General features: G+C 40.7%; 10 protein-coding genes across 11 annotated transcripts; all 10 read right to left on the bottom strand.

Annotated features, from left to right (window-relative positions):
* Positions 1-8,905: 8,905 nt before the first annotated feature.
* On the bottom strand, positions 8,906-10,514 carry LOC134821539 (uncharacterized). Its single transcript, XM_063832246.1, has 3 exons — positions 10,434-10,514; positions 10,045-10,226; positions 8,906-9,865 (listed from the first exon to the last, which is right to left on the bottom strand). Exons 1-3 carry the CDS (start codon positions 10,496-10,498, stop codon positions 9,516-9,518), a joined length of 597 nt encoding a protein of 198 aa, XP_063688316.1. The 5' UTR covers positions 10,499-10,514; the 3' UTR covers positions 8,906-9,515.
* Positions 10,515-10,732: 218 nt separating this feature from the next.
* LOC134821847 (gem-associated protein 5-like) lies at positions 10,733-14,077 on the bottom strand. Its single transcript, XM_063832661.1, has one exon. The coding sequence runs from the start codon at positions 14,075-14,077 to the stop codon at positions 10,871-10,873; it is 3,207 nt and encodes a 1,068-aa protein (XP_063688731.1). The 3' UTR covers positions 10,733-10,870.
* Positions 14,078-14,306: 229 nt separating this feature from the next.
* On the bottom strand, positions 14,307-19,709 carry LOC134821534 (serine/arginine repetitive matrix protein 1-like). 2 transcript variants are annotated; one of them, XM_063832241.1, is made up of 7 exons: positions 19,223-19,709; positions 18,968-19,034; positions 16,094-18,805; positions 15,499-15,765; positions 15,117-15,226; positions 14,809-14,933; positions 14,307-14,664 (listed from the first exon to the last, which is right to left on the bottom strand). In XM_063832241.1, the coding sequence occupies exons 3-7, from the start codon at positions 17,589-17,591 to the stop codon at positions 14,541-14,543; spliced, it is 2,124 nt and encodes a 707-aa protein (XP_063688311.1). In that variant the 5' UTR covers positions 17,592-18,805; positions 18,968-19,034; positions 19,223-19,709; the 3' UTR covers positions 14,307-14,540. The 2 variants fall into 2 exon arrangements, with proteins under 2 accessions (XP_063688311.1, XP_063688309.1); XM_063832239.1 differs by having other exon boundaries at positions 16,094-19,034.
* A 1,177-nt stretch (positions 19,710-20,886) lies between these two features.
* Positions 20,887-25,068, bottom strand: LOC134821533 (uncharacterized). The gene is made up of 6 exons (XM_063832238.1): positions 23,527-25,068; positions 22,974-23,081; positions 22,749-22,852; positions 22,249-22,548; positions 21,942-22,048; positions 20,887-21,705 (listed from the first exon to the last, which is right to left on the bottom strand). Exons 1-6 carry the CDS (start codon positions 24,986-24,988, stop codon positions 21,339-21,341), a joined length of 2,448 nt encoding a protein of 815 aa, XP_063688308.1. The 5' UTR covers positions 24,989-25,068; the 3' UTR covers positions 20,887-21,338.
* Positions 25,069-25,283: 215 nt separating this feature from the next.
* On the bottom strand, positions 25,284-29,424 carry LOC134821537 (uncharacterized). Its single transcript, XM_063832244.1, has 7 exons — positions 29,269-29,424; positions 28,684-28,985; positions 28,310-28,492; positions 27,960-28,114; positions 27,529-27,790; positions 27,163-27,339; positions 25,284-26,864 (listed from the first exon to the last, which is right to left on the bottom strand). Exons 1-6 carry the CDS (start codon positions 29,422-29,424, stop codon positions 27,186-27,188), a joined length of 1,212 nt encoding a protein of 403 aa, XP_063688314.1. The 3' UTR covers positions 25,284-26,864; positions 27,163-27,185.
* Positions 25,588-26,079, bottom strand: LOC134821636 (fatty acid-binding protein, adipocyte-like). Its single transcript, XM_063832338.1, has one exon. It carries the CDS (start codon positions 26,077-26,079, stop codon positions 25,588-25,590), a length of 492 nt encoding a protein of 163 aa, XP_063688408.1.
* Positions 29,425-30,834: 1,410 nt separating the features above from the next.
* Positions 30,835-34,607, bottom strand: LOC134821535 (uncharacterized). The gene is made up of 7 exons (XM_063832242.1): positions 34,459-34,607; positions 34,108-34,221; positions 33,983-34,058; positions 33,586-33,850; positions 33,273-33,476; positions 32,949-33,065; positions 30,835-31,015 (listed from the first exon to the last, which is right to left on the bottom strand). Exons 1-7 carry the CDS (start codon positions 34,602-34,604, stop codon positions 30,936-30,938), a joined length of 1,002 nt encoding a protein of 333 aa, XP_063688312.1. The 5' UTR covers positions 34,605-34,607; the 3' UTR covers positions 30,835-30,935.
* A 420-nt stretch (positions 34,608-35,027) lies between these two features.
* LOC134821540 (protein jagunal homolog 1-A-like) lies at positions 35,028-47,282 on the bottom strand. The gene is made up of 6 exons (XM_063832247.1): positions 47,217-47,282; positions 46,914-46,940; positions 45,382-45,516; positions 37,307-37,445; positions 37,059-37,160; positions 35,028-35,221 (listed from the first exon to the last, which is right to left on the bottom strand). Exons 1-6 carry the CDS (start codon positions 47,280-47,282, stop codon positions 35,124-35,126), a joined length of 567 nt encoding a protein of 188 aa, XP_063688317.1. The 3' UTR covers positions 35,028-35,123.
* A 196-nt stretch (positions 47,283-47,478) lies between these two features.
* Positions 47,479-49,984, bottom strand: LOC134821536 (electron transfer flavoprotein subunit beta-like). Its single transcript, XM_063832243.1, has 6 exons — positions 49,887-49,984; positions 49,472-49,621; positions 49,153-49,295; positions 48,894-49,023; positions 48,190-48,353; positions 47,479-47,976 (listed from the first exon to the last, which is right to left on the bottom strand). The coding sequence occupies exons 1-6, from the start codon at positions 49,966-49,968 to the stop codon at positions 47,878-47,880; spliced, it is 768 nt and encodes a 255-aa protein (XP_063688313.1). The 5' UTR covers positions 49,969-49,984; the 3' UTR covers positions 47,479-47,877.
* Positions 49,985-50,673: 689 nt separating this feature from the next.
* On the bottom strand, positions 50,674-51,567 carry LOC134821638 (cytochrome P450 3A19-like). Its single transcript, XM_063832339.1, has one exon. It carries the CDS (start codon positions 51,565-51,567, stop codon positions 50,674-50,676), a length of 894 nt encoding a protein of 297 aa, XP_063688409.1.
* Between the last annotated feature and the right edge of the window lie 9,243 nt (positions 51,568-60,810).

Here is a 60,810-nt window from a genome sequence, read left to right on the forward strand (position 1 = left end):
GTGACTTTCAGTTTTATAGTTATACTTCTTGGTTTTAGTTATGGGTATTATATCAATTATAATCAAATATTAGATCTCTCATTTAGAAGTTGAACAAAGCCTTCGTGCCCCCTTCGTGCTATGCAGGTTAAAACCAGGATTTTTAAAACAAATTTTTTTAAATTTACCAGGATTGTCTTTTCCTATCTACTTATTATTTCTTATTAATTTTACCCCTCTCCCTCTTGCTTGAACAAGTTAGGCCACAACTAAAACACGTGTAGACTGCACCAGAACCTACCCATTGTCAGTACACTCAGTAGCTACAACTTTAGACTCAGTAGCAGAACCTACCCATTGTCAGTACACTCAGTAGCTACAACTTTAGACTCAGTAGCAGAACCTACCCATCGTCAGTACACTCAGTAGCTACAACTTTAGACTCAGTAGCAGAACCTACCCATTGTCAGTACACTCAGTAGCTACAACTTTAGACTCAGTAGCAGAACCTACCCATTGTCAGTACACTCAGTAGCTACAACTTTAGACTCAGTAGCAGAACCTACCCATTGTCAGTACACTCAGTAGCTACAACTTTAGACTCAGTAGCAGAACCTACCCATTGTCAGTACACTCAGTAGCTACAATTTTAGACTCAGCAGCAGAACCTACCCATTGTCAGTACACTCAGTAGCTACAACTTTAGACTCAGTAGCAGAACCTACCCATTGTCAGTACACTCAGTAGCTACAACTTTAGACTCAGCAGCAGAACCTACCCATTGTCAGTACACTCAGTAGCTACAACTTTAGACTCAGCAGCATAACCTACCCATTGTCAGTACACTCAGTAGCTACAACTTTAGACTCAGCAGCAGAACCTACCCATTGTCAGTACACTCAGTAGCTACAACTTTAGACTCAGCAGCAGAACCTACCCATTGTCAGTACACTCAGTAGCTACAACTTTAGACTCAGCAGCATAACCTACCCATTGTCAGTACACTCAGTAGCTACAACTTTAGACTCAGCAGCAGAACCTACCCATTGTCAGTACACTCAGTAGCTACAACTTTAGACTCAGCAGCAGAACCTACCCATTGTCAGTACACTCAGTAGCTACAACTTTAGACTCAGCAGCATAACCTACCCATTGTCAGTACACTCAGTATCTACAATTTTAGACTCAGCAGCAGAACCTACCCATTGTCAGTACACTCAGTAGCTACAATTTTAGACTCAGCAGCAGAACCTACCCATTGTCAGTACACTCAGTAGCTACAATTTTAGACTCAGCAGCAGAACCTACCCATTGTCAGTACACTCAGTAGCTACAATTTTAGACTCAGCAGCAGAACCTACCCATTGTCAGTACACTCAGTAGCTACAATTTTAGACTCAGCAGCAGAACCTACCCATTGTCAGTACACTCAGTAGCTACAATTTTAGACTCAGCAGCAGAACCTACCCATTGTCAGTACACTCAGTATCTACAATTTTAGACTCAGCAGCAGAACCTACCCATTGTCAGTACACTCAGTAGCTACAATTTTAGACTCAGCAGCAGAACCTACCCATTGTCAGTACACTCAGTAGCTACAATTTTAGACTCAGCAGCAGAACCTACCCATTGTCAGTACACTCAGTAGCTACAATTTTAGACTCAGCAGCAGAACCTACCCATTGTCAGTACACTCAGTAGCTACAATTTTAGACTCAGCAGCAGAACCTACCCATTGTCAGTACACTCAGTAGCTACAACTTTAGACTCAGGTCTGATATTCACTCCAGCGTTCTCCAACTGTTTGGTTGTCCAGTTAGAGAGGTATTTAGGTAGGACTCGGCCCATGTTACCTCCTTCTGGGAACGACTGGTACACTGCAGCTCCTGGGAGGCGGTTTCAATTACTTATTTTTAATAGAATTAATTAAGTTATGTGTTTACTTAATTTCTTTTTCAGATAACTGGAAACAGAAATCGACCTGAAATAAAGACCACTCTCTACTAAACAGTATGGTCACTATACTTACAATTAGTGTAATCCATAGTGCACTGTGACCCCACTGTGACCAACCTGTTTGTGTCATAGCATAAGCCAGTTCAGATCCCACGAATCCACCTCCAATAACTAGTACTTTAGCAGAGTCGTTCAGCTCGCCACTGAGCTGCTGGTACTGTGCAATGTTTCGGAACATGTGTACTTTGGCGGAGAGGCAAGCGTTCTTTTCTGTTGGCTTCAGAGAGGAGAGGGTCTTTGGTTCACCACCTTGAAGGAAGGGTTTGAGATTTGGTAATTTGCAAGTTTGGTGTTTCGTCGACACACATATTATGAGAGATCAGAGACGGTTACACTTACAAGTGCACATATATAATGGTGATTCAAGGCATGGTTAGCGCAAATTAACACCCATATGAACTTTGACTACCTATCGTTTTTATTCCAAGGTCTTGAAACTGAGCAATCAAGTTCATTAAAATAATATTATATCTAGGTTGGTAGAGTGGACTCAGGACTGTGTTGCACTTGCAGTTAAGCGGTTCGTTTTTTAGCTGAATGGAAAGCCACAATAGAAAGATGCACACTTCAAATATTGCGGGTGTAAAATAAATAAATATCATGCTGACCACGCCTACAAACTGTGCTGACCACGCCTACAAACTGTGGCGAATGTGGCGATATTTTCAAATTGCGCGTGAATACCTGCTCCTGAAAGTGAATATCGGCTCGCGCAAAGATGGTGAGTAAATAAGAATGAGGAAGAATAAATCAAACTCAAGTAACGGAAGATATGTCATGAATTAATTACGGCGAGTAATTGCTAATTACCGTAACTGGTTATTACCAATTGCCTGTTAATTACTCATTACCTGTTAATTAATAATTGCTTGTTAATTACTAATTACCTGGGGCGAGGAGACACTTTCCGTACTTGACAACCTCCCCAGTAGATAGAGTTACCTTCTGGTTGGTTGGATCTAGTTTAGTGACCTTGACCCCCTTGAGGAGGGCTGGTGCTCCAGGGCCTAGCTCGGAGATATCGACAAGTTTGTCTGGATAGAACAAGCTGAGGAAATGTTGGGTTGTAAGAGTTTAAAATGATTTTATTTATTTTCATATAAATGTCAAGAGAATGGTTTATTGTCTTATAATTTGAATTCATTCAGAAAACGGTCTGAATATGTTTGGTAATTACAAAACTCAACAGTCATTTATCGTATAACTATAAAATAAGTGTAAAATACCTTCGCTTGTTTCCAGACCAGTCATTGAATATCATCTGAGAAGCTTCTGCCTTGTCTTCGTTAAACCACAGTTCTTTAGAAAGCGGGGGTCTCATGTATGGTCCGTGGGGTTCTGCTCCGACCATCAGAATCTGAAAATGCACATGTTAAACGTTTGACAATGAAATGTACAAATCTCCATCAATTTGACTTTTTCAAAAACGTTACGACCAATGAAAAATTAGAAAATGTGAAATTCCCGACTGGTGTCTGGTAATGACATGAAAATTAAACCTCTGCATCAGGTTCAGCTTTGAGGATGGCTCTCATGGCGCTGACTGACGCTGTACCAGCTCCGATCAAAAGGTATTGGACTTGCTCGGGAACTACGGCGGGACCTGGAGGTGAAATAAATATAATTGCGTCTTTATCTTCAACAGGTTCTGGGACAGCTTCTTCCACTGGGACAGCTCCTTCCACTGGGACAGCTTCCTCCACTGGGACAGCTCCTTCCACTGGGACAGCTTCCTCCACTGGGACAGCTTCCTCCACTGGGACAGCTTCTTCCACTGGGACAGCTTCTTCAACAAGTTCTGGGGTATCTTCCACCACTGGGGAAGCTTCCTCCACTGGGGCAGCTTCTTCCACTGGTTCTGAGGCAGCTTCTTCTTCGGGTGCGGCTGTTTCTTCAACTACTTCTACAACGGGTTCTTCTGAAATGATTAAAAGACGCTCTCGAGTTATACTAGACATAACAATCTAGAAATTTTACCAAGAGTGAGTTAATTTTGAGATTTTAATAATATTATAATTAAAATTATCCGGATGCGTGCCCATCGGTAAAAAAACAGCTGGTCAAAAATTTGGTAAAAATTTGAACAGATGCGGAGTTTATTATGCTTGAGACGTAAGAGTGGCTGTAATCGAGTTGACGAATTTTAAATTATACTATTTACACCTACTTCTACAGGTTTGTTTCTACCGACGAGCACACCGCAGCTAAAATGACAGCGAAGGAAAACGAAGGCTTGCAATCAAATTTATATGTATAAATTAGTTAACCTCCAACTGTAGTACTTAATACAACTTGAGGTGCGTGAATAAACTTATTAAATAACTGATAAAACTATCAAAACCATACCATCTTAATAAAACTTACGTAGACCCAAATGAAACTGAATGAAAAAAATTCTTGGAGGATTTTCCAGCCCAAATTCCAAAATTCCAAGGCAAAGATTGCATAAATGATCCAGGGCTTGGTTTTTGGTAAAATATACTCGTTTCAGCATAAAATGAACTGGAATAGACTTTTAAAAACCTACATTTAACCATTAACTTATTAAATGATGATTTACCATTAATATAATGGCACAAGAAGTCATCCAGTCAGTGTTGGTATATCATATCATCGTATTATTATAAGAAAACTTCGACTTAACTTGTTGACAATAATTTAGAAACGACATATACGATTTTAATCAAAAACAGCTCAAAATAACAAAGCTTGATAAGATCATAAGTTATCAAAAAATAATAGTGGCTCATTCATTTTCACGATAAAATGCCACTCTCGGAATCATATGATGAAAAGTTCCAGATCGAATGATGCACTCTGTACAATCTAGATACACTTATGTTGCGATCATGCCCCTGAAAAAGAGAAAAAACATCAGTTTTCGAAGGAAAATAAAGACCACTGATCAGCATGCAGCCGAGAATTATTTCGGTATTAAGTTAAAACATTTTAAAAGACAATCAGTGATTTAATCACAACGAACGCCCAAATAGCTTACCTGAGAGGGGAGCTTCTTCGACTGGAGCGACTTCTGAAACGTAAGTAAATGTAATGATAGATAGTTAGCTATTAATATACTTCCCAATACAATAGAATTCTTGAATATAAGGAATTTAGTTTATTTTTAGCCCAACATTAGATTAGGGCATTCAAATTCTCGGCGTCATTTTTTGGTTGTTCTATGTCAGAATTGTCGCAAAATTCAACGTGAGGTTAATTTTGAAGCGAGATTTCGATTAGTCCCGAACATCAGTATGCTACTGACCTTCAACAATTTTCCCTACTGGTGCCTCAGGTTCTTCTGCAGGGGCAGCTACTTCAACGGGGGCTTCTACAGCAGGAGCAGCTTCCACTACGGGGACAGCTTCTTCAACAGCAGCGGCTTCTTCAACAGGAGCAGCTTCTTCGACAAGAGCAGCTTCTTCAACAGGAGCAGCTTCTTCAACAGGAGCAGCTTCTTCAACAGGAGCAGCTTCTTCGACAGGAGCAGCTTCTTCAACAGGAGCAGCTTCTTCAACAGGAGCAGCTTCTTCAAGAGGAGCGGCTTCTTCAGCAGGAGCTGCGGCTTCTACAATAGCGGCTGCAGCTTCTTTGACAGCAACAGCAGCTTCTTCAACAACAGCCGCGACTTCTTCGACAGCAGCTGCGACCTCTTCAACGGCAGCTGCGACTTCTTCAGCAACAGGAACAGCTTCTTCGATTGCAACTGCGGCTTCTTCAACAGCAGCAGCGATTTCTTCGACAGCAACTGCTGCTTCTTCAACAACAGCAGCGACTTCTTCAACAACCACTGCTACTTCTTCAACAACGATTCCGACTTCTTCAACAACAGCTTCGACTTCTTCAGCAACAGAAGCAACTTCTTCAGCAGGTGCCGCTTCCTCAACTGAAATATATCCAATCAAAAGATACAGTATTGGACTAAAGATATGGCAAGAACGATTTTTGTTTTAGTCTATTCATTTATTTGATTTGACTTTTGTTTTTTCACATGCACTTTCCATTAAAAAATATTAATCAAATCAAACCTGGGAATATTTTCTAGTCTCATCACGATCACTCGATACAAAGCAAAAGGTACGACAAATTTCTCTAAAAGAAATTCTGTTGTAATCTAAACTTTTATGCATGTCGGGCCAATTCATTTTATTATTTTGACCAAACTGGTTTACGAATTTTCTCCAAAATCGTTCTTGCCAAAAATGAACCTAACCATACTATACATCTTGAACAGAATTTCTTTTAGCACCAAAGCAAATCGATACTACAAAGATTATCAAAAGTTGCTTGATCGTTCAGAGAAGAAATTGTAAAAATCGAGAAACTAAATTGAAGAAGATATCAAGATGCTTGAAAATCCCAAATGACAAGATATGGTTTTTAAGGTCAACATTACACGGATCTGCATTTAATTTTAATAGCAAAGACGTGCATTTTATGTGCTGATCTTTGAAGAAAAAGTCAATTCAAATCTTATCACATTAATCATTCAATGATAGACACGTTAAGAAATAACAAGGTACCGCATTCAAGGATATTCAAACCTGGAGCTTGGACCACAGGTACATCTTCAGTTGCAGCAACGGCCTCAGCTACTTCAGCTTCATCAATAATATCGAAGGAGTCATCAACTGGTGCAACTGCTTCTTCGACAGGTGCAGCTTCTTCGACAACTGCTTCTTCAGCAGGAGCAGCTTCTTCTGCAGCTTCTTCTTCGACAGGTGCAGCTTCTTCGACAACTGGTTCTTCAGCAGGGGCAGCTTCTTCGGCAACAGCTTCTTCGGAAACTGCTTCTTCGACAGGAGCGGCTTCTTCAACAGGAACGGCTTCTTCAACAGGAGCTGCGGCTTCTTCAACGGGAACGGCTTCTTCGACAGGAGCTGCGGCTTCTTCAATAGCGGCTGCAGCTTCTTCCACAACAGCAGCAGCTTCTTCAACAACAGCCGCGGCTTCCTCAACAACAGCAGCAACATCTTCTGCAGCAGCAACAGCTTCTTCGATGGCAACTGCGGCTTCTTCAACAGCAGCAGCGACTTCTTCGACAGCAACTGCGGCTTCTTCAACAACGTCAGCGACTTCTTCTGCAGGGGCAGCCTCAACAGGGACAACCTCTCCTTCTGGGGCTGCTTCCTCTTCGACCGGAGCTGCTTCTTCTTCTGGAACAACCACTTCTTCCTCAGCTTCAGCGGGTTCTTCAACAGCTTCCTCTTCGGCAGCTTCCTCTTCAGCAGCTTCCTCTTCGGCAGCTTCCTCTTCGGCAGCTTCCTCTTCAGCAGCTTCTTCAGCTACCTCCTCTGCAGAAAATATGATTGATTAATCTACATACTACGAAGAATATGACACTCTCCTCACTTCATCACTTAGTTTTATACGTGCTACAAAAAAATTACCAAAATCGATCGTGGCAAAACACTGTTTAAAACAACGTTTCCAATTAATCATGATCACAGTGCAGATGTCTTAGACATCTATAACATTTAAGTTTAGGAAAAACATGGCATGTGTATACTGTAGTTCAGTTAATAGACTGACCCTCCTCAGCAGCCTCTTCTTCAGCAGCCTCCTCCTCAGCAGCAGCCTCTTCTTCTTCCTCATCCTCGTCGTCATCATCATCTTCAGGTTCTGCAGCTTCATCCACCAAGGCGTTCCTCTCAGCTCGAATCTTGTCCCAGTCTATCTCTCCAAATTTAGGTTTGAATAAGTCTGTTTTGTACGCCCAAACTGAAACGGTTTGTTTTTTAATGAAATTGTTACTTAAAAGTTAAGGGTAGAACAATTGCTGACATCCACAAAACTTGTTTCCCTTAATTACCACTTAGTCTTAACAACAAAATCTATTAACAGCTGCAAATTTAACCTTATAACCATACGCTAATCCGATATACAGCTCGGTCCTTGAAAGGAAGTAACTAAGTAAAAGTGGTTAACAGTTTCCAGACGTGTTCCCAACGTAGAGATGTAAAAGTACAGTAAAACTATGCGACTAACAAATAACTTACTGCAAAGACCAGTGATGACACCGAGACCGGTAAAAAAGAATAGTTTCTGTTGACCGACGGGCCAAGGGTTCTCTCCATCTGGATTCCTAGGTGGGCCGTTGTGGAATTTCCTGAGGGAATATCCGTTTGACGTCTAGCAATACCTTATTTCACCTATGCTAACCAAATGGATCTGTAGTCTGTAGTCTGTAGTCTGTACCCCTCTCATCTTGTTGGCTGCCAACGTTCAACAATTAAATAGATATTTCTGCCGGAAAAGGAAATCTCAAAAACGCCATCTCACCGTTTAGAACTACAAGTTATCTTACCGTTTAGGTTGTCTGGTGAGTAGTCTGCTCTGTTTTATTTGTGTGGGGACTCTTTGAAGACCACGACACATTGCCACCCTAATAGACGCCATACCCCTGACCTATGTAGTGTAGTTTATTGTACTTTGTACATTGTACATCTTCTGCTCAAAGAGACCATACAATGTACAATAAACTACAATATGTAGTGTAGTTTATTGTACATCTTCTGCTCAAAGAGACCAGTCAACTTCACTCAGAATATATTAATATACAATAACAATAACAATAAAAACGTGTAGTATAAAGTCCCGTGCAATTTGTGAGACTTTCCCTGCGACGCTTATCAGCGCTGTGTGTTCCGCAAGTCATCGCAATAAATACAAATATCTGAGTTACAAACTCGGTATCAGTCCTAATTCCGAATAACTGACTCAGTTAGAAAGCAATACAGCAGGTACTTGTAGGTTAACTAGGTAAACTGTACAATATACGCTAGCAAATGCAGGGCAATGTGTATTGTATTTTCTATACCTTCAAAGAGCACGCACATTCAAAAGGAACTATACACAAAATATACACAAATTCTCGACATATCAAGAGGTGCGCAATTCAACAGGTGTAGACTAAGCGGAAAGTAAAATTATAAATTTATACCATATTCAGTACAAAATTTCAATAACTTAACAAGATTCAAAGCAAATAAGTTAACTATAAAACAAAATATACATTTCATAATCACGTCAACACTAAAACACTGCCACAGGAGCTGCGAGATAATTGTGTGGGTTGTAATATAAACAATATAACAAGTGACAGTGTACAAAGCGTACGTGATAAACGCGGTTGAGCAAAAACCTGTTCAGCATGATAAGGAGAATCGATATTCAAACGCAGGTCACAAACACTGTGAATACAAAATAATATCATGTATGTGGGCCGAAGTTAGTTGAGGTAAATGCATATCAAATAACAGCGAGTGTACGGGAAGTAGGACTTCTGGTGCGGAATAACACGTACGGGAGATTAGTTTCGGGTTTCACAGTGTCAGTAGGTGGGTTCATATCACACTTTCAACCAATGGCTAGACTCAGTATCAGTTATGTATGGGGTGAGATTATGGTATCAGTGGCTAGAACACCTCGCGAAACACTGAAATGTGTGTACCATTCCGTCATCAGCTATCAAAGACTCAAGTTAAACCTAAACGCATCCTAGCTGATCAGGTTCAATGTTACGTGCCCCTTATTTGCCCGATCAGAGTTGGAGGCTGATCATTATCACCAGCCTCATACAGTTCCTTCACAGATTTCATCTTCTTCTTCTTCTTCCTTACTTCCTTTACTTCACCACTAACTTGAACAGCAATGTTATCTTCCACAGTTATCCCTGCAGCTTCCTGCCCGGCCCTAGCCTGATCTCCCTCGGTACATTTAGCGTACTTGTTCTTGTCCCATTTAGTTTGACCTGTAGCTGCGTTGTATCGGTCTACAGACATCTGCTTACGCCGGTCGTACGTGATTTCTTTGATTTCTAGTAGCTCCTGTCTGTCTTTCCATTCGTAGTAAAATAACACTCCGAAGGCTGAAATTAGGGAGAATGTATTAAAATTAACTTTCGTAATCATAAGAGCCGATCGATTACAAAGATGTTAGTGCGTATAATTACACGAAGAATATTATTATTAGAAACGATCCCTAAGTTGCTAATTAAGAAATCAGTTAATAATTAATTAATTAAGATTAATCCAAACTGGAACTTACAACTGAAGAAGGCAGGCATGACAAAAAATGATCTGAATCTAGAGCCCCTCAACAGTCTCTTCTCTCTTTCAGATACAGGTTTGGGTATTGGACCAGGACTGAGGTATCTGTACATCCAACTTACTGGGTTGTATCTCAGAACCTTTTTAACAACGTCACTCATTCTAACGTTCGTGGCATTCCTGAAATTGAATGTTTATAAACCCACTCACTACGTAATATAGGTTGTCAATTTCTTCACAAAACGGTGAACGATTGTTCAGTTTCATTTTTTCCACATAAATTGTTGAAAAATTTAGAAAATGTTTTCAATACCCACCATATTGTATCGGTATAGATTTGTTCAAACAAAACGTGAAATTTTAATTTTCGGTTGAAGAGGAACATACCTTGAACAAACTCTGTTCTCAACGATTTGACGTAAATGTGGAGATAGAACGGTGCGTCTTATCATACCCCCCGCCGTATTCATAGCTGTGTTATATTATCGTTACTGAGTATGAGAGTTGTGAATTTGGATAAACAGAAGTAAAATGAATATTTTCCATTTTGTAGTAAATTTACAGTTTGAATAATACTGTTAATGTCTAACGAACCGTTCAAACTTAAAAACACAACTTCAAGAACATTAAATAAACGTAAAATTCGGGGGGAAATGCGTATTTCTATAAAATGTGACTCCAGACTGTATCGAAAATATAAAAATTAAAATAACAAATTAACAAGAGCAATTACAATTAAAGATAAGATAAAGTTTCACATGCTGGCAATAAATTAACGATAAAAAGCTTAATTTAACTTAAACGAAATATGTCACACAAAACAATCAGCTGCCATTTTGAAGGGCAGGCTGCTCAACTGACCCACTCAACCCACATTTGTCTCCATTTTCCACATCTCTGTTGTTATTACTAACCTCTATCTCACCACTAACTACGTGAGCAGAATTCTCTTCGCTCAACCTGGCCTCCTCTAAAGCTGCTCTAATAGCTGGCAACATCTCCTCCTCTTTAACAATCTCCGCTACTTTCAGAGTTGTCTCCAGAGACGCCACATCTTTTCTCCTCAGCATAACCATGATGGCGCGTCTGGCATCTCCACTAGCTAGATAACACTTGATAGCGGAGTCAAACTGCATTTCCCTCTCTTGCTTACCAGCCCACTTCTCGTAGATATTCTTTATAACCTCATCATCTGGAGACAGTCTCATTTTAGCGATGGCAAGTGCCTCCCGGAAGCACTCCTCCGCGACGAGCATGGCTATAGCTTGTTTCGTCTCACCTAGTATCAGGAGATAGGAGGCGGCGGTGACGAAGTCTCGTGAGGCAGTGAGCTGGGCTACAAAGCATTTAACAGCCTCTCGATACTTGTCCATACCACATGTCACAGCCACCGAGAGAAGGGATTCAGTCACAGTTTTGGTTTGGATAGCATGGTCGATAGTGGCTCGAATGTCACTACTCCAAATCCCTAAAAGAGCTGCTTGGTGATGATGGTTCTCTGTGCTGTGGCTCCTACGCTCTTCTGCGACGAGTTCGAATGTTTTGGAACGACTGCTATACAAACCTATATCAGCAGCAGTCAACGAGTCATCACAGTAGGGTTGGTCGGTAAATATATCGTTAGCAATTTGTAGGATTTGATGAGCTTGTTCAGACTTGGAACAATGGTCACGACGTGATGCAAGAGGCAGCAGAGACTTCCCCTTGGTCCCTCTTTTGCGTTTGACATCACTAACAGATACTGTCATGGGCTCTGATTTCATGGCGGGTTCGTCAGCAGGATCAGGAGTAGTGCTGGATGGTGCTGGTTTCCTCCAGGTTAGCGCTTTATCAGACACGGAGACCACTTCCACCTTGTTCTCCGAGATAACTACGTTTTTCTTGGCGTTTTTCTTCTTTTTCCTATTGTTATTTGGTTTATGAGTGGGCGCAAGAGGGTTTACTTTCGGAGGATTCTTTTCCGTGTTTTCTGAAACCTTCCATTGCCGCACAGTAAATTCGTCAGATCCGGAGAAAACACAGTCAATCTTGGTATGAGACCACCTGACACTGAAAACCCGGCCAGCATGACCTCTGAAACTAGAAACACCAACCCCTTGTTCTATGTCCCAAACTTGAGCAGTACCGTCGTAACATGATGATACGATGTATTTGAAGTTGTGTGGGTTCCAATCGATATCCGTGAGTCGAGCAGTGTGACCTTTAAGAGTCTGGTCTGATTTGAGGATGGGTGTGGTGGAGGGAGTGATGCTAGAGAGGTCCTGTACACAGATCATGTTATCGTCACTGCAGGATCCGAGTAGAAGTTGGGGCTGATCTGATGGAGGGCACTCTACGTTCTCTTCGATAGTGGATGACTTGAAAATAACTTTATCTCCTTCATTCCTACCCCATCTCAACTTATTGATGATCCGAGTGTGATATTGGAAGACGGTAAGCAACTGAAGATTGGGAGCCTTGAATATCTCAATGACTCCATTGCTGCTTCCCACAGCAAGGAGTTTAGAGTTAAACTCCCAGTCCACAGCAGTTCGGGCTGGGGGTTGGTGCTTGTAGTTGTTCTCCGCGGCAAGATAAGAGTTAACATTTGGTGCTGTTTTCCCTAACTCCTTGGGTTTGTGACAGAAGATGATACCTTCCCCGCCACAGGAATACAGGCCCGTCTTCAGGGGATCCTCACCGAACTTGGTAGGTACATAACCCCAGCTCATAGAATATACCGGCTTTTCGTGATAAGTAGAAGAAGTGTTCATGTTTCCGGAATTTACATCGTAAATCCCAATTCTACCCTCCTCAGTTCCAAAACTCACCACCCCCTCTTTATAAGGATGCCATGCCACAACCATCACTTTAGTCCTCACACTTTGCCATACCTGAATAACTTTATTTTGATAAGGCTCCCAGATCCTGACCATGTTGTCGCCGGTAGCCACAGCGATGCGGTTAGGCGACAGTGGTGAGATGTCTAGACCATAAGCAAAGCCACCCAACCCGTGAGCAACTTTAGCACACTCCCCCTCTCTCCACAGGATTGTTTCTCTATCCATACTAGTGGTCACAACCTGGCTATTCCCTAAATCACAGATAGTGAACACTTTCTTGCTGTGTCCATGAGGGCTATCGAAAGATTTCCATTTCAGTTCTGAGATACCCTCTTCAGTCGTCAATTCCTCCAAGCGGGCTATATCGCCAGTAGCAGAGGACGCAACTATCCCGGCATCAGTCCAGGTCACTGAAGACCAAGGTTGCTCCCGGTTTAGATTGCTTTCCCTTCCTGATGATAGTTTCGGTGGATACGGAAGTGATCGGATAAGTCTGTTACTGAAGCCATCCCACAGTTTGATTGATTTGTCTCGAGATGTTGATACCACTAAATTTTCGATAGGTAAGTCTGTTGTGATGGAGGAATAAATATTTGGAAAGTTGTTTTTACACCAAGATACTCTGAATATATCCATGTCGTGGCCTTTAAGGGTGTGCATTAGAGTCATTTCTGTGCCCTTAACGGACATAATAGCAATAGTTCCCATCTTATAGCCCAAAGCTAGGAACCTCCCATCAGCATGATCTGAACAGTCCATAGTTATAATCTTTTCCGAAAACGGCTGAAACCTTGAAAAAGTCTTTCCTTTTCTCAATTCCTCCCAATCCCACACACAAACAATCCCCTTCTCGTCACCCGAGAAAAGCTGGCCGCTCTTAAAAACAAGCGCCGCCACACAAATAGGGGTCTGAAGAAGGGTCGACAACACAACCCCAGTCTCCACGCACCACGTCATCACCACACCTCCATCACACCCTGACACCAGCACGTTTCCCTCTGCGAAGCAAACCGCTGTTACCCTCTTAGGATGAGAGGAGAGCATCCTGACGGGAACCAACTCCAAGGAGAGGATCTGAACCATGTTGCGGGCTCCGTAGGCGATGTAAGTACCGTTAGAGTCCATGACATGGGACTGGTACCAGTTGGGGGCAGTGTAGAGACATTGGAGGTCTGTGTCCTCCACTGAGGTGCCATCTGTTCCTAACATTCCTAGGAGAGTGAGGTTAAGTTTGAGGTATAATATGGAAAGTTAATATAATTAAGTTAAGGGAGCAAATTTATTTTAATTTCCAAGTTGTGGCTTAAAATCAGGTATCAGCATCTACCTAGAATCACCATAATCGCCATACAATTCAATAATCCTGGTCAAGGAATTAAAATGTTCAGGATTTGCTGTCCAAAGTTTCACAATAATTGAATTCAATAAAAATCGGGGGTGATAGGTACAACAAATATTTAAGAAGAATCACACAATAAATATTCTTTAACTTGAGTTCAAAGTCAGATTACTTAAATGAATTCAGACCGGATAATGAACATTTAACAATTAAAAAGTGAGTCCGATGTTAAGCCTAGGATCAACGTTCACCCCCAGTATAGCACTCGGAAAAAGATTAAAATTGGGTAATAAACTTTTTAAATGTGTAATAAAAATTATTAAGGGTCCGATTTCACATGGCGTCTATTTCAACTCTGTCCATGTTACCCTGCATGATTGAGTGCATATCAACCAGATCGTCTGTTACATCTCCGCTGTCTTCTTCTCTAGGCGACTCATTTTTCTCTTCTTCTCTCCTAAAAGTAAGTTTTATCTTCAATGTGCAGTGAAGGACATGGTGTCAACTGTCAACTAGGAGCGACCAACACGAAATTTCAGTAGGATATGGATATCGGATCCCAAAAAGACGAAAAAAAGTTTAATCCTTAAAAATTATTTACTTGTTGCCGGGTTTGTCCGTTTTGCATTTGTAGCAAGTTTCTCGACGGGAAAAGTTGTGACCATCACATTTAGGACACAGCCAATCGTTTGGGCCTATTGGCTTCCCATCGGCATTCACGACCACCTGATGAATAAATCACTAATTAATCAACTAATTAACTAATTAATTAATTAATCAATAATGAATACATCACTAATTAATATATGGTAATATATCTATAGTGTTAACACTTCACTGAAATACAATTTTGCGATCAATTCCTCCGAAAATGGACAACTTAATAGTAATACTGCCACCTAACAGTACCTGAACTTCAGTTCTCTCCTTGCCACATCTGAAGCACTTTGTTCTCTTCACAAAGTTATTAATATTGCAGTCTTTACATTCCCAGTCCGGCTGATAATTCTTGCCCGGACCTGAACAGTTAGAACAGTTAACTTTTAGATAACAGTTAGAACTGTTAACTTTAAGATAACAGTTATAGCTGTTAAATTTAAGATAGCTTACCCATTACAATAACTCCAATAGTTATAGCTCGTCCAGGCCGAACTAAAAGTTATACTGAATCGAGGGGCTATATTCGGAACTCGAAACTCTAATACAAAATTAAATAATGAAAATCCTTCTTTAAAGATTTCAGAGTACCTGAAACCGGTCCATTCACCAAAACACACATTTCAAAACCAACCTGTTCGGGGCGGAGACCTGCCTCCTCTTTGCGGAGATCTGCCTCCTCTTTGCGGAGACCTGCCTCTAAAAGGAGGAGACCTGCCTCTGAAAGGAGGAGACCTGCCTCTCCTAGGAGGAGAGAACCCTCGTCTGGGTGGAGAGGGACCTCGTCTCATAGGTGGCGATCTGGAGCGACCACCTCTGAATGGAGGAGGACTAAATCTGCTTCGAGGAGGAGGAGGCTCATGTCTGTCGGGAAGTAGAGTTCTTCTCGCAGGAGATCTCTCTGGAAATGGTAAACTGGTATAAGGGTTAGAGGGGGGCATTCGTTGAGATGTTAAGTTTATTTAAAAGTGTTGCTGAAATTCAAACCTTTAGATAGAAAATATTACCATCTTCGGGCAAGTATGTAGCCTAACAATCATAGTTCTCGGTTAAATAGTTCTTTTGAGCGAAACACTAAGAACCTCACTAAATACAAAGTCATCTCACCTTGACCTGCAAGCTATTAATTGAAGACAAATCATTTAAGAACCAAAGACAGTGAAATCTGAGCCAACTCTTTATTACCCTTATTACCTTTTACCTCTTACTTATCTAACATTAACTCTTACCTCTTCTAGCCTGCCTCCTGGGACTCATCCTCCTCTCACTAGACCCTGCTTGATGATCTCTAGTGGCCGCCCTGACTTCTTCACACTCTTCCCTGCTCTTGTTGCACTTAAAACACGTGGTTCTGTAATGGAAGTTGTTGATCCTACAGTCCCTGCAGTCCCACTCAGTTTTAGGGCCAGACACCTGGCTTCTAGCAGGTGGTGCCGCACGACCAGGGTTGAGTTTACCGCACCAGTTGCACGATGTCTCGTCACATCTGTTGAAGGTGCCACAACCACAGGTGTAGCCATCTGATTGGACTGGCTTAGGACGATCTGCGATCAGAGGTGCATTTGTGGAGGCTCTTTTATTTTGGTTGTAAGAGTTGAACAGATCATCAGCCCCACCAGAATCACATTCATCCCGTGTCCGGCCACACTTGTAGCAGTCATTGCGAGTAGGGAAAATATCAACATTACAGAACCGACAGGACCAATCAGGCCCATGCTGCTGCCGGGCGCTGGAAGTGTCTATACGTTGGGGTGGACTCTCTGGTTCGTAGTAATCATCCGGTCTGGAGACTGGAGTTGAGAGGAGGCTCTTGTTCGAGGGACCCTTGTTACTGGGACGGTTATTAAAATTGGCTCTTGGATTAGGCTTGTTTAACTCGTCAGGCTTAGGAGTCTTGCACTTGAAACACTCGGTTCTGAAGCTATAGTTCTTGATGTGGCAATCTGGACAATCCCAGGAACTACCACCACTCTCATCCCCGAACACCTGCCCAAGCAGCGAAGGTCCTGGCTTTGGTCCAGCGTTTGGTTTAGGAGTAGTGCACTTGTAACAGTCTTTTCTCCTTAAACCGTTGAAAGTAGCACAAAGGTTGCACTTCCATTCAGCATCTTGCGATGGAGGAGGGGACATTCTCCTCGGCTGAGGTGGAGGAGGAGAGGGTGCCTTACGACGGATTGGAGATCTAGAACGTCGGCGAGGAGGCGGAGATCTACCCCTACGAGGAGGGGACATGGGCCTGCGGGGCGGCGAGGGCCCTCTCATTCTGGGTGGACTCCTTCTGCCCGGAGAGAAGCTACGACGCATACCTCTAGGTGGAGAACGGGACCTCCTTCTGGTATCGCAAAACTCCCGGGTTCTCTTACATTTAAAGCAGTCGTTACGGTTGGGGAAATTCTTTAAGTTGCAGAATCTGCAGAACCATTCCACACCCACCTGTCTTGCTTTCAGGTCCTCTGACCCTTGGCGGGTGATGTGACACTTGAAGCACTCCTGCCTCCAACCAAAGTTTGTCATCTTACACGGAAAACACTCCCAATCAAGAGCAGACTTCCCCTTGAGCATCAGTTCGGACTTCTCCTTGGGAAGAGTGCACCTATAGCACGTGATGCGCGCGTTGTAGTTGTGAGAAGAGCACTCCCCACACAGCCAGTCACCTTCTCTCATCTGATCTTTATTCCGGGAGCCCCCTCCCTCACTTCCTTCCCTCTTCGTCCCTTCTCTAGACATTTCCTACTGAATATTTAAAGAGTGGTTAACCTTAGCTTTGATTAATAACTTTCAGCGTTTATTTACCTGGTACAGGACATAACCTCAACACTGAATAGATCCTACTGCCTCCTCAGACTCAAGGACAAAAAGCCGCGTCTTATCTGAGAACTTACTAGTGGTCATGAGACATAAACTTTGGATAATTGTGACAGTGAAACACACAGAAAATGTTTTTAGATTTTAACATTGATTTCATTTTTTCTTCTCTGATAAATAAGGTATTAATGGTCAAACTCATCTGGTCAAAAGAAGACGTGTATTCAGCTACAAAACAACTAGGATTACTACATATTTTACACCGAACGTTACCACCCAAAATCATTATTGTTGATTTTGGGTGTCTTTTCATAAGATCAATCAATTCTTGGGGCATATTGAAGGACATATCGTGTGCTGACAAAAAAGAAGTCATATTATGGAAAGCGACATAGAAAGAAGTATAAAAAGAAGATGATGAAGATTGAAGATGTTAGTTTTATAAATACGTCAACACGAATACATTCATCAACAATCAACATCACCCACAAACTTTTACAATAACCTTTGCTGCGTTTCAGTTTTTGCCTACGATAGATTGTTGATAAAATTGAACGGTGTGATTCACGCCTTTATGATGGTTTTAAAGGCCTAAAAACTAAAGAACTTTCCAGATGGAGCTACGCATCTCGAAGAACGTGAAAACTCCAAAGTCTTCCCCAAGAGAATTAGTGCTACGCTTAGCACCAGTATAGGACCATCTATTACTAACACTCTTGAAATGGAAAGTACTGTTGCGCGGCCTATTCCTCATATTTTTTAACCTAACTTAAACTTTTATCCTGAAGAAACTCTGCACAAGTAGATGCACTTAACATCACTTAACGAATGGTAATAAAACTGCAAAGATTGTCTGAATTCTCGATTCTCATTGATATACCAGGGCAAATAACTCTGTAGCCCCCCTCTGTATGACCATTATATATGACAACTTCAGTCCCTTAAACCAACATTAGTCCTGCCGTCTCACACGTCTTATCTAATGTAAACATAACTTCTTAGAGCGATTAAACTAGCTCCAAAAGATCAATATCGTCCACCAAGTCAACTTCAGTTCTTCCTTCAATTCTTCCTCTCCATATCTTTCTACCCGATGTTCTTACTCTTCCACTTCAATGCCTCCATCTATAACACTCCTTCAAAAGAAGAAACCTTCAAGCATTCAACTTAGTTGGATCAGTAATTTAAATGATTAAAGAATTTTCAAAAACAGATAATTTCAATGATTCTACAGAATGTCAAAATCAAAGCAGAATATCAGGGATATAACGCAACTTGTTTTGTGTTTATAAACTTACATGAACGCTGCAAATATGTTAATCCGTTCAGATGCTCGTGATTAGGGTGTCTTGTTCGATAGATCGTCTGAGAAAATGAAGGTGATGGAAAAATGAAACTGAAAGGGAAAGTGAAACTGAAAGGGAAAGTGAAACTGAAAGGGAAAGTGAAACTGAAAGGGAAAGTGAAACTGAAAGGGATGTCCAAAATACAGAAATAGCTCACAATCTGTGGCTCATGTTGAATAATATACATTATAAAAGTTACAAACTTACAGATAAGTGCTAGTTTGCAAGTCACTTTCACTGCTCAGCTGTAGTATTTCATCCTAACGGTACCTCCTCGTCCTGTGGAATGATTCCAACACCATCCGGTGTTCCTTTTAAAAGATCAGTCATATCCTAGAAACTAGGCTATCCACTCCGATAATCTTTACCGATAATTATCTCCGATAATTCGTAAAAAAAGGTTATCTGTTTATCTAGATAAAACATATTTTTATCGGTATAAAAATTCACTAGAAATTACCAAAAAAAACTGCCACAATACCGTAAATTTTTAAAGAAATATTAATGTTTTTGCCTTCCCAAGTAATCCAAGAAACAGTCCCAAACGTCTTCTAGTATGATAGAAGAGGTAGTTTACTTAAATGTGAGCTTAAGAGGTTTATTTACATTTGTATACCTATGGAACTGTAGAACTGTAGAACTGTAGAAGTCTAGAGAAAGTTATTGACATTGTTATCTTGAGGCTAGGGTTCTGGCGTTCTACCTTACAACCATTCTGGAAACAGGAACGAGCATGTTACTGTTAACAAGAGTCAAAAAACCGGCAGGGCACACAATAAAATTCCGTAAGTGTTCTAGGCGTGAAACATTGTCTTCAGGAGAAGGAATCTGTTGCTCCAAGTTATCCACAGGATAAGGAAACGGTTCACTGTTCATCACTTTAAATGCTTTACTGTTTCGAGGAGAATTGGTATTCGTTGCACTACTGTTCTCAGGAGAAGGAAACCGGTGGTCTACTGTTTTGAAGAAAACTGGTGCACTACTGTTCTCAGGAGAAGGAAACCGGTGGTCACTGGTCTACTGTTTTGAAGAGAACTAGTGCGTTACTGTTCTCAGGAGAAGGAAACCGGTGGTATACTGTTTTGAAGAGAACTAGTGCGTTACTGTTCTCAGGAGAAGGAAACCGTTGGTGTACTGTTTTGAAGAGAACTGGTAGTACACTACTGTTCTCAGGAGAAGGAAACCATTGGTCTACTGTTTTGAAGAGAACTCTAGTGCTTTACTGTTCTCAGGAGAAGGAAACCGTTGGTGTACTGTTTTGAAGAGAACTGGTAGTACACTACCGTTCTCAGGAGAAGGAAACCGTTGGTCTACTGTTTTGAAGAGAACTGGTACACCACTGTTTTTAGGAGAAGGAAACCGGTGATCTACTGTTTTGAAGAGAACTGGTACACTATTGTTCCCGGAGAAGAAAACTAATGCTCTAATATTTTCAAAAGAAAGGAAGTTGTACTTTAGCAAGATTACTGGTAAACAGTAATAAATGTCGACAATTAGTTTCTGTGAAATTCGGAAAAATTTCGGCTTTGGCCTTCAGCAAAAAAATTATCGGTTTTATCGGTTTTATCTAGATAAAACCTAAATTTTTATCTGTTTATCTAGATAAAAGATTTCATACCGATAATGGATAGCCTACTAGAAACATAACAACTATTTATCATATAGCAAATAAAAGGTTCGAATACAAAAATCAGAGAAGAATCAGAACATGAATTTGAATTATAGTCTTGGATGATGCCAATCGTAGTTGACGGCCTAGTCACAAATATTGAAACCAAATTACATATGTGCGATTTACCACTACTTGGTGTACTTATAATTGTCTATAATATATAAATAGGTCATCGGTTGAAACAGTTAAAGGGAACAAATTGAAGAAAATAAGAAAATGATTTATGTATTATATCTTTATATTATGATAAACGCTGATACAGCAACATTTAACGTCCGTGTCTTGCCCCAAAATCTCATACTCCAGAGCTATTGTTTTAACCCCAACCCTGACTAGACCCCTTACTCCCTGACGAGGCTCTGGGGTACAACGCTTCCAGGCAGGACGTCCTGGTTAACCTTTTTTGCGTGGTAATTGGTGGATGGGGAAAGTTGAAGATTCAACTCGTCGCCCGATTCTTTGCAAAGTTTTTAAACGGGAAATCGCCTTTCAAACATGGAACAAAACATATGCACAAAAAAACTGGAAAATTGTCAACATAAAATGCGAAAGTAAAAACAAATAAGCTATTTAATGTTATTAATATTATGATTGTAATAGTGTATTTGCAAAATTAATAAAAACATGCCATCTGTCCTCTCGGCCCTCAGTTTAGTAGTCCTGAAAAGCAACATCTTGGTCCGAACAATTGTCAGGTGTTTTAAGTTCCTCGTGGATGTCCACTGATGGATCGGGATCTAATTGCACTGTCTTTTCAACTTTGTCAGACTTCTCCTCGACTTGGTCAAGTTTCTCCTCAACTTCACCAGACTTCCCATCTTTTTCTTCAGGTGCTTCCTCGGTTTGCTCTGACGTTTCCATTGCTTCTTTCTCCGAGGATTCCTCGACAACATTTTCAACGACATTTTCTACAACGTTTTCAGAGGCATCCTCAGTCTTTTCCTCACTTTCAGTCCCCTCACTTGGTTTGGCATCATCTGTTGCAGCACTTTCTCCCGCTTCCTCGCCCTCTTTGACACTGAGAAATTCACAATGATGACAAACAAAGATAAGAAAGAATTTTGTTAATATTACAAACGTCAATTAATTAAATAATGATTCAATTGAAGACTAAACTAAATGCTTAGCTAAATAAATACCTAACGATAACATGACCAATTAATAGAAATTATCTTTAAGAAGACATTTAAATTAAGTACCCCTAAGTAACATGTTAAATGTGTTAACATGTGTTAACATGTTGAGTAAACTCACGGTTTATCTGCTGCGCACTTGAAGCATTTCTGGCGCTGAGCCCAATTATAGGCTAGACACTGAACACAATCCCAGTCCAGCTCACTTCCCTTCACATCACGGAACGACTGTTAAAGAAAGAGGTCTATTAATTCTTGAGATCAATTATGGAATCATTTAAATGTAATAAATTATCGATTCATAACAGGCATTAAACGGATAAAACGAATTATAATAACGCTAGTAAAAGTTTACAGAGCAGCTTATCATAAGCTAAGTAGCTAATTAGGTGACCCTAATTACTAATTAGTGACTGATTAGTAATAACCTTCTGATGCAGAGAGCAGAGACTATCATAGTTCTTCTGGGCTGTCAGCGCCTCCTCCCCCTCAGGGTCCTTCTTCTTACTCTTAGTAGCTAGCCTCTTAGCAATCCTCTTTAGTTTTATCATCTTCCTACCATCAATCTCACCCTCTGCTATCTTCTTATCCGGGTCAGCTTCACACTCGGCCCACATGGCCACGTATTCCTCTATTACCTCCGGCAGGGTCTTACCTCCCCATTCTTGTTCAAAGTTTTTGGGAGTGTTGGGTGGTATGGCTGTTTTGTTTGCCTCTGCAACTTTCTCCTGAGAAATAAACTTGGTTGAAGACACAATTTACAACTTGTATATATATATATATATTCCAAATTTTTGATAATCTACAATTTCTACGCGTGTGAGTTTATTTTTGGGCAATCTCTTACATAAACTTAAGAACCCCGAGCTAATTTAAATATTTGATAGATTGAGCTTCTGGTCCCTTTAAATAAGATATCGTTAATCACCTCAACCTCCTCTTTCTTTCTAGAGCATTGCCTACATGTAGTCCGTTTAGCAAAGTTTGTAAAATCACACTTTCCACACTTCCAGTCAGGGAAATACTTCTTTTCTGAAGACAATTATAATTAAATTAACTTTTAATTAGCAATATTTGAACTGGACAGCTGAAAAACAAAAACATTATTCTGAGTAGTCACAATTTAATTTGATAATCAGTTCATTTAAAGTACCTTCTTTTTTCTTGCCAGCTTGAGCTGTTTTGTTCACTTTTCTATTAGGAGAAGGAGGGCGATTTCTGGGGGTGTTGCTGTAAAATCGCGGAGGTGATCTACTAGGCCCTGTGTCGAATAATGTTAATGAGTTCAGCTTCAGTCAGTTCAGTGCAGGCTCCTTGATTTGCTTTACACAAAACTAGGTGTTCTAAAACTGTTTTGTTCGATCTGTCTGATGTTTTTTAAACAGGCTGTAAACTAAATCAATAAGACCGCACTGAACTGATATAAAATGAGATTTTTGTCAATTCAGTTGACGTGAATATCGATACCGAAATTTAAAACTATTAAAGAGATTTAATTCAAGGGTAAATTCACATCACTAGTGACATTATAGATTCAAAATGGCAGGGACAATGCAGTAAATCAGCTTCCTCCATGATCGAAAAACTACGGATACCAAGACAGAGGAACTGTTAGCTGGAAAACGGACCATTGATGTGAAGCATATCAACAAAGATAGACAAAAAGCTGAGCTGACTCAAGCTGCAGTCCAAAAACCTAGCCTTACCTCCACGCATAGGGTGATCTCTTGGTCGGTGGTCATTCGGCCTGCCGCATTTCAAGCAGTCCGGTTCTATCATCCGGTTGAAGTTGCCGCATCGGCATGTATACCCCTGTCCAGAGCCACCCGGCATGTCCCTCCGTTCCGGACCATACCGGTCTCGTGGATCTGGACCACGTGGATCTGGACCTCTTGGATCTGGACCGAATCTGTCCCGCGGGCCCGGACTAAATCTGTCCCTAGGACCTGGACCATTCCTGTCTACATTTCCAAATTGGGGACGTGGATCGCTTCTTAATTCACATTCCTCCCTGAAGCGTCCACATTTGAAGCAATCAGGGCGCTTCGGAAAAACATCGACTCTACAGAAGCCGCACACCCAATCTGGTCCCCACTGGGTTCTGGGGTTTCCAGGGCCAGCAAAACAGGGCGCTCCTGGCCCTGGATTGGGCCTGGGTCGTTTAGCTGGAGACATGGGAGAGTCAGACTTCATGCTATGATTCAGAACTACCTGAGGGTTATCTTTTGGGGTGTTATCAATGGTAATAGACAAGCTCAAATCACTGCCTTGAGCAACAGTCTCTTTAGCAGCTTTGCACTTAAAACACTCTTTTCTCTGAGCGAAGTTCACTACGTCACACGCTATACAAATCCACTGTCCCTTCTTCAGTTTCTTACCATTACCCGGTCCCGATTGAGCTACTGGCCCAATTCTGGAATGAACAGAACTGTTGGCAGGGCCTGCTCCGCCGTCTCCTCTAATAGTAGTACACTTGTAACAATCGTTCCTCATCGGACCATTGCTTGTAAAGCACAACATACACTGCCACTCTCCCTGAGTACCACGCTGTGGTGGCACAGAGGCCTTGTTGAGAGGGGAAATAGCCCGACGGGGAGGGGACGGTAACAACCGTCTACCTCCTCCGGGGGGAGATCTAGACCTGCCTCGGTACATTGGTGGTGGGGAGGGACCCCGCATAGGGGGACTCCGCCCTCTGGGGAACATCCCGAAACGTGGAGGGGATCTGTCCCTGGGGTACCCCATCATTGGGGGAGGGCTCATTCTCCTCGGGGGACTCATCATTCTCCGGGGTGGGATTACATCTGCCATATCCTTGGCTCTCTTGCACTTGAAACAATCCATCCTGTGTGCAAAATTCTCCAAGTTGCAGAACCTGCACAACCATGGAACTCCCTCTCTATCTGCCTTTATATCGTCAGATTCCCGCTTGCTGATGAAACACTTGAAACAAGTGTTTCGAAAGCCAAAGTTCTTAGCTTTACATTTATAGCAATCCCAGTCAAGAGCAGATTTGCCCTTCGACCTCACCTCAGACTCCTGTTTGGTCATGGGACACTTGTAGCAGACGACACGAGCGCTGAAGTTCTTGGCGGTGCAACCAGCACAGAACCATTCTCCCTCTCTTAGAGACTGAGCTGATTCGGGAGCCTTGCGTTTCATAGACATACCAGGCTATTGAATGTTATTTATTATACTATTTTGTAGTATTATTTTGTAATAAGTCACGTGTCTAAAGTTTACTCTTATTAAATGATTTAAGACGTAGAATAACTGCAGCTATTTAGATGGCCTTTATTATCGAATTTACAATCTTGATTTAAGAAAACATTCAACAAACTCCGTGCCGTTATTTCACTGCAGAAGATATTTCTTTAGCTGCTTTTAGTAATTTAAGACAGATACTTTGGTATTTTGGTAGTAGCTTAAACCTAAATATTGAGAATGCAATTGAGACGATTAGTGAAAGTTCAAACTCGGTACTTTTAAAAACATCAATTTTTATACAAAGATTCATCTGAAAGTTGATTCCTAAGAGGAAAAAAATGGTAATTGTAATGTTAACTTTGAATGAAACCGGATAAAATAAAGAATACTGACATTATCCTCATAACAGAGGAGTTCATTAATACAAATAATTTATTAATTTAATTGCTGAATGCTTCATTTCACTTTTTCAGGACGCTCTATCAAAACTAGAGTCACATCTCAAATCACTGTATTTCGTTGGGTGGCAGAGAGAAGAAGCGAGGGAATAACATTAAAACTTATTCTATCCGCTTGTAAATTCGCTTAGCTTCCGTCCCCTTTGGAGACTCCAAATTGAGGACCATGGTATCGTCATCCACCAGCTGTCTGACAAGAAGATACTCAAAACTCTCCGTTCTGTGCAACTCCCTGATTCCTTCATCCACCCATGTTGTATCCACTTCAGCGCTCTCTCCATTAATCTCCACCTCGGAGAAAGTCCCCCCGACATCGTACTCTTGGTGTTTGCCGGATCCTAACCCAGCTGCTTTCACCACCACCTTCATGTGTTCTCCCTCCTGTTCAATGTGGTGTTCCGAGCTGACAATCCCGGCGGCCGTTCGTTTCAGGTACCCAACGTTGCAGTCAACCATGAAGGGATCAAAGTTCTCGGACTCCTTCAGTCTCCATTTTCCGGAGAAGTTGGGAGACCCGGGTGGGGAAGCTGAGCGGGTTCTCTCGGGAGATCCGGGAATTGGAACTGATCCGGGGACTGAATCATCAGCTGACATGTGTGCTTCTTTTTAGGGAGCTAGGGAATGCGCTGTTAAGGTGGATAGTTAAATATGAGATAAATATAGTCTTGCTACAGTCATTAGTTTTCTATAACAATGTAAATTTGAATATGATAGTAAGATTTTGATCTTTGAATTTGAAAAGAAACCTTTAAAAAACCAATCTTTCGAAAAAGCTCTAAAACAATAATTAAGAGTATCAGGAACAATCAGCGTCATACCAAGAAGTGCTACCAGAGAAATCACAAAATATTTAGGAATTCGCCCAGAGGCTGGGAGACAATATTCCACCCCGATCCTAAAACCCTGACCAAAATCCCAAACATAATCAAAGTTTCAACCCTCCCCGGGCCGTGGGATAGTGTCCAACTCTAGTGCACACACAAACCGGAGTTTGTTTAAAACACCAAACCGTTCACACTACACACCTCAAAAGGGTGTCCGGTATAATGTGCATTCTCCAGGAGACGGTATTTTAATTATTAATATCTAGTTTTGAAGTGAAACTTCCACATCCCGCCAACGATAAGAACACATATTAAATTACCTATGACGTCATAAATACTCAAATCTCACCGGAGACTCTCCTCTTCTCGATAAAATCCTGGTACTTTCAGCGCGGTTAAAAATACCAAACACAAAGTTTCTCATTTTAGCAGGTTCACAAGTAAAAGGTAAAAATTTACAGAACCAAGGAATATAAAAAAGACTCTCAGCAGTCTCAGTCTCTCTGGAGTCTCGTTACTCCTCCTTCTCCTCTAAACCTCTTCTCACTCCACACTCTGAAACAAAGAGTTCCAGGTTTCAATCAGTTCCAGATGACCTCACGGTTCGTCAGTACATGTCATATCTGGTTTACCTCACCAACTTTCGGTACCATACATATTGAACTTTTGAGGACAAATCAGAGCCTTACACAGTGTTTAGAAATTTAGCTACTCCACCGACACGTGATGCCCATATAAGGTAACATGAGCATTTGCACTACAGGAACAGAACTCGCTGAGATCCATGCGCCACAATTCGAATTTTCCTACTAACATAATTAATAAACCAGAAAACATCCAGATTAAGACTAACCTTAAATCTCCAGAAACACGTGACTACCATGTACCAGCAACAGCAGCACTCTCCTCCTCCGCTGGTTTGGGGTCCTTGCAGCGGTAACAGTCTGTTCTCCTTGAGAAGTTGTTACCCCCGCAGGAACCACAGGTCCAATCACCGTCCCGTACCGGTCTACTCGACTTTTCTAGACTTCTAGGGGGAGTGCACGATTTTATATGGGGATTTTACAGTTTTGTATAAGTTAGTTACATCCGCTTTAATATTGCAGAAGAAACAATGTGGCTGCTTGGCTGAATTCGAATTTTTGATTTTTGGACGTTAAATGATTTTCAAAATTATAAAAGTTCCCTGATCAAACAAAACACGATCCCGGACACGCACCTTGAATCAATACCGTGGCCCTCTTCCGGCTTAGCCAGATGACACTTAAAACAATCCGTCCTCTTACTATAGTTCAACCCGTGACAATCCGGGCATATCCAATCAGTAGGAAACCTCTTCTTTGGGATACTGAGGGGACCATCTGGAGGTGAGGACTGGGGTTTGTAAGCAGAGTAGGTGGCACGTGGTGGTTCTATGTAAGGGTTGTCACGTGGGGCTGTGTGGTCACGTGGAGGCTCTGAGTAGGCTCTACCTTCTCGTACTGGGAGAGGGGGGACTGTTAGGATACAACAGAGTATGTCGGATAAAGTTAAAAGTAGCAGGATACAGGATAAACATGAAAAACCCTGAAATGGGCCCCTGAAGTGATATACTAAAATGAAGTGTAGACACTTTATGATGATACTTGGGGTAAATAATTAATCACCAACCCATAACACCATCAAGCGGCTTCTTTTCAAAGCAGCGGTAACAGTCGAACCGCTTGTAGAAGTTATTGACTCCGCAAACTGGACAGGGCCACTCTGCTTCGCCTGTTAAAGGATCTACGTCCGGCGCGCGCTCCGGGATTGCTCCGGGATTAAACCTGAAACACAAGGGATTGCAACTCTGTTAGTGATCAGGCTTATATATGAAATTTTGTGAGATAGTGTTCCATTCCGATGCCTGTCATAGCCGACATTTCTCCGCGACAAAATGCACATTGCATATGTATAAACAGTGCACATATACATGAAAATCTTATCCCAGTCTTAAATACCTCCGGTTTGATCTTAAATACCTGATAGGTGATCTCTGTCTGTATCCTCTCTCAGGGGTGGGTGATCTGATCCTTGACATGTTGATTCGCTGTTCCGCCTGATAAGACGGCTGGTGAGATCGGTTGTTGCTGGAGTTGTAGCTTCTGGGTTTAGGGAGGTGACATTTGAAGCAGTCCGTGCGTCGGGAGTAGTTCAGGACCCCACTGAAAAATAGGTTTTTTTATTTGTTTGTTGTTACTATTTTCAATTTATTAAGAAGAAAAAAATAAGTTGATATGACCTGACAAAGTTCAATAGTTTGAGTCTTAAAATTATAGCTGTAGAAAAGCCTTGGTGAAGATACTACAAGAATGACCATAGCATAAGTTTATCACAGGTATCCACGAACACCCACCAGTCACAAAACCACGACCCATCTCTAGCTTCCTGCCCGCCAGGACCAGCTCCTCCAGGTCCTCCAGGTCCTCCCGTAGATGATATGAACCTCGGCTTTGGCTCACCACACTTGAAACAGTCTATCCTTCGGCTGAAGTTGTTTCCTTTACAATTCCGACATTCCCAGTCGTTGGGATGTTTAGGGTCTATTGGAGGTTTGCGGGCGTGGCATTTGAAGCAGTCTATCCGGCGTGAGAAGTTGTTAGAGCCACATTTGTCGCATTCCCAGTCTTCCGTGAACACGTCTTTCTTATCTTTACCCTGACAGAGATGGAGTTGTGAGGGGGAGGGGGAACAAACAAGAAATCTTGTAATTTTTCACGTGTTTTCCTGATTTCTTTCAAAGAAACAGAGTATTAGGGACTTCTCTATTTTATTGAAATTTATCACAAATAAAAAAAAACGCCTCAAGCAATGAACTAGCTACTTTGATTGGGAACCAGCTTTGTTTACTGGTTAATGTTTACTCAGGAGATTATACAATAATATTATAATATTATACTATTTACTAATATTAGTTAAAATAAACCGAACCAAGCCTCACCTTAGGGAGTTTGCACTTTGAACACTTCTCTCTATTTATATCATTCTCGTTACTACAATTCTTACAAGTCCATCTGGGTGATTGGTTGTTTGGGGAGTCGGATCGGTGGGGGGAGCGAGACCTTGATCGTGACCTGTCCCCTTTACTGCTACCCATATCTAGTAGAGGTTATTGTGATTAGTTAGTTATAACTTTATAATCAGAGGGATTAGTTAGCGTGTTATTATAACGGAAAGTTGGAAAACTGCCAGTGGTAACTGAGATAGGTGTGGAGAATAATCACAGTAGTCAATTAAAGAATACAAGCAATTATAAATATGATAATACCAATTCAGCAAAACATTACCAAACATAAGGGAGGGGGCTAGTTAAACGTACTAACAGGGGGAACGTACTAATGGGACTGGTTCATATCATAAATATAATAAATAAATAATAATTGTAATTATTTATTCATTTAATAAGCCTCCAAAGATACATCTCTACTTCTCACACAAATATCTAACACTATACTTGATTTAGACCGTGGTGAAATTATATTTTAGAGTGCTGTGATTCGGATAATTCTTATAAAAAAGTTTGTAAAAATGTCAAAAATTCGTTACCTTCTGTGCATGTCAAGGTAGGTAACACAACAATAAGTTCAGAAGAACTGAAAAGAAGAACTCCAGTAAAGAAGAACTTTACTGGAGAACATTTTAAAAGCATCTGTAAGGATATCAAGATGATATCGCTTACTAAAATAAGATATACAAGTCGTGATAAATCGGTCTCTCTGTATATTAAGTACTGTTATATTGGCATAACTAACGATTTGAAACTGATTCAACCACTAAATTTGAGGTCGTCATAAAACAGTATTCCAGTCTCAATGGCATTCTCAATGGGTTAAAAATCAGGGATCTACAATCAAGCGTAAAACATCTTCTTATCAGCGGCTCTAATAACATGAGCACATCAAAAAAACACTATCAACATAATTGATAGTTCTATTATTAAAAGCAAATACCCGCATATACGTAATATAATGTATAACAATATAACTAGTAATAGTCCTCTTTAACTTATATAAATTAAATAAGTAATTAATTACTTGTAATAATATTACAGTAATATAATTACTAATATTACTGTTGTAAGGTTTTGTACTTTTGGCTCTTTTGCACTATAAGCTTTGGTAATGGATAATATACGGAAAGCCATAATTGATCATTTTCATTTATATTATGATAAGATTATAGAAACCTGATAGGCGATTGAAAAAATTAAAATTTTAACGCCTGGGTGAACATTTGAAGACAATTTTATAATTCTGTCAGCTGAATCTTAATTAACATACCTTGCAAGAAATAAGGCTGTAGTTATATCATATCAATCAATCATTATTATAGAAAAACTGTTAATGAATAATTTAAGAAAGTAATATTAATTAATATTAAGTAACATTACTTTAATTAATTAAAGTAATATTAATTAAAGAATCAAATGGTATTGGGCGCTTTCACCCAAATTAAACAAGTTTTATTTTCTAAAACCATTCTGTTTTCAAAAGGGTATATAATATAGTCAGCCAACACTTAGAAAAAAGGCTGATTAATTATCTTTAAGGACTACGTCTGACAATCGATAATTATCTAATTAACTAATTAATTGACACAATTAAGTTCCTAATCCTCCAAGAGTGGTTTAGGATCTTCACACTTGTAGCATTTAGTTCTCCGGGCCCAGTTGTTCTCCCCACAGGAATCTGGAGAGTAATAATTAATTGGAGAGAAATTAATTAACTGTCGGTTTTTCTACTGATTAATAATTATCAGAACAATTTGAAGTAGAATTGGTTGAATTACTGATTTCAAACCGATTCAAAGAATTCGGAGCGAACATGAGAAGAAATTTCAGAGGAAAATAATAAAGATTAACAAAGTTCATGTCAGAAAGGACATAACAAACAGATGTTCGCGAACAGGTGTTCGTGAACAACTTATGATGGTTACCAGATCATATGACTGCATAATAACAGTACACAGACTTGCCTGCAAAGTGCGATGATGTGAACCCCTTGACACTGAATCAAGCAGGGTTCACATCATTGCAGGCACATAATCTTTTACTTGAACAGTGACAAATTTTAATTTAATTTAAATTTATCGCAGATTATAGTAACAGACTGAAGTGTCGCACAGTTTACCTACCATACTATAAGTTATATATTGATGCAAGCTAGTAAGGTATTTTGATTCTTGATGCAAGGAAACAGTGGAATTATTATAAATTAGAACAGCCTTCTTTTACTTGAACATTTACAAATTTTAATTTGACACCTTACTAGCTTGCATCAAGATATAACTTATAGTATGGTAGGTAAACAGTAAACTTTGCTACACTTCAGTCTGTTACTATGATCTGTGATAAATTTAAATTAAATTAAAATTTATAAACAAACACCTGTTCGCGAACAGGGGTCGGGCTATCTGGATACTGCCGAATATCACAGTGCTGGCAAGCACGACCGTGGCTCGCAACGTCCACTCAAAATTTGCACGTGCGAAAGGTAAGAATTTTGCTCATTCGTGATTTCGAACAAATTGTGCTTTGCCACGACAATTCAATGGCATTATATATGAATTTAATGCCAACTTGAATGAGTATAATGTGGCATGTTCAGTCAGTGATCGACCGATATGCTTACCTAAACACAAGGAAATGTTTTCAAAGGAAAAATTTCGAAATCGAAATCGAAATCGTTGAAATTACCTCCTTATCAATGAAGATATCAGTTTACATTTCGACTTTATAAAGTACACTGACATTAATCTTGATGATGACTTGATAAAGCTTCACTGGTTAGATGTAAAGAAAAGGATTGTCTTCAAAATCTTGCTACTATCTCATAATCAAGTCACTGTTAGGATTGGCACCAACTTATCTGCAAGACATGTTCAAGTATTCTCACCATGGTCATTCATTGAAGCTTATTGTTCCTTCTTGTAATTCAAAGTTTGGTGAGCGTAGCTTCTCTGTGGTGGCTCCAAAGATCTACAATCGTCTGCATGTTACCATCTCCTCAGCTCAATCCCTGGAATCTTTTAAAGCTCTTTTTTTAAAACTGCCCCTAGATGGACTTGAAAAACTTCATCGATAACTATGTTGGTCAAATTTGGTTTTCGATCTTTGCATACGTAATATATTTAATTACCATTTTCTGGCTTTAGTATTGACGATATATTTTCAAGTATAAGTTACCTTCTTAACTCAGTATTTATGATATTTTTTGGGATGACTAGTTCTAACACTGCTTAGTATAAGTTTTATCTTATAAGCGGTGTTATTAAATTTCAATTTATTATTATTATTAATCAAAAAGAGATGATATTTGACCAAAACCCATAATTGGGTAGAGTGGACCGCTGCCAGAGTCTCTCTTTTATTTCCCAAACAAAAGGAAATGATATTAATTTGAATGAGCGTCTGCAAATGGGAAAAGCGAGCGACCGATTTCATTCTCGGTATCATTTTGCATTTGCAGACGGTCATTCAAATTAATATCACTTCCTTTTGTTTAGAAAAGAGAGACACTGGCAGCGGTCCACTCTACCCAATTATGGGTTTTGATCAAATTAATATCAGATAATAAATAAATAATCAAATAGATAATAAAATAAATAAATAAATAAACTTACCACAAGCCCAGTCCCCAGGTTGTACTCCTTGTCTCTTATCTTGGACAACCTCGTTCTCTCCCTTGTGTTCTCCACATCCTTTACATGTTTCCCGACGGGCAAAGTTGTGGAAGTTACCTAAAATAAATAATAATGTAAGTAAGATACAGCGGAATAAAATAAGTAGAAAGCCAAGGAATAAAGTGATTTAAACACATTTAAAAGTAGAGTAAAAGTAGAGTATAGGTAATCAAAAGGGCAAAGGCACATGGAATCAACTTTTGTAATTTGTTAACGATCCACGTTTTAGATAAAGCAAACTCTCCCTACAAACAGTAGACTCACATCCAGCACACATCCAGTCTCCGTTTCTGACGGGGTTACGTCCCATAGCTCCACCTCGGGGAGGCGGTGGGGGACCACGTGAGTAGTACCCGTCATTAGGGGGGCCGTGATTAGGGGGGCCGTGATTAGGGGGCCCGTGATTAGGGGGCCCGTTATTGTAGTAGGGACTAGAACCGTGGTAATGATTGCTGTCTCGGTGGTCAGCTGAAATTTGTTGTCAATTTGTCGTTGATGATTAAGTATAGTCAAATACGTAGATGAAGTTATAATCTGAACAACGGAAGACAAAACTATGATAATAAGATCTACTTACAAGCGTATTTTGGAGCCTGGCATCCAAAACAGTAAGCTCTTCTGGCAAAGTTGTTCATGTTACAGTTCATGCAGATCCAGTCATTTCCCTCGGGGCGCTGCTTCCGGCACTGAAAGCACGCAGACCTGCGCGCGAAGTTGTGAGTACCGCACGTGCTGCAGCTCCAGTCACCATTCCTAAACTCAAACTTGTCTGACTCGCCCGCAGTTCCATCCTTGTGTGCTTTGCATTTGAAACATGATTGCCTTCTGGCGAAGTTGTTGGCCTGAAGTGTTATTGTGCTTAGCTATCGATGTGTAAGCATTTAAATCAAGAACGAAATTTTCACAAGAATATATCAGTCTGGTATCCTTGAACATAAAACACCTGTATATATATATATAGTACGTGTCTTTACCTTGCAGCTGCTGCAAGTCCAGTCCCCGTCCCTCACTTCTCTGGATCCTACTTTATCTTCTGCATCTGGTACAGCCTCTTCAATCTTTTCTTCAATATTCTCTTCAATCTGGCTCTTCAATCTTATCTTCAATCTTCTCTTCAATCTTATCTTCCATCTTCTCTTCCGTTTTCACCAGTTCTTCCAGCTCCTCCAGTTCTTCTTTAACACCAGCCTCTTTCTCGATCACAACATCAACACTAGATTGAGGAGATATTAGAGACCACGTTAGTTGCACTTGTGAGATATAAAGATGAGAGACTGTGAAACTCAGTCAATGTAGCTGAAATTACAAATTTTAATTCAAGAGTAGATAGGGGTCGTTCACATATTCATTTATCATTTTTTGGAACATTTTTACCCGGAAACCCCCCCCCCCCCCCCCCTCAGCTGATTACGTAATATGTGAACGACCCCATATTATAAAAAAACATTACCTTTTCTCCTCTTTGCTTTCAATGACGCCATCTTTTATGTCATCTTTAGGTTTCTGGCAATCGATACAGTGTGTCCGCCGAGCAAAGTTGTTGACCTCACAGGATTCACATGTCCAGTCCCCAGGGAGAATCTCACCACTGCCCATGGCTAAAATATGATAAAATTAGCTGCTAATTAATCAATTAATTAAATTAGCTTAAGATATTTAGGGACCTATTATTGACCCAAGTTGAAAATTTTTTGTTGTTGATGTTTTTAGATTCTTAATAAATACAAAGCTTAAAATGAAGTGAATCATGTTTTCCATACTTAGCAATAATACTAGCTATTGTTTTATGTGCTTCTTTAAACAAAGTGCACATTTAAACACTCTAGAAAACTAAGAGATCGTAAAATAAGATCTGCAATAACTGAATCCTACAAACTAATAAAGTGTATACACATTCCTGAAGTAACAAAGTCTACAACACTTCACGATCACAAAAATTAAATATCAATCTGAACGTCAACGTAACAGTAACAGCAAGAAATAAAGTTAAATAATATAATCCACTCAAAAGTTTTTAGAACCTAATCCCCACACTTGATTTCAAATTTGTCAAAAAGTTATTTGGAACATATTTTTTGATGCAATTAATCAACCTCTCAAACTATTTTATATAAATTACTGAGCTTTGCTTTTTCTAGATGTGATATCCCAAGCGTACATTAATTTTCTGATAGCCGCTAAACTGAACAAGTGGCTGCACAATGTGGTAGCACCTGAAATGAAATCGTTTACACAAAATACAAGAAGGATATAGAAGTATGTAATCTAGAAACTGGTGAGGTGAACCTATTTGATTTGTCACGTGACAGCAACTTTTGGTTTTGATTGATACTGTAAACTTATTGGTTTGTCAGTGTCACGTTTTATTGACACTTATAGTCCACTTCAGTATCCGTATATATGTTGTAGAATAATGTTCTAGAAAACTGTTTGATTACCTTACAAGACATATTTATAACGTACGAAATGTGGCGGTTTTCCGAAAATTTCGCCATATTTTCGGACCGCCAAAATTTCGGTCGTCGTAATAGAATCCGTCGCATTATCTTTTAGCTTATTTCAATGACTGTGCCTTCACTGCTTTATTTTGTTTCTAAAAAGTAATATCAAGTAAAATAAATAAATAAATTCTGGCATCTTGGGACAAATTATCACCACACCAATGACGAATTGAATGTCAAGCAATACAGTTTAAATTTGCATTAAAATACTTGTATGTGCTTACATGAAAGTTTTACAGTCTTAAGGGGGGGGGGGGGGGGGGGGGGGGGGGGGGGGGGGGCCAATGGGTATTTTTTTGTGAAACTTGATTTCGAGATAGCAATTGACCAACAAACTAAGACCAGTGACCGAACTTTTGAGGGGGTCCCGGACCCCAACCGCCAAACGGTGCGCGCATGGCAGCCACGCCCATATTTGGTCCAAATTAGGCCCAATTTAGCCAAATACCCTGAACATGCCCAAAACCAAGGTTTATGGTGCTCTACTTGTAGCTAGTGGTCTCCTGAACTCGTATATGAAATTTCATCAAGATTGGACGAAAAATGACTGAGTTATGAGCCAAAAACCATATGCCCATATTTGGGCATACGCACCAAATTTGGTAGATTTCGGCCCATAAATTGGTCAAATATCAATATTTTTGAATGAAACTTACTTTATATGAAAGGTAAGCCTAAACTACATATTATCTGTAAGTTATAGCTTTATATCTGTTTAAATGTGGATACTAAGGCGAAAAAACCACAAAAAATGAACTAAATTGCCCATATCTCGGTTCGCGATATTTGCGGAATTGATCTCATTAAAATTGTAACAACTCAATCAGTTTTCAAAATTTTTGCATGAAATTTTCGGAATCGACTCGAAATCGCATTTCCACCTTATTTTAAATACGGATTTTTGATTTAGGCCTCCAAAAAAATTTGGCGGCCAAATTCTGAATTTTTGTGAGATAATTTTGGAATTTGGCCGCCAAATTTTGGCTCATAACTCAGTCATTTTTCGTCCAATCTTGATGAAATTTCATATACGAGTTCAGGAGACCACTAGCTACAAGTAGAGCACCATAAACCTTGGTTTTGGGCATGTTCAGGGTATTTGGCTAAATTGGGCCTAATTTGGACCAAATATGGGCGTGGCTGCCCTGCGCGCACCGTTTGGCGGTTGGGGTCCGGGACCCCCTCAAAAGTTCGGTCACTGGTCTTAGTTTGTTGGTCAACTACTATCTCGAAATCAAGTTTCACAAAAAAATATCCATTGGCCCCCCCCCCCCCCCCCCCCCTTAATACAGACTAAGTTTGAACATGATTTTACCGAATTTCAGAAATTTCCTTACTGCTTACTGTCACAAAAAATGATGAAAAATACCCTTATTTTCTGTGACGTCCGAAATTTGACGGTTTTTGTTCAATTTCGCCAAAATTTCGGTCGTCGCAAATTAGGCCGCCATAAATATGTCTTGTAAGGTAGTCAAGCAGCAACTCAGGTTATTATGATACATCGTACATTAATTACTATTTAAAACTCTCCAAACTAAAAGGCACAAACCTAAGAAATAGAAGACGTAGCTACTATCTGGCATGAGGAATCTGGTTGGTTTGGGGAGACTGACGAGCGGGTAAAACTCTCTGTGGGACACAATACCTGCCGCTGAGACATTAACAAATTAGTTTAAATTAGTTAATATGTTAGTAAGAGCGTATCTATAACACAGGGCTTATAAAACCCAAAAGATGGTGATTTAAATTAAAAACAGAAGATATAACACGCACCAGTCTCTCATTCTATAAACTTACTAGCTAATAAGCCCCATATACAAGCTGGTATAGAGCACAAGCACAGCACAATCCTGTAGAGGTTCAGGTATTTACTCTTATTCTTCATGATACCTCTGAATCCAATGAGGCATGCAGGAAATGTAGCCAGCCATAGTACCTGCAAGAAAATACCACTTTCAGTTCAGTCCATCTAAGAGTTGATGAATCCAGATTTTTGGAACATTTTTGGAACATTTTTGGAACATGTGCCAAAATTGTGCCAAAAGTGTGCCATGCATTTATTTGCCCTAATGAGCTCTAAATAGTGCCAAAAATAATTGTAAATGATGGATATATTTGCAAGCTAGGTCTAGGGGCCATCGAAAGTAGCATAACATTACCCAGGTTCATGGAATGAACGAAAATGAACAAAAATGAATATTGTCCTAAAAATGCTCAGAACGGTTTAAAATTGGTCGGAAAGTGTTTATATTAGTCCTAGGACCACTCAAACCAAGTTTGGGAATCACTGCATGTCTAGAACCGATGTTACCAATGTTCCAAAATGTTCCAATTTTGTCACAATAATCCTCCTGAGAATCCAGATTTTTGGAACATGGGCACATCGAAGTATTGGCTGTATTTAAGTGTTCGGAAGCCTCAATTCGGTTTTCTAAGATGGATATAGGTAAAAACTAGGCCTAAGAGCCATCAAAACTCAAATAGCATTACCCAGGTTCATGGAATGAACGAAAATGAACAAAAATGAATATTGTCCTAAAAATGCTCAGAACGGTTTAAAATTGGTCGGAAAGTGTTTATATTAGTCCTAGGACCACTCAAACCAAGTTTGGGAATCACTGCATGTCTAGAACCGATGTTACCAATGTTCCAAAATGTTCCAATTTTGGCACAATAATCCTCCTGAGAATCCAGATTTTTGGAACATGGGCACATCGAAGTATTGGCTGTATTTAAGTGCTGGGAAGCCTCAATTCGGATTTCTAAGATGGATATAGGTAAAAACTAAGCCTAAGAGCCATCAAAACTCAAATAACATTACCCAGGTTCATGGAATGAACGAAAATGAACAAAAATGTATATTGTCCTAAAAATGCTCAGAACGGTTTAAAATTGGCCGGAAAGTGTTTATATTAGTCCTAGGACCACTCAAACCAAGTTTGGGAATCACTGCATGTCTAGAACCGATGTTACCAATGTTCCAAAATGTTCCAATTTTGTCACAATAATCCTCCTGAGAATCCAGATTTTTGGAACATCATGGGCACATCGAAGTATTGGCTGTATTTAAGTGCTGGGAAGCCTCAATTCGGTTTTTTAAGATGGATATAGGTAAAAACTAGGCCTAAGAACCATCAAAACTCAAATAACATTACCCAGGTTCATGGAATGAACGAAAATGAACAAAAATGAATATTGTCCTAAAAATGCTCAGAACGGTTTAAAATTGGTCGGAAAGTGTTAATATTAGTCCTAGGACCACTCAAACCAAGTTTGGGAATCACTGCATGTCTAGAACCGATGTTACCAATGTTCCAAAATGTTCCAATTTTGTCACAATAATTCTCCTGAGAATCCACATTTTTGGAACATGGGCACATCGAAGTATTGGCTGTATTTAAGTGCTGGGAAGCCTCAATTCGGTTTTCTAAGATGGATATATCCGTAAGCTAGGCCTAGGAGCCATCAAAGTCGTATAAAATTACCCATGAAATGACCAGAAATGAACGAAAATGAACATTCTTCTCAAAGTGCTCAGAATGGTTTAAAATTGGTCGGAAAGTGTTTATATTGGGCCTAGGACCACTCAAACCAAGTTTGGGAATCACTGCATGTCTAGAACCGATGTTACCAATGTTCCAAAATGTTCCAATGGGGGGGAGTAATGACTACTTTTGGGGACTTGGGGAATTACGTCAACGATTTTACCCCGAGTCCCCATGATTTTTAGTCCCCATTAGTCCCCAAAAGTCTCCATTAGTCCCCATTTAGATTTCAAAAAATCTGGCTTCTCCAGACCAGATCGTAAACTTCTCAAGACTGAAGTCAAGAATATTTATCAATGATCACTGGACATTCCTGACTTCTTGGGAGCTACTTGAGTGCTGTTAGAGTACCTCAGGTAAATTAAGGGAGGGGGCGGATTTCCACATGAGTGTTGATGAGGCCAAAATCGGAAAAATCGGAAAATTGAGAAACTTACAGAATCGATCTCAAAAACCTCTCAAAAGGGATATAAGTCCTCCTCCTCCTTAGTCTTCCTCCTCCTCCTGAGTCCTCCTCCTCCTCCTCCTCCGATCCTTCTCAGTCCTCCTCCTCTTCAGTCCTCCTCCTGACTCCTCTTCCTCATCCTCCTCCACCTCCTGAGTCCACCTCCTGAGTCCACCTCCTTCTCCTCCTCATCCTCCTCCTCCTCCTCCTTCTCATCCTCCTCCTCCTCCTCCTCCTCCTCCTCCTCCTCCTCGTTCTTCCTCTTCCTTCTCCTCCTCTTTCTTCTCCCTATCAGTCCTCCTCCTCAGTCCTCCTCATAGTCGACCTCGTCCTTAGTCCTCGTCCTCGTCCTCCTCCTGGGTCCTCCTCCTGAGTCCTCCTCCTTCTCCTCCTCCTCCTCCTCCTCCTACTCCTCCTACTCCTCCTCATTCCTCCTCTTCCTTCTCCTCCTCCTTCTCCTTTTCCTTCTCCCTATCAGTCCTTCTCCTCAGTCCTCCTCACCCTCCACCTTAGTCCTCATTCCTCCTCCTCCCCCTCAGTCTTACTCCCAGTACTCCTCCTCCTCCTCCTCCTCCTCCTCCTCCTCCTCCTCCTCCTCCTCCTCCTCCTCCTCCTCCTCCTCCTCCTCCTCCTCCTCCTCCTCCTCCTCCTCCTCCTCCTCCTCCTCCTCCTCCTCCTCCTCCTCCTCCTCCTCCTCCTCCTCCTCCTCCTCCTCCTCCTCCTCCTCCTCCTCCTCCTCCTCCTCCTCCTCCTCCTCCTCCTCCTCCTCCTCCTCCTCCTCCTCCTCCTCCTCCTCCTCCTCCTCCTCCTCCTCCTCCTCCTCCTCCTCCTCCTCCTCCTCCTCCTCCTCCTCCTCCTCCTCCTCCTCCTCCTCCTCCTCCTCCTCCTCCTCCTCCTCCTCCTCCTCCTCCTCCTCCTCCTCCTCCTCCTCCTCCTCCACCTGAAGCAGCTTGATCTCTACTTCCTACAGCGCCGCCGCGAGAGGTACACGATCATCCTTGTCTGGAAAATTTACTACGGTGAGATTCCCAACAGTGTAAACATTACTTTCCAACACTCTCAAAGAAGAGGAGTTACATGTCTTCGTCCTCTTGGCGGAGTAAAATACAAAAGCACCAACACCATGAGGTTTCATTCTTAACCTTCAGTGGCCTCTGCTTTGTATAACGCTGTGCCTCACGACATCAAGTCTATCCCAACCTTGCCAAAAATCCTCCTCCTCAGTCCCCAGTCCTTCTCCTACTCGTCAGTCCTCATCCTGAGTTCTCCTTCTCCTACTCCTAAGTCTTCCTCCTCGTCAGTCCTCCTCCTCCTCGTCAGTCTTCCTCCTCCTCCTCCTCATCCTAATCAGTCCTCAGTCCTCCTCATCCTCCTCAGTCCTCTTCCTCAGTCCTCCTCCTCCTCCTCCTGCACGTCAGCCCTCCTCCTCCTCCTCCTCAGTCCCCAGTCCTTTTCCTACTTGTCAGTCCTCATCCTCCTCATCCTCCTCCTCCTCCTCAGTCACCAGTCCCCCTTCTCCTCCTACTCCTAAGTCCTCCTTCTCCTCCTCCTCTTCTTTCTCATCAGTCCAGCCCCAGTCTTCCTTCTCCTCTTCCTTCTCATCAGTCCTCCCCCAGTCTTCCTTCTCCTCTTCCTCATCCTCAGTCCTCCTCGTCATCCTCGTCATCAGTGTTCTTTCTCCTCCTTATCCTCGTCATCAGTCCTCTTCCTGATCCTCCCCCAGTCTCCTTCTCCTCCTCCTCCTCTTCACTCCTCCTTAGTCCTCCCCCAGTCCTCCTCCTCAGTCGTCCTCCTCCTAAGTCGTCCTCCTCCTCAGTCGTCCTCCTCCTCAGTCGTCCTCCTCCTCAGTCGTCCTCCTCCTCAGTCGTCCTCCTCCTCAGTCGTCCTCCTCCTCAGTCGTCCTCCTCCTCAGTCGTCCTCCTCCTCGTCCTTAGTTCTCGTCCTCATCCTCCTAGTCCTTGTCCTTAGTTCTCGTCCTCATCCTCCTAGTCCTCGTTCTCGTCCTCCTCAGTCTTCCTCAGTCCTCCTCCTCCTCCTCCTCCTCCTCAGTCATCTTGCTCCTCAGTCCCCAGTCCTCTTCTACTCGTCAGCCTTCTCCTCATCATCCTCCTCCTCATCAGTCCTCCTCCTCCTTCAATCTCCTCCTCAGTCCTCCTCCTCAGTTCTCCTCCTCCTTCTCCTACTCCTAAGTCTTCCTCCTCGTCAGTCCTCCTCCTCCTCGTGAGTCTTTCTCCTCCTCCTCCTCCTCCTCCTCTCCAGTCCTTTTCCTCCTCCTCATCCTCCTCAGTCCTCAGTTCTCCTTATCCTCCTCAGTCCCCTTCCTCTGTCCTCCTCCTCAGTCCTCCTCCTCAGTCCCCAGTTCTTCCTTGGAAGTTCAGACTGACAGCACGGGTAGAGATCAGAGCTTAAGTTCCCCCCCCCCCCCCCCCCCCCTAATATGCAATATGGTACAACATTAAATTAGATAGTTCCACCCTGTTAGATCATTGCTTTTCTCTATTTGATAGTGTTTATGGACCACATTCTCCATGTAATACACTCAAATAAACATAAAAGTACTGTGCAAGTAGTCAGATAATATCATTTAAGCACTTAGCATATATCAAACTTGATGAAATTGAAGTTAATTCTAGGGCCCCAAAAGGCCCCACACAATACACATATCGAAATCCATAAAGGGCCCTAGAAATCGGGGCTTTTTGGGGCCTTTTGACCCTGACCACTATTTGATAGTGTTTATGGACCATAATCTCCATGTAAATACACTCAAATAAACATAAAAGTACTGTGCAAGTAGTCAGATAATATCATTTAAGCACTTAGCATATATCAAACTTGATGAAATTGAAGTTAATTCTAGGGCCCCAAAAGGCCCCAACATGAACACATATTCAAAATCCGAAAAGGGCCCTAGAAATCGGGGCCTTTTGGGGCGTTGGCCCCCCCCCCCCCCCCCTATCAATTTTTCTTATTACTTTTCTATTGATTTGTCTGAAATGATATGCTCAGTAATTTGAAATTGGCGTTGGTTTCTTTTGTTTTTGACGATCATTTATGGAAATATTCACAAAAGAGTGCTTGTCAGTGCTTAAAATAAAGATCACCCAAGTCTGTTCACAGAACGGCTGTTATAAATACTCATACACCCATCATCTAACATCTTTAAGTGTATTAGGAGGGTAAGTCGAAGGGTTAATTCATGATTTTTCAGCGAGTCGGCTACTTCTACCTTCACGAGAGCTAAACTTCAATTAACCTCAATTTGAATTGACTTGTACAGTGGTAGAACACATTACAACCGGGCTTATCATTTTACCTTTAAGTCAGATTTATCCTACTCTTATCTTGGACAAAACATCTCGATCGTTATCGTTATTAAACTAACTTGAAAACCATGAATAACTGTCAAAAATTCTGGGGACTTATGGGGACAAATCGTGAATTACGTCAACGAGTTGACCTCTAGTCCCCATGATTTTTAGTCCCCATTAGTCCCCGAAAGTCTCCATTGGTAGTCATTACCCCCCCCCCCCCCCCCCCCCCCCGTTCCAATTTTGTCACAATAATTCTCCTGAGAATCCAGATTTTTGGAACATGGGCACATCGAAGTATTGGCTGTATTTAAGTGCTGGGAAGCCTCAATTCGTTTTTCTAAGATGAATATAGGTAAAAACTAGGCCTAAGAGCCGGAGCCATCAAAAGTCAAATAATATTACCCAGGTTCATGGAATGAACGAAAATGAACAAAAATGGATATATGTCCTTAAAATTCTCAGAACGGTTTAAAATTGGTCGGTAAGTGTTTATATTGGTCCTAGGACCACTCAAACCAAGTTTGGGAATCACTGCATGTCTAGAACCGATGTTACCAATGTTCCAAAATGTTCCAATTCGAGTGGTCTTAGGACCAATACAAACACTTTCCGACCAATTTTAAACCGCTCTGAGCAATTCCAAAGAGTTTACGAAAGAGTCATAAGGCCAATCAACAGACTATTCATTTACTGTATTGTTAAGATGGTTCGGTATTCTGCACCCCTCGTATCGGTTCTGGGCATGCAGTGATTCCATAAACAGTCAGACAGTCACACAATGTACACCCTATATTTAGATCACATCAGTTTCATTTGTATCACATCACTTCGTGTAATAGATGTGTGGAAGCAAATAAAGATGTGATCTGAATAAGGTGATCCGAGCGTAGCAAGGTTATCCGATCTTATTTGGTGTGATCGGATGTAGAGGCGTAAGATCAGATCAGGTCATCAGCAATAGGATTAACTTAGCAAGCTTGTTAATGAATAAGAAGAGAATAAATAGATAATTAAGTTATACAAATCATTTTCCCTCTCTGTTAACCACAACAACTACAACGACAATGAATCCCTTCACTAAATTGATGAGCCTACCTCTTTATCTACCAGTTCAAAGAAGCACCAGCAGTCCACCTCACTCAACCAACCCCTTCACCAGCAACCTTCATCCCTCAACCAACTCATTCACCACCAGCCTACCTAACGCAACCAACCCCTTCACCAGCAACCTACCTCGCGCCGCTCAACCAACCCTTTCACCTGCAACCTTCATCCCTCAACGAACAAATACAGCTAATGATGTCAAAAATTTATATCAATATATTGGGGGATTATTAAAACGAAAATAGTTGCCCAATAAAATAATTTCTGCCTTCTCTTGGAGGTACGTGTGCTAATTGTACATAATTCTGAATGCAACTTTAAGACTCTGTTGGACGAAAATATTGACTCTTTGCCACCATTTTCTTACCATTCTGAGCGCTTTAAGGAAAATTTTCATTTTTGTTCATTTTCGTTCATTCCATGAACCTGGGTAATGTTATTTGACTTTTGATGGCTCTTAGACCTAGTTTTTACCTATATCCATCTTAGAAAACCGAATTGAGGCTTCCCAGCACTTAAATACAACCAATACTTCGATGTGCCCATGTTCCAAACATCTGGATTCTCAGGAGGATTATTGTGCAAAAATTGGAACATTTTGGAACATTGGTAACATCGGTTCTAGACATGCAGTGATTCCCAAACTTGGTTTGAGTGGTCCTAGGACTAATATAAACATTTTCCGACCAATTTTAAACCGTTTTGAGCATTTTTAGGACAATATTCATTTTTGTTCATTTTCGTTCATTCCATGAACCTGGGTAATGTTATTTGAGTTTTGATGGCTCTTAGGCCTAGTTTTTACCTATATCCATCTTAGAAAACCGAATTGAGGCTTCCCAGCACTTAAATACAGCCAATACTTCGATGTCCCCATGTTCCCAAAATGGTTACAAAAATCAAAATTGGAACCACCTTCACATCGGTTCTAGACATGCAGTGATTCCCAAACTTGGTTTGAGTGGTCCTAGGACCAATGTTAACACTTTCCGACCCATTTTAAACCATTCTGAGCACTTTGAGAATAATGTTCATTTTCGTTCATTTCTGGTCATTCCATGGGTAATTTTATACGACTTTTGATGGCTCCTAGGCCTAGCTTACGGCTATATCCATCTTAGAAAACCGAACTGAGCCTTCCCAGCACTCAAATACGGCCAATACTGCGATGTGCCCATGTTCCAAATTTATGGATTCATCTACTGCCATTACATCTAAGGGAAGTAATTGAAAGTGGCGTACTGATCCACTGCACGTTGCTACTTTCGCGCAATATCCGTAAAGCCGCGCACCACAAATGTGAGCTGACTCCGTTTTGGTCCACGAAAATGACACCGCGCGCCACAAACCCACGACCATTCATCTGTGACCGCGCGAATAACAGGTAGGAGAACTTGAAAAACCAGTTTTTTAAAGAATGACCGATCTACTATTGGAGATTGGAGACGTGTAACCGAAATTTACCTGCCAAATGTAGAGACAGTTGATGCCAGCAATAACAGCAGTTGCAAACATAGACGTTCCAAGCATTCCATGGTAGATTAATGTTCGCTTCATCGCATTCTTGTACTTGACACTCGTTACATACTGCACAGCAACCTGTCGAGTTTTAAATGCTTTATAAGACAAAAAGAGGTTAAATTGAGGGTGACAATCAGCCATAACAAGGTAATCAGTTCAAGCAAAACAAACGCTTACTATGCAGCTAGCTAATCAAGAATACTAGGAAACTATCGGCTGAGAATCTTCTGTTCATCCTAGAATAGTCAAAAAGGCATAAATGAGAAAGGCTTCAAACCACGCAAATATTACAATCATAATTAGCCAACAGGCATGAAAACAGCATACTGAACACTATAAACAGTGAACGTCACGATTAGTGTAAGACATCTATTCGCGAATAATCTAGATGATGAACCAAAAATACGTCGTCACTAAATTAGTAAACTCTTGTCAAATCCAAACATAACTCTAAGCATTGACACACGTTATTAGGAAAATGTCACTAAGAATAATAAGTGCCATTGAAAATACAGCATTGCTACGAATTTGAATGCCACTACCAAAATAGACAAGGGTGTTTTACAGCGAGACAGAACACGGAAAAGACATAATGACAATTTGGTAGAGGAACGGGAGGTTCTGCATTTGGGGGTAAAACAATCGGGGGTGGAGGCCGGAGGGTGTCATCGACATTCAATTGGCGAAAACCAAAATCTTTCAAACAAATGGCAGATGACGTTGACACCCAGTCAATTCAAATTGCAACTAATCTGCTGTCATGCAGATTTACAAAATATGCAAATGCGAATCGCCGTCCCACCAACATTCAATGACATTTTAGATAAAAGATAAACCATAATGTTACAATGTCAGTGGCGAAACGATATCTTATACCATCCATGTTATAACTCCCACCCCTTCAAGCATACTATATTTTATTTTACATCCTACATCTCCAAGATATTTCTCTGAAATGAAACATGATACACTACTTAAACTTAAACTTAAACTGGTAATTTGCCTATATTTGTATATTCGTATATAGACGTAGTGGATGGTTGAGCTTGTTTCATGCACAGGTCGACCCTGAGCTCAAATTTAATGATAAGCAATGACATTGGGCACTTGAAACCTCCTCAAGCCTCCATTCATTTATTTACTATAAGTTTATTGTTAAGCAGCAGCTGCTGCATGATTGGTACATAGAAATTGTTTGATTGTGCCTTAAAAATAAATAATTGATTTATGTAATAATTGTTTTACCAAAATTCAACTTTTTTGGCATAATCTTTTACCGCTTGTTATTTCTTGACAAATTTAAAAATTTCATTCGTGCTATTCTTTTTTTCCCAATTCCCCCTCTACTCGTACAACCCTAGACGGAGTGAGTACAGTCGTTACATCACGTGACAGTCGTTACATCACGTGACAAGTATAAAATCTGACAGTTAAATGAAAGAAACACAGCAAAAGGAAAGAACAGTGGTACCTACATTATTTGCTTCCTTCATTAGACGCCTCTAAAACAAAACACATATCACACAGTTAAATAGATAAAAAACTAGAATTCAGCCAAACTTAGTGAAGATCAAACAAGTGAAGTGTCACAAAATGAATGCCAACTTTAAATTTCTTGAGAAGCGCCAGGGATTGCAAGAGAAGTGTTTGGTATTATATTTTATTCCTCATTTTGAAGCGTTTCCCGAGAATATTGGATTTGGAATCATGCTGTGACACACTAATATACTAATAATCTACATTTTTTTAATGTTTTTATATTAACATTAATAACTTACCTTTTCTCTGTGCTTCCAATCTGATCCATCCGTGCCTTCAGCTCGTGGTCCAGAACTTGAAGACATTCTACAAATGAGTTTAATTAGTGTCATTATCTAATTAATTAATTAGCATCTTTAATATCTAACTGTTCTACATATGTGTAACGTAAGTATCTGGATATAAAAAATAAGAAAGTAAGTAAATAAAGTTTTAGCTACCAATTAGAAAAGTTCCTATAATCTTAGATTACTGTCTTGCACTGAAAGAAGATCAAGAATCTATAATTCAATTGATATAAATCCAAACATTATAAACATAATCATTTTACACAGCATCTTTATTTTCAACAGTAATATACCACTAAGCTACTAATAAGTTAAACCTTTGCGTGATTATATTTATAGTCCAGTATTTGTGAGGGTGGGGCACGCGGGGTAACTACAGAATTAAAAACGGGAAATTCAATTTATAACTCAAAATCTACTCTGAATATGAGTTAATCTATTTAGTCACAGAAAACCCAAGAAAACAGTTTTTGTAACCTGAAATTGGTTAAATTTGACCTAATTTCATGAATTTCAGATATCAGTCTGAAAAATGTCACCGGCTACACTTCGCATTTGTATAAAACATTTCCAAAAAGAATCTCGAAGGTGAAAGTGAAAGTGATATAAGGAGTTATAAATGCCCTTTCTCTTTCAGTTTCTCCATTAATGTAGAAACGTCGGGAACTTTGTCACCTGCTTGTCTTACAGGAGGATCAACTACGTTCAAAATCTGAAATTAGGAGTTGAAGTGAATATTATGAATGAAATCAAGTTTTATACAGCACTAAGCACAAGTGTATACTGTATAAGTATATAATAGTTAATTACTTTGAAAACCTCTAATAAAACAATGTTCCTCGCTTCTTGGGTCGGGAAAATGGACGGTAGAGATAAACTTTATATTATGTAATAAATAGTATTTAATTAAACATATATAATTTACCTTCAATCGTGGGGTAATGTCGACACCTAAGCTCGCTGGGTCCATCTTTGCAATCTTCTTCTTTTTAGCCTTCATGATATTAGGAAGAGTAGCATACCTGGGCTCATTCAACCGCAGATCTGCAGAAATTACAGCGGGCAGTGACACTGAAATATCCTCAAGTCCTGAAATATTTGAAGTGAGATTTGCAGAAATTACACAGAAATATCCTCCAGTTCTGAAATATTTGGAGAGAGATTTGCAGAAATTACACTGAAATATCCTCCAGTCCTGAAATATTTGAAGTGAGATTTGCAGAAATTACACTGAAATATCCTCCAGTCCTGAAATATTTGAAGTGAGAAAATTATACTACGTATTCAATGTTCGTTGTAACTTGTTATGTATGCTTTTTGGAACTATTATTATAGACTTTTAGCGTGCAAAGTGGCTGGCCGATGTTCAAATTATTACAGCACATGAGCGTCTGTTATGATACACTGGAATCTTGCTTGTGCTTCAACAAAATTTTTCTTAAAACTCTTTCGAAAAACAATAGAAAGCAATTACTAACTTAGGATACAGTAAAACCGATACAGTAAAAAAACTATCAACAACTTAACTTAGGATACGAATATTTATGTTTGTTGTTTATAAAGAAACAAAAAGCTTGATAGAATATTTGGACATGGATTGCAATTAAACCCTCGTTCTGGTGGACTCACCTCCGTCAATTTCCCTAGTGATAGTAAGGGCTCCATCCCCCGCACTAACCACACTAGCCATGGTACCCTGGGGCCAGTCCAGAATTCCTGCTAGTAATTGCGTTGTCTGGTTCGCATCGTCGTCTATAGCCTGAAAATGTCATGTTAAACAAGATCACGTGATCACGTTGTCACGTTATAGTTAGTTTATATAGCATAGGTTGTAACTCGTACAGCAAATAGTTACACTGAGAACTCTCTTAAAGTACAAAACGGTCACCTGTTTTCCCAGGATAACAAGATCTGGTTTTTCCTGCTCAACCAATGCAGCAAATATCTTGGCGACTCCCAGAGGTTGTAGGTTAGCATCCGTACCGGCTGGGACCTCAACATGGATACCACGATCTGCTCCCATTGCCAGAGCTGAAATAATTATATAATCATGTAATTGATAATTGTAATCAAGGAAACTGTAAATAAATACAAAAGTTCAAACTTTGTGCATTACATTACGGAAGATAATTAATTGATAACAACAATTAGTGAATATGTGACTTGGTTTTACTAAGTAACCCACACGTATTTTCACTGAGTCTGACCTGTTCTGATAGTTTCTTGAGCCTGTGGAGGCCCGCAGCTTGCTACGATTATCTCCTTAACTATCTTCTTCTGCTTCATCCGCACAGCTTCTTCTATTGCGTTCTCATCAAAGGGGTTCATGGAGTGTTTAACCCCATCTGTCACTACACCTGGAGGGAGTTTCAAGATTAATAAACGTTAATTTTATCAATTATTTACTAATTTATTGTGATTTGCAGCAGTACATAATATCAACTTTAACTCTGATTAATAGCATGTAATATAGGGTTATATAGGGTTATTCGTAATATAGGGTTATTCTCTTGGAATAACATTAAAATATCGATTAAGTTTTAAACGTTAAATAGCAAAAACGTATTTAGAGAGTTACAGATCATTTCCCAAATTAGACTTCAATTTATCTGTATCATTTACCGAGACTATCTGGACGAACTCTGATCTTTACAGCATAGTCGATAACTCTTTTGACGCCCACTAACACCCTTAGCCCGGACATCCTTGAAAATAGGACATTGTGAATGTCTTGGATTTTACAATCACCAAATATGAGGAAGTACCTTTTATGTTTCTTAACTTGATGATATTGTTGGTTATTAGAAATGTCTACGTGTAAGGAATTCGCAAGTTTTAATTGCTGTTTTCCAGCAGAAAAAGTCAAAGTCATTTTAAAGCTTTCACATTTCAACATTCAATAATTTTATCCAAATCAAAATTATTATAACCACCTAAAATAATTTTAATAATGGTGCTATAATTTTAAAATCAACATACAGTATAACACTGATAGTATTCTCAGAAAATTTAGAAGAGAATATAAGGCCACTGGTAATATGAATGCAGTAGCACGGTAAATCAGGGTTAGACGATATACCATTCAAGGAACATTACGGTAATCAATTTAATTAAAATCGTACAAAACAATAATTTCAATTCCTCTAAATTGGGACAGTGTGTTTGATCAAATTATTTAAAAGTAAGTGAAACTTAAAAACACATATCACACATACAAATACTTAAAAACACTTAAAAACACATATAATCACACTTATTTATTTATTGTTCTTAACTAATGTGATATCTGAAATTTAACTTATGCTATTAATAGCATGTAAAAGTATCTGAGAAAATTAATAAAAACATCAACAATATCCATGTTATTAATTGCATTTTAGATAATTGCAATTCTCAAGTCATAGTTAACTTATGAAATGAACCTGGGGTTCAGTTTAAGTTTGACCCCATCAAGGGGTCTAGCAGTGATCAGTCCATCAGTTTCCAAATCTGTGACTTCAGGGTAAGGGTTTTCTATGTCAAACTCTTGCACAACTCGAGAGATGATCATTTTTGCTTCCAGCATAGCAAAGTTTTTGCCAATACAACTCCTTGGTCCAGCCATGAATGGTAAATATGAGAAGCTTTTAACCTTGGATCCAGATGAAAAACGTTCAGGATTGAAAACTTCTGGCTTGTCCCAATGTCTTGAATCGTGGTGAAGTGCCATAATGGGTATAAAGATATCCGCTCCTTTAGGAATATTCAGGCCATTCACAGAGACATTATCTTTAGCACAGACCCGCCCAACACCTCGAACAGGAGGCTTCACTCTCATACATTCTTTGATGACCATCTGCATATAAACTAACTTATTGACATCTTCAAATTCCAGCATTTGGCCTCGTTCAGCAACACTGTCTATCTCCTCTCTAACTTTAGAGAGGATTTCATTGTTGTTAGCTAGATAGAAGAGTGTAATTGCCATGGTTATGGCAGTTGTTTCCATTCCAGCTATAAGAAAGACTAAATAATCATCTACCAAATCATCTATAGTAAGCTGATCTGAGCATTTATTGCTTTGGATGATGTGTGATAAGATATCAGAGCTATCAAGTGCATCAGAGTTCATTCTATCCTGAAGATGTCGTTTAACAACTTCTCTCACAATAGGAACTCTGTCTTTTAAAGCTTTCTTTTCTTGGCGATATTTCCAGGGGTAATTAAAATTTCTATCCCTCAGAGTTAGTGACATACCTTGAAGGATGAGAGGTGATGTTTCAACAACAAGTCCTCCGTGCATTGCTACAACATCTGAATCCATATTAAATCCACAAATAGATATTGCTTCAAAGGCACTACGATTCATATCTAAACTTACATCAATGATACCTTCTTTAACTCGTGTGCTCAGAACTCCCAATAAGTTGTTAACTACCGTATTCATGCCAGGCAAAATTGACTTCATAAATGATTTATGAAAACCTGGGTCCATAGCTCTTCTTTTGGTATTCCAAACCTCAGTGCCTGGATCACTTAAGAGACCATAGTTTCCGAATATTCTTACCCCACCAACACTTGAAAATGTTTTCTGATATTGTAAATCCTTTGGAAATGTCTTGTAGTCAGCTAAAACTTTTGCTAATATATCTAACTCCACACAATATATCACGTTTGAAGTGAATAATGGGAGCACAAAGAGATCCCATCCATACTCTTGCGAAAATTCCATGATTGCATGACCACCAGAGACATATTGAGATTTATTGACTCTTCTTTGAAATTCAGGCAAAAGTCCAAGAAACCATGTAAGAGTCCCAGGTATTGGCGGAGATTTTATGTGGTAAAACTTTCTTCTAATATTGTAAATGTAAGCATTGAGGAACAGATAGCTAAGAATGCATAGTAGGACTATTGGCAGAATGAGCATCACTTTCTGGATAACACTGAGACTTGAGAGATATGAGCTATCCTGAATTTTAATGAAGATCAGATAAATAACTTTGTTTACTACAAGAATGTTCACCATATTTAAGCAACATCGACTGAAATAACCAGAAAAAGAGGGCATAAATTATCCTTATTGAAAAAAATTAACCAAAAGCTGATTGTGAGACATGTCAGTTAGTTTTTTCAGACTTCTGACGGCCTTAGAGGGTTTGAGGGACTTGCCTTCTGCCAACGATATATATTTCAGAAGAGTCTTCCTGCTGTGTATTGTCCAACATTAGATGGGAATTAGGCAGTTGCCCAAGCATGTGCAGGGATTATTAGTTTAGAGACATTTTGATTTTTTAAAAGAGAAAAAGCTACCCATGTAGTTGAGACACCTCACAACAAGTAGACCACGTCCAAAAATGGCGTTTCTCTTGTATCAAATATACTTGAAAATATATCATTCATACTAAAATCAATGAAACAAGAAATTCAATGAAATAAGAAATTTAATTTTAGCACATTTTTACAGAATAAAAAGATGTAAAACAATTCATAAAATATAATGCCCATTTGGTGTATGGCTTTTTGTCCTTGACTGCTAGTTTGGTTTTGGAAGGACATGTAACTAACGGGGCAAGGAATGCGCGTGCCTGGAAGCTTTTGCACACACTGAAACGCTAGTTCAGTTAAGTTTTCAGAGACATGGCTCATATTAGGACTAGAAGAAAAATTGTTAGCAGACATTAGGGGTTCTGTTTATAGTTGTTACTATAGGTTGCAGTCTTGTTGTGACAAAAAGTCTACACTAAAACATGCTTTAGTTTATATTTTGTAGATCAAGGATTTAAGATGCAGCTTCAAGGTGGATATTGGAGAGCTGGCGAGAGATTATGGCCTTTGTATCAATGGTTATAATAAGCTATAAAAATCTTAAACTACGGGTATATGGCCCCCAGAATATAGGTCGTTTTTTGAGCACTTAGAAACAGGTGTTAAAACTACTTCTAAGCATGTTTAGGGCTGTAAATATGTACATAATAACCCTTTAAATGTTTCTTGGGTAGTTGAAAATAATTATTAGGTTTTTAAGTGTACTTTATTTTCACCTGTAAAAATACCATTTTTTAACAGGGCCCCCAGAATATAGGTCCAAACATCTGTTCCTAAGTTGTTCTAAAATTGTCACAGACAGTTATATGCAGTCAGAATATGTTGCTGAGACTGTATTAATGATGCCAATGGCTCCAGATACTAAATTGAAATGGTTTAGAGTATACTTAATAGCAAAAAATCAAAAACTACGGCCCCCAGAATATAGGTATGCAAAAATCGTCCTCAAATACTCCACCTTCATACATTTTGATGATGCCATCTCTTCAGCATATGTTCTTTAACTGTTTCTCATCACTACCCCACATTCCTTAATGCTCAGGGTGACAGAGAAAATGCAGAATCTTGGTCGCTATTTTTTTTTTTAAACCTATATTCTGGGGGCCATATACCCGTAATGAGTAAAATCTTTAATTTTACTAGTTAAAAAGCTTTCATGCACTCATTTAGTAGGGATCTTAACTAAATACTTAAATAGGATTGAAGGAGTGTCCCTAGATATGATTGAGGGGGGCTGTTTTTATCTGTATCAATACAATGTGCACCTCAATGACTGTAAATCAGACATTTTTGGCCGCCAAATTTTTTTAAAGGCCTAACTCAAAATTCTGTCCCAAAACTTAAGGTCATGAGACAATTCTACGTTGATTCTGAAAATTTCATGTGAAAATATTGAAACCCTATTTCAATAGGGGGGAGGGGGGGGGGGGGGGGGGGGGGGGGGGGGGGGGGCCGGGGGTGACATGTCTCCAATGTCTCCCGCACCTTATCTTTTCGAAAAAGACAAAGACATTGGAGACATTGGAGACACAGCTTTTGGAGACATTGGAGACATTGGAGACACAGCTTTTGGAGACTCCTCCTCCTCCTCCTCCTCCCCCTCAGTCCTCCTCAGTCGTTCTCCTCCTCCTGAGTCTTCCTCCTGGGACCTTGGTCCTCCTGGTTCCTCCTCCGGACCTCCTGGGTCCTCCTCCGGACCTCATGGGTCCTCCTCTGGACCTCCTGGGTCCTCCTCCTCCTGGGTCCTCCTACTCCTCTTCATCATCCTCAGTCCTCCTCCTCATCCGTCTCGTCAGTCTTCCTCCTCCTCATCAGTCCTCCCCAAGTCCCCCTCCTCCTCAGTCCTCCCCCAGTCCCCATCCTCCTCCTATTCAGTCCTCATCCTCCTCCTCCTCAGTTCTCCTCAGTCCTCCTCCTTGTAAGTCCTCCTCCTGAGTCCTCCTCCTCTTCCTGAGTCCTCCTCCTCCTAGGTCCTCCTCCTTCTCCTCCTCCTCCTCAGTCCTTCTCCTCCTCCTCCTCCTCCCTCTCAGTCATCCTCCTCAGTCATCCTCCTCAGCCATCCTCCTCAGCCGTGCTCTTCAGCCATCCTCCTCAGCCATCCTCCTCAGCCATCCTCATCAGTCCTCCTCATCAGTACTCCTCCTCCTAGGTCCTCTTCCTTCTCCTCCTCAGTCCTTCTCCTCCTCCTCAGTCCTCCTCCTCCCTCTCAGTCATCCTCCTCAGCCATCCTCCTCAGTCCTCCTCCTCCTCCTCAGTCCTCATCCTCATCCTCCTCTTCAGTCCTCCTCCTCCTGGGTCCTCTTCATCCTCCTCCTCTTCCTCAGTCCTCCCCAGTCCCCCTCCTCCTCCTCCTATTCAGTCCTCCTCCTCCTCCTCCTCAGTTCTCCTCAGTCCTCCTCCTTCTCATTCCTCCTAAGTCCTCCTCCTGAGTCCTCCTCCTCTTCCTCCTGAGTCCTCCTCCTGGTTCATCCTCCTCTTAGTTCCTCCACCTTCTCCTTCTCCTCCTCAGTATTTCTCCTTCTCCTCCTCCTCCTCAGGCATCCTCTTCAGTACTCCTGAGTCCTCCTCCCTCTCAGTCCTCCTCAGTCCTCTTCCTGAGATCTCCTCCGCCTCCTGAGTCCTCCTTCTGGGTCCTCTTTCTCCTAGGTCCTCCTCTTTCTCCTCCTCAGTCCCACTCCTCCTCCTCAGTCCTCTTCCTCCTCCTCCCTCTCAGTCATCCTCCTCAGCCATCCTCCTCAGCCATCCTCCTCAGTCCTCCTCAGTCCTCATCCCTCCTCCTCCTGGGTCTTCCTCCTCTTCATCCTCCTCAGTCCTCAGTCCTCCTCCTCATCCTTCTCGTCAGTCCTCCTCCTCCTCAGTCCTCCCCAGTCCCCCTCCTCCTCCTATTCAGTCCTCCTCCTCCTCCTCAGTTCTCCTGAGTCCTCCTCCTTCTCATTCCTCCTAAGTCCTCCTCCTGAGTCCTCCTCCTGGTTCATCCTCCTCTTAGTTCCTCCACCTTCTCCTTCTCCTCCTCAGTCCTTCTCAGTCCTCCTCAGTCCTCTTCCTGAGATCTCCTCCTCCTCCTCCTGAGTCCTCCTTCTGGGTCCACCTCCTCCTAGGTCCTCCTCTTTCTCCTCCTCAGTCCTACTCCTCCTCAGTCCTCTTCCTCCTCCTCCCTCTCAGTCATCCTCCTCAGTCATCCTCCTCAGCCATCCTCCTCAGCCATCCTCCTCAGTCCTCATCTCTCCTCCTCCTGGGTCTTCCTCCTCTTCATCCTCCTCAGTCCTCAGTCCTCCTCCTCATCCTTCTCGTCAGTCTTCTTCATCCTCAGTCCTCCCCCAGTCCCCCTCCTCCTCCTATTCAGTTCTCCTCCACCTCAGTTCTCCTCAGTCCTCTTCCTTTTCAGTCCTCCTGAGTCCTCTTTCTCTTCCTCCTGAGTCCTCCTCCTGGGTCCTCATCCTCCTAGGTTCTTCTCCTTCTCCTCAGTCCTTCTTCTCCTCCTCCTCCCTGTCAGTCATCCTCCTCAGTCATACTCCTCAGTCATCCTCCTCAGTACTCCTCAGTCCTCCTCCTTCTCTGTCCTCCTCAGTCCTCTTCCTGAGTCCTCCTCCTGAGTCCTCCTCCTCCTCCTCCTGAGTCCTCCTCCTGGGTCCTCCTCCTCCTGGGTCCTTATCCTCCTAGATCCTCCTCCTCAGTCATCCTCCTCAGCCATCCTCCTCAGCCATCCTCCACAACCATCCTCAGTCCTCCTCCTTCTCAGTCCTCCTGAGTCCTCTTCCTGAGTCCTCATCCTCCTCCTTCTCCTCCTGAGTCCTCCTCCTGGGTCATCCTCCTCCTAGATCCTCCTCTTTCTCCAATCATACATCTACGTCTCCAGTGTCTCCAATATCTCCAAAAGCTTTGTCTCCAATGTCTCAAATGTCCCCAATGTCTCCAATGTCTCCAAAAGCTGTGTCTCCAATGTTTCCAATGTCTCCAGGACATGTCTCTGCACCCTATCTTTTCAAAAAAGACATTGGAGACATTGGAGACATGTCACCCCCCCCCCCCCCCCCCCCTTAAAATCAAGATCACCAAGTCTGTTCACAGAACGGCTGTTATAAATACTCATTCACCCATCATCTAACATCTTTAAGTGTATTAGGAGGGTAAGTCGAAGGGTTAATTCATGATTTTTCATTCGATTATAAGATTCAGATAGTTCAGCGAGTCGGCTACTTCTACCTTCACGAGAGCTAAACTCCAATTTACCTCAATCTGAACTGACTTGTACAGTGGTAGAACACATTACAACCGGGCTTATCATTTTACTTTTAAGTCAGGTTTATCCTACTCTTATCTTGGACAAAACATCTCGATCGTATTGCCCCTATCAAGATTCTAAAAAAAGTGCGATGAGATTGGATTTTGACACTAAAAGTGCGATTTTCACGTGTCACGTGCAGTGGCGAAATGTACTCCCCCCCCCCCCCCCCCCCCCAGCCTGCAAGATTTCTTGCCCCACAAATTATGTTCTATTTAAAAAGATTTCGCGAGTCCCTTTGTAAGCGAAAAGTATGTCACTGTTATTGGATCCATAAATAACGAAAAATTTACTTGCGTATTTTTATGAATTATATTATGTTACATATTGTAATTATGGTAAGCCTCACGTAGCACGATGGTTTAGGGCGCGCTCGTCTAGTACTAGACTCCGGTTCGAGTCTCGTCAGCGGTCATTCTTTTGGCAATTATTAATTATTTTACTAAAATTATCATCAGAGCACCTTGTAATATACGTTATCCGATAGATTATACTGTTCGAACTTCATCTAGAGAAGACTGGCATTTAAGGATTTGTCCGGGGAAGGCCTCGTTCACACTGGAACATGTCAAATTATTGTAAACGGAGTTATCTGGTAATGTTTGTTTTGTTTATGGCTAGAATTTAGAATGGAATCAATGTGATGAGGATCCAGAGTTAATTACCTGCTAGGATTAATAAGTCAGTTCTCCAGTTGAAGAGACCCTTTCTCAAACTTTTAATGAAGAAATATTCACTATGCCTATGGCAGTATCAAGTATATTCTGAGAAAGATGGAGTAGACTGTAGCCAGGAATAGTACCTCCTTTAATGGTAACCATGGTAACTATTGTAACCACTGTGAATCTTGATCTTATAACAACTAGTATCCTTTAAGACTTAGACAGTACAGTGAATAAACACGCTGAAAAGCGATGAAAATGCAAGCGCGCGACCGAATATGTAGTGCTGAAAGAGGGTGCCGAAATCTCGCGGAGAATCTCACGATATCGTGAGCCTAGCTATGAGATTTAAACGAAACTCGCAAAAATCTGGCAAAAATCTCGCGCGCGTTACGTCGAAGTTTTCACGCTATAAACAAGTGATAAAATACACGTTAAGAGTATAAAATACATGTTAAGTTCCTAATTCCCTCAACTTTTAAGTTAAACTTTTTCTGTTTCCTCATTTATTTACAAATTTTGTGCGATGAGTCTGGCTCGCAATCTCGCATAAATCTTGAGCTGGGTCGTATTGTTATTAAACTAACTTGGAAACCATAAATAACTGTCAAAAATTCTGGGGACTTATGGGGACAAATGGTGAATTACGTCAACGAGTTGACCTCCAGTCCCCATGATTTTTAGTCCCCATTAGTCCCCAAAAGTCTCCATTGGTAGTCATTGGCCCCCCCCCCCCCACCTAGTTCTATTGAAATCAAAGAATCCACAATTCCCAGGGCTGGAGATGGAGCTTTTGCGTCTCAGTTTATTGAACCAGGAAGTATATTGGGTAAGTCACGTGATTTTTTGGGATCAGATTTTATTTCTTTTTTTGGTGTCCACTGTCCCTTGCACCAGACAACAAGTCTATAAATGTTTTTTATCTTAAATTGAGATGTTCTGATTTATCTATTTTATCAGGTAACTACAAAGGAAAGGTAATATCAGAAAAGGAGTACAAGAAGTTAGAATCTTCAGATAAAGAGAGTGGATATGCGTGGAGAGCTGTTAGTCAGGACGGAGATGTTATCTACCTGGACGGGGCAAGTCACAGGGCTAGCAACTGGTTACGGTTTCTTAACTGTGCTCGGGGTCAATGTGAAGAGAACGTCCTTGTTAGAAATATCCCAGGTAAAATTGGGGGTACTTCTTTGCCAGTTTTTAATACGTTATTCTTACTTATCTAGTTACATTAGTTGTGAATGTTTTATACCTAAGTATATTGGATAAAATCGTTACAACAACATATTACATATATAGTACATACTTAACATCAACTGATTACTAAGCTGTATTCTGGTGAATAACAATGATTTAGTTATTGACTACTAGTATGCATAATTATTTGCATCGTTTTGTAAAATATATATCAAGGAATAATTCTTCTAGGTGGAATACAGTATTATTCGTATAAACCGATTGGGTTAGGAGAGGAACTACTAGTTTTCTACGGAGAGGACTATTTTGAAGAGTTAGGGTATTCGTTGCAGACTGATCTTGAAAATGGTGAGAGCAATCTGTAGTACTAACATCTAAGAAGTTAGAAATGGTCACATCATTGATTATAACGATTTTTTCCATTAAAATGCAAAATTATGTGTGCAAGAGAATATACAATATTGCATTGGTTAGCTGGACAGGTCATCACGTTATTTCCGTAATCATTCATTAAAACAATATCATTGCACTGCAACTGGTTGTCTGAAGCTGTTTAAGACACAGCAAGAACTGGAAACACACACATGTGGGAAGACTCGAGGAGTGTCAGGAAAAGAGAAAGTACACAAGTGTGACACGTGTGGGAAGATGTTTGCTGAGAGGGGTAGCTTAACTGCACACATCAGGACAGTACACTATAAGGTAGCGAGACTCAGCTGTCCCTACTGTAAATATAGAACTGACAACCAAACTTACCTCACATATCACATGTTAACACACACGGGGGACAAGCAGTACAAGTGTACATACTGTGACTATACTGCTGTTCAGAAGCAGCATCTCACTTTTCACATCTACAGTAAACACACTAACAAGACATACAGGTGTCGGTACAAGCAGTGTGGTGCCCAGTGGAATAAATTTTAAATATGACTAGGAATCCATTTTGGGAAGGAAAAAAGGCTATATATTTTTCGGCCGCTTTGCGGCCGACTTGTCACTGGTCAGCTCTTCTCCCAGGTCAAGATTAGTTTGAAATGCTTAGCGTATCCATTACAATAATTACCGGATGAATATGCAATTGCAAATTTTGAAATTAAATAAAAAATTTCTGAGAATTCTTTAATTTATTTGAAACGCAAGGAAATATTTTTTTAAAGAAATATACAGCCTAGCCCACAGACATATCCATAGTATTTTTCATACTAACTCGAAAGATCGATTTCTAAGGTTTGACTCTCATCAGCATGATGAACGGTTCGTTACTCTGAAAGTGGCTTCGACCTTGTGTCGATATTTATGGCCTGACTTTGGATCTGAAGCTTGCTTCTGCCAGGTTAGATACAATATTGGACAATAAACAATGATAAACTTCGGACTTAAAGCGGGATAGGGATGTATAATGGAGGGGGTTGTCTGCACTGTACTCTAGATGATCTAGGATGTGAAACTTGCTTAAGCCTAGAACACACGAGTTCCCCTGATATAGTAGCAATGGCTAGATTCACTTCCTTCCCACTTGCACTGTTGTTGACTTGTAGCTACAATATTAAATTGATTCGTGGAAATCGGTCTCGGATGTGAAGCTTCCTTAAGCGCCAAACCCTGAGAATACTGTATTACTCGAACTTCGAGAATTTTCTAAATGAATCTAGACTAAAGGAGCCAACTTGAATCCATAAAATTTTGAATGCTACATTTTAAAATACCGCTCTATATTTACACCGTTCACCAGTTAATATGGCTGGGAGGATTGGGAGGATTCATATTAGATTGTCGATTGTTTAAGATTAACTTGATATTTTAGCGTATCAGAGCTGAAATTTTGCATGACTATTTCAAATGACTATTTTACATGACTATTTTTTCATATTCCGGGATGTTGAGGAAGGAGGAATGGATAGCTCGCGTTTTCTGCGCGTTTTTTGGTGTCTGAATGCGCAAAAAATAGTCAAGCAATCTTATAGGTAAGAAATAGTCATGGAATCTAGGAATGCGCTCGATTCGAACTTCGAGTCGATAAAATGATGTAACATCGCGTTAGCCCTGAGAGCGACCAATTTTGATTTAATTTTAAATTAATGTGAATATTTTTTCC

Source organism: Bolinopsis microptera, chromosome 10 (genome assembly GCF_026151205.1).
Source record: "Bolinopsis microptera isolate Bmic1 chromosome 10, MBARI_Bmic_1.0, whole genome shotgun sequence".
NCBI lineage: Eukaryota > Metazoa > Ctenophora > Tentaculata > Lobata > Bolinopsidae > Bolinopsis > Bolinopsis microptera.

Bases quoted from the DNA above. Each gene is read 5' to 3' on its own strand.
- LOC134821539 (XM_063832246.1), bottom strand. From the start codon at position 10,498: ATGATAAGACGCACCGTTCTATCTCCACATTTACGTCAAATCGTTGAG. The intron at 10,227-10,433 runs GTATGTTCCTCT...ATTCAATTTCAG, and splicing joins GAGAACAGAGTTTGTTCAAG to GAATGCCACGAACGTTAGAA. The intron at 9,866-10,044 runs GTAAGTTCCAGT...CCCTAATTTCAG, and splicing joins CATGCCTGCCTTCTTCAGTT to CCTTCGGAGTGTTATTTTAC.
- LOC134821847 (XM_063832661.1), bottom strand. From the start codon at position 14,077: ATGTTAGGAACAGATGGCACCTCAGTGGAGGACACAGACCTCCAATGT.
- LOC134821534 (XM_063832241.1), bottom strand. From the start codon at position 17,591: ATGTCTAGAGAAGGGACGAAGAGGGAAGGAAGTGAGGGAGGGGGCTCC. The intron at 15,766-16,093 runs GTAAGAGTTAAT...TACCATTTCCAG, and splicing joins CAGGAGGCAGGCTAGAAGAG to AGAGATCTCCTGCGAGAAGA. The intron at 15,227-15,498 runs GTTGGTTTTGAA...CTAACTGTTCAG, and splicing joins CAGGTCTCCGCCCCGAACAG to GTCCGGGCAAGAATTATCAG.
- LOC134821533 (XM_063832238.1), bottom strand. From the start codon at position 24,988: ATGTCTATGAAACGCAAGGCTCCCGAATCAGCTCAGTCTCTAAGAGAG. The intron at 23,082-23,526 runs GTAAGGCTAGGT...TATTCGACACAG, and splicing joins AGATCACCCTATGCGTGGAG to GGCCTAGTAGATCACCTCCG. The intron at 22,549-22,748 runs GTGATTAACGAT...TTTATTTCTCAG, and splicing joins GAAAGAAAGAGGAGGTTGAG to GAGAAAGTTGCAGAGGCAAA.
- LOC134821636 (XM_063832338.1), bottom strand. From the start codon at position 26,079: ATGTCAGCTGATGATTCAGTCCCCGGATCAGTTCCAATTCCCGGATCT.
- LOC134821537 (XM_063832244.1), bottom strand. From the start codon at position 29,424: ATGGGTAGCAGTAAAGGGGACAGGTCACGATCAAGGTCTCGCTCCCCC. The intron at 28,986-29,268 runs GTGAGGCTTGGT...CATCTCTGTCAG, and splicing joins CAAAGTGCAAACTCCCTAAG to GGTAAAGATAAGAAAGACGT. The intron at 28,115-28,309 runs GTATTTAAGATC...CTTGTGTTTCAG, and splicing joins AGACAGAGATCACCTATCAG to GTTTAATCCCGGAGCAATCC.
- LOC134821535 (XM_063832242.1), bottom strand. From the start codon at position 34,604: ATGGGCAGTGGTGAGATTCTCCCTGGGGACTGGACATGTGAATCCTGT. The intron at 34,222-34,458 runs GTAATGTTTTTT...TCCTCAATCTAG, and splicing joins GAAAGCAAAGAGGAGAAAAG to TGTTGATGTTGTGATCGAGA. The intron at 31,016-32,948 runs GTAAGTTTATTT...ATTACTCTCCAG, and splicing joins ACCTGGGGACTGGGCTTGTG to ATTCCTGTGGGGAGAACAAC.
- LOC134821540 (XM_063832247.1), bottom strand. From the start codon at position 47,282: ATGTCTTCAAGTTCTGGACCACGAGCTGAAGGCACGGATGGATCAGAT. The intron at 46,941-47,216 runs GTAAGTTATTAA...GTTTTGTTTTAG, and splicing joins ATTGGAAGCACAGAGAAAAG to AGGCGTCTAATGAAGGAAGC. The intron at 35,222-37,058 runs GTTTGTGCCTTT...ATTTCATTTCAG, and splicing joins CTACGTCTTCTATTTCTTAG to GTGCTACCACATTGTGCAGC.
- LOC134821536 (XM_063832243.1), bottom strand. From the start codon at position 49,968: ATGTCCGGGCTAAGGGTGTTAGTGGGCGTCAAAAGAGTTATCGACTAT. The intron at 49,024-49,152 runs GTGACCGTTTTG...TGACATTTTCAG, and splicing joins TTGTTATCCTGGGAAAACAG to GCTATAGACGACGATGCGAA. The intron at 47,977-48,189 runs GTAAATTATATA...TCCTAATTTCAG, and splicing joins ACATTACCCCACGATTGAAG to ATTTTGAACGTAGTTGATCC.
- LOC134821638 (XM_063832339.1), bottom strand. From the start codon at position 51,567: ATGGATTCAGATGTTGTAGCAATGCACGGAGGACTTGTTGTTGAAACA.